This window comes from Bubalus kerabau, chromosome X (genome assembly GCF_029407905.1).
Source record: "Bubalus kerabau isolate K-KA32 ecotype Philippines breed swamp buffalo chromosome X, PCC_UOA_SB_1v2, whole genome shotgun sequence".
NCBI classification, from domain to species: domain Eukaryota; kingdom Metazoa; phylum Chordata; class Mammalia; order Artiodactyla; family Bovidae; genus Bubalus; species Bubalus kerabau.
The window spans coordinates 84,720,392-84,792,480 of NC_073647.1; the positions used below are offsets into that span (position 1 = coordinate 84,720,392).

At 36.8% G+C, this 72,089-nt stretch overlaps 1 pseudogene; it reads left to right on the forward strand.

Annotated features, from left to right (window-relative positions):
* The first annotated feature begins 25,998 nt into the window (after window positions 1-25,998).
* Window positions 25,999-41,704, forward strand: LOC129640080 (HIG1 domain family member 1C-like; annotated as a pseudogene).
* Window positions 41,705-72,089: the final 30,385 nt, after the last annotated feature.

Genomic DNA, 72,089 nt, shown 5'->3' on the forward strand with positions numbered 1-72,089 from the left:
ATGTCATCCAACCATCTCATCCTTTGTCATCCCCTTCTACCATCTTTAATCTTTCCCAGCATAAGGGTCTTTTCCAATGAGTCAGCTCTCACATCAGGTGGCCAAAGTATTGGACCCTCAGCTTCAGCCTCAATCCTTCCTGTGAATATTCAGGTTTGGTTTCCTTTAGAATTGACTAGTTTGATCTCCTTGCTGTCCAAGCGACTCTTAAGAGTCTTCTCCAGAGGCAGAAAAAGATAGTGGAGGAGTAAAATGGGGAGATAACCAGCCTCCCCACAAATACATCAAAAACTCATCAAGATACAGAACAACCCCTACAAAGCAATCTCTAGGACACAGCGGATGGAGACATAAAAAGGGAAAAGAGGGAAAACTTCTGCAAGACAGCTTGTGCCCTGAGAGAGGGAGAGAGTTGTGAGCCAGGAAGAGTTCCCATGCACTGGGAAGCTCCCTCACAGGGGGGCCCGATGGGGAGCTGTGGAATCTCAGAAATCCAGGTAAAGCTGGGACTTAGAAAACAGAGAAAGCTGCACTTTTCAGCCCATAATCAGCTCAGGGGCTGTAGCTCTGACCAGATGGCAGGCTCACGGAACTGACAGAAGCACACAAAAGCCATGCAGTACAGAGTGCAGGCCCAGTGTGCTGAGAGAGAGGAAGCATACACACCTCAGCAGCAAACACAACCTTTGCTATTCAGAGGTTGGGCCTGGGGAGCCAAAAGAAGAACACACAAGCCCTGTGACATAGAGGAATGGCTGAAGGAAGCCCACATAAGTCTCCACAATGCAGAGTGCAGGGCCAGGGAGCCGAGAAAAGATTCACATAAGCCCCTACCTAGCACGCTTTGGCCTGCATTGCAGGGTAGTACAGGGGAACAGAAGCATGGCAAAGATTCGAGGGACAAGTAGGGGACTGGAGGCAGTGAAGATATGCTGAGAGGGCCACTTCAAACCAGCTCCAGAAATAAACATGTTGAACACTGCCAAGAAGAAAAAGTTAGAACCGGACATGGAACAACAGACTGGTTCCAAATTGTAAAGGAGTTTGTCAAGGTCGTGTATTGTCATCCTGCTCATTTAACTTACACGTGGAGTACATCATGTGAAATGCTGGGCTGGATGAAGCACAAGCTGGAATCAAGATTACCAGAAGAAATATCAATAACCTCAGATATGCAGATGACATCACCCTTATGGCAGAAAGCAGAGAGGAACTAAAGAGCCTCTTGATGAAAGTGAAAGAGGAAAGTGAAAAAGCTGACTTAAAAAGCTGGCATTCAAAAAACTTTGATCATGGCATCGGGTTCCATCACCTCATGGTAATAGATGGGGAAATAATGGAAACAGTGACAGGCTTCTAAAATCACTGCATATGGTGACTGCAGCCATGAAATTAAAAGATACTTGCTCCTTTAATGAAAAGCTATAAAAAACCTAGCCTGCATATTAAAAAGTAGATACATTATTTGCCAACAAAGGTCCAAATAGTTAAAACTATGTTTTTTTCCAGTAGTCATGTATGGATGTGAGAGGTGAACTATAAAGAAAGCTGAGCACTGAAGAATTGATGCTTTTGAACTGTGATGTTGGAGAAGACTCGTAACTCACTTAGATTGCAAGGAGATCAAACCAGTCAATCCTAAAGAAAATCAACCTTGAATATTCATTGGAAGGACTAATGCTGAAGCTGAAACTCCAATACTTTGGTCACCTGATGTGAAGAACTGATTCACTTGAAAAGGCCCTGATGCTGGGAAAGACTGAAGGCAGGAGGAGAGGGGACAACAGATGATGAAATGGATGGATGGCATCACCAACTCTATGGACATGAGTTTCAGCAGGCTCCAGGAGTTGGTGTGGTGCAGTCCATGTGTCTCAAGTAATTGGACACAACTGAGTGACTGAACTGAACTAAACAGTGCCAAAGACAGAAGGACTGTTCAAAGACATACTGAACCCATAAACATCCCAAAATCTACTACTTGGCACTGCACTGCCATTCAGAGGGATGAAATTCAGCTCCATCAAGCAGAACTCAGGTACAAGCTCCCCCAGCCAGGTAAACTTTGTAGAACACTAATCCAGCCCCATCCATGAGGGCAGACTCCACAACCAAGAAGAGCTACGACCTTGAGAACTTTTTTTTTTCCCTTAGAAATCACACTCTTTATTTCCCCTGCATATTTCTACCTTCACATTAGCCTTTTGCAGTGCTATGGAGTTTTCATCTTTATTTTTCATGTTAAAAATTACTTTTTAAGATTTTTTCTTTTTTTTTTTTTTTGGTGATTTTTCTTGTTTTGTTCTTGACATATTAGATTGCCTTTCTTATAGTTCTTTACCAGCTATAGTTATTCCTGAATATATATAAATCTTTTTCATATATGTCTGTTTATCTTTGCTTTTCTATTTTTCTTTTATCTCTTTTTTTTTTTTACCCTCTCTTCCACCCTTTCCTTTTGTCTTTTCTCTCCCTTCTCTTATTTTACTTTTTCTTTCTCTTTCCTTTTTTTTTTTTTCACTCTTTCTTTTTCCACCACATAAGTTAAATTGTTATGCTCTCTTTGCTATATTCCCCAGTTGGCAATCTGCTCAGGCTCAGTTTTACAGACTGAGCATTAGCTAGCCCTGTTTTAATTGGTATATAACACTTTTGGTTTCCCTTGTGCACCAAGTCAATCTCCTGTACTCATTTCTTTAGAATACTTTGGTTATAACTGCATGTGTTTTCGAAAGTATGTGTATATGTCCCATTATTTCTGTAATTACCCACTTGATCTGCTTGATCTCCTCCCACTAGAACATAGACACAAGTAACGCCTAACAAGAAGTCAACAAAAACCACTTAACCAGTCTTTCCCTCCAAAGGCAAAAACCAAAAGGAAGAAGGAATAAATGCCTAACTCCTGGGGAAAAGAGATCTCAAGCAGAGCAAGTTAAAAAAATAAATAAATAAATAAATAAATACAAGAAATACCACACAAATGAAAGAACAAGATAGAAGCTCACAAGACTAAATAAACAAAGAGGAAATAAGCAATTGACCTGAAAGAGAAGTCAAAATAATGATAACAAAGATGCTCTGAAGATTTGAAAATAGAATGCAAAAGGTGCAAGAAACAATTAAGACCGTTAATACAATCACCAAGGACATAGAAGAAATAAAAAAATAAGGAAACAGATATTAATAACACAATTACTGAAATTAAAAATATTCTAGAAGGAACCAATAGAAGAATAACTAGGGCAGAAGAACAGATATGTGAGCTGAAAGATGAGTGGTGAAAATAACTGCTCAAGAGCAGAATAAAGGAAAAAAGAATGTAAAGAATTGAGGATAGCCTCAGAGACCTTTGGGACAATATTAAATACATCAACATTTGAGTTACAGGAATCCCAGAGGAAGAAGAAAAAAAGAAAGGCACTGAGAAAATCTTTGAAGAAATTATAGTTGAAAATGTCCCCAAAATGGGAAAGGAAATAGTCAATCAAGTCCAAGAAGTGCAGAGAGTCCCTTAAAGGATAAACCCAAGGAGAAACATGTTCAGACATACAAGCTAATAGTCTAAACACAAGGAAATAATGTTAAAAGCAGCAAGCAAAAAGCAAGAAGTAACATACAAAGGAAAACCCATATGGTTAACAGTGTATCTTTCAGCAGAAATTCTGCAGACCAGAAGCGAATGATAGGATATATTTAAAGTACTGAAAGAGAAAATCTACAACCAATATCACTTTGCCCAACAAAGATCTCATTCAACAGTGATGGAGAAATCAAAAGTTTCACAGAGAAGCAAAAGTTAAGAGAATTTAGCACCACCAAACCAGCCTTACAACAATACTAAAGGGACTTACATAGCCAGTAAACACAAGAGAAATGAAAAACCTACAAAAATAAACCATGCAAAATTATTAAAATGCCAAAAGGAGCATATATATCAGTAATTACTTTAGATATAAATGGATTAAATACACCAACCAAAAAATACAGACTGACTGAATGGATGCAAGATGAAGACCCGTATATATGCTGCCTAAAAGAGACCCTCTTCAGACCTAGAGACTCATACAGACTGAAAGTAAAAGGAGGGAAAAAGGTATTCCATGCAAATGAAAACCAAAAGAATGTTGGAGTAAAATCTTTATATCAGACAAAATAGACTTTAAAATAAAGAATACCATAAGAAACGAAGAAATACACTAGATAATGATCAAAGGATCAATCAAAGAAAAGACATAACAATTGTAAATATTTATTCACCCAACATAGAAGCACCTCAATACATAAGGGAAACATTAAAAGTCATAAGAGGAGAAATTGAGAGTAACACAAAAATAGTAGGGGACTTTAACACCCCACTTACACCACTGGACAGATCATTAAAACAGAGAATCAATAAGAAAACACAAATCTTAGATGAAAAATTAGACTACATGGACCTAATTGATATCTTCAGGACTTTCCATCAAATGCAGGAGAATACAGTTTCTTCTCAAGTGCACATGGGACATTCTCCAGGATAAATTAAATACTGGGCCACAAATCAAGCCTCAGTAGATTTAAGAAAACTGAAATCATATCAAGTATCTTGTCTGACCACAATGGTTTGAGACTAGATATCGACCACAGGGGGCCGGGGGTCGGGTGGGGGGAGGAAAAAAAAAAAAAACTCATGGAGATAAGACAATACTTACTAAATAACAAAGAGGTTACTGAAGAAATAAGAAGGAAATCAATAGATTCCTGGAAATAAATGACAATGAAAACTCCACGACCCAAAACTTATGGGGTTCAGCAGAATCTTTTCTAAGTGGGAAGGATATAGCAATAGAATCCTACTTCAAGAAACCAGAAAAGCATTGAATATACAACCTAACTGTACATCTAAATCAGCTGGAAAAAGAAGAAGTAGAACAACAACAACAACAAAAAAGTCAACAGAAGGAAAGAAATCATAAAGATCAGAGCAGAATAATTGAAAAAGAAATGAAGGAAGCAAAGATTAATAAAACTAAAAGCTGGTTCTTTGAGTAGATAAACAAAATTGACAAACCACTAGCAAAAATCACCAGGGAAAAAAGGAAGAAAAATCAAATCAATAAAATTAGAAATGAGAAAGAAGAGGTTACAAAAGACAACACATAAATACAAAAAATCATAAGAGAATATTATGAGCAACTACATGTTAATAAATGGACAACCTAGAGGAAATGTGCAGATTCTTAGAAAAGTTCAACCTCCAACACTGAACCAGAAAGATGTAGAAATTATGAACAAGCCAATTATAAACACTGAAATTGAAACTGTGATCAACAGTCTAACAAAGTACAAAAACCCAGGGCCAGATGGCTTTGCAGGGAATTCTATCAAACATTTAGAGAAGAGTTACTGCCTTTTTTTTTTAATATTCCAAAAATTGAAGAGGAAGGAACACTTCCAAATTCATTCTATGAGGCCACAGAACCCTCAGAATGGGAGAAAATATTAGCAAAGGAAATAACTAGGAAATAATTACTCTCTAAAATACAGAAGCTGCTCATAGAACTCAATACTATAAAAACAAAGAGCCCAATCTAAAAGTGGAAAAAAGACCTAAACAAACATTTCTCCAAAGAAGACATACAGATGGCTAGCAAACACATGAAAGCTCAACATCACTCATTATTAGAGAAATTCAAACAAAACTACAATCAAAAATCATCTCACACCAGTCAGAATGGCCATCATCAAAAATTTTACAAACAGTAAATGCTGGAGACGGTGTGGAGAAAACAGAACCCTCTTGCATTGCTGATAGGAATGTAAATTGATACAGCCATGATGGAAGATAGTAAAAGATTCCTTAAAAAAACTAGAAATAAAACCACCATGTGACAGCAATCTCATTACTAGGCATATACTCTGAAGAAAATGGAAAAAGACACACGTGCCCCAATGTTCACTGCAGCAATATTTACAGTAGCTAGAACATGGAAGCAACTTAGATGTCCATTGACAGATAAATGGATAAAGAAGCTGTGGTATATATATATACACACATATACACACACACAATGGAATATTACTCAGCCATAAAAAATGGATTTGAGTCAGTTCTAATGAGTTGAATGAATCTAGAATCAATTGTACAGAGTGAAGTAAGTCAGATGTTCAAGCTGGCTTGGGAAAAGGCAGAGGAACCAGAGATCAAATTGCCAACATCTGCTGGATCATCGAAAAAGCAAGAGAGTTCCAGAAAAACATCTATTTCTGCTTTATTGACTGTGCCAAGACCTTTGACTGTGTGGATCACAATAAACTGTGGAAAATTCTGAAAGAGGTTGGAATATCAGATCACCTGACCTGCCTCTTGAGAAACCTGTATGCAGGTCAGGAAGCAACAGTTAGAACTGGACATGGAACAACAGATTATTTCCAAATAGGAAAAGGAGTACGCCAAGGCTGTATATTGTCACCCTGCTCATTTAACGTATATGCAGAGTACATCATGAGAAACGCCTGGCTAGAGGAAGCACAAGCTGGAATCAAGATTGCTGGAAGAAATATCAATAACCTCAGATATGCAGATGGCACCACCCTTATGGCAGAAAGTGAAGAGGAACTAAAGAGCCTCTTGATGAAGGTGAAAGAGGAGAGTGAAAAAGTTGGATTAAAGCTCAACATTCTGAAAACTAAGATCATGGCATCTGGCCCCATCACTTCATGGGAAATAGATGGGGAAACAGTGGCTTACTTTATTTTTCTGAGCTCTAAAATCACTGCAGATGGTGACTGAAGCCATGAACATTAAAAGACTTTTACTCCTTGGAAGGAAAGTTATGACCAACCTAGACAGCATATTAAAAAGCAGAGACATTACTTTGCCAACAAAAGTCCATCTTGTCAAGGCTATCATTCTTCCAGTGGTCATGTATGGATGTGAGAGTTGGACTATAAAGAAAGCTGAGCACAGAAGAATTGATGGTTTTGAACTGTGGCGTTGGAGAAGACTCTTGAGAGTCCCTTGGACTGCAAGGAGATCCAAATAATCCATCCTAAAGGAGATCAGTCCTGGGTGTTCATTTGAAGGACTGATGTTGAAGCTGAAACTCCAATACTTTGGCCACCTGGTGCGAAGAGCTGACTCATTTGAAAAGACCCTTATGCTGGGAAAGATTGAAGGCAGTAGGAGAAGGGGACGACAGAGGATGAGATGGTTGGATAGCATCACTGATTCGATGGACATAGGTTTGGGTGGACTCTGGGAGTTGGTGATGGACAGGGAGGCCTGGGGTGCTGCATTTTATGGGGTCGCAAAGAGTCAGACATGTCTGAGTGACTGAAGTGAATTGAAGTAAGTCAGAAAGAGAAATATCAATATCGTACACTAACATATATATAAGGAATCTTGAAGGAAGGTACTGATGAATTTATTTATATAGCAGCAATGGAGAACAGACATAGAGAACAGACTTATGGACATGAGGGGAGAGGAGTAGGGAGAGGGTGCGATGCATGGAGAGAGGAACATGGAAACTTACAAGACCATGTATAAAATAGATAGCCAATGGGAATTTACTGTATGACTCATGGAACTCAAACAAGGGCTCTGTAAGAATCAAGTAGGGTAAGATGGGGAGGGAGATGGGAAGGTGGTTCAGGAAGGAGGGGACTTCGGAGCACATATGGCTGATTCTTGTTCATGTTTAACAGAAAACAGCAAAATTCTGTAAAGCAATTTTCCTTCAATTAAAAAAAAAAATAAAAGAAAAAGAGTCTTCACCAGCATGACAGTTCAAAAGTATCAGTTCTTCAGCGCTCGGCCTTCTTTATAGTATAACTCTCACATCTATACATGACTGTTGGAGGAACCACAGCTTGGACTATATGGACCTTTGTTGGCAAAGTGATGTCTCTGCTTTTTAATACACTATCTAGGTTTGTCACAGTTTTTCTTCCAAGGAACAAATGCCTTTTAGTTTCATGGCTGCAGGCACCAACCACAGTGATTTTGGAGCTCAAGAAAATAAATCCTATCACTGTTTCCATTATTTCTCCATCTATTTGCCATGAAGTGAAGGGACTGGATGTCATGATCTGAGTTTTTGGAATGGTGAGTTTTAAGGCAGATTTCTCGCTCTCCTCTTCCACCATTATCAAGAGACTCTTTAGTTCCTCTTTGCTTTCTCCCTTTAGAGAGGTATCAGCATTGCACTGTGGTGTTGGAGAAGACTCTTGAGAGTCCCTTGGACTGCAAGGAGATCCAACCAGTCCATCTTAAAGGAGATTAGTCCTGGGTATTCATTAGAGGGACTGATGTTGAAGCTGAAACTTCAATACTTTGGCCAACTCATGCGGAGAGCTGACTCATTTGAAAAGACCCTGATGCTGGGAAAGATTGAGGGCAGGAGGAGAAGAGGATGATGGAGGATGAGATGGTTGGATGGCATCACCAACACGGACATGGGTTTGGGTGAACTCTGGGAGTTGGTGATGTACAGGGAGGCCTGGCGTGTTGCGGTTCATGGGTTCACAAAGTTTCGGACACGACTGAGCAACTGAACTGAACTGATCTGCATATCTGAGGCTATTGATACTTTTCCCAGCGATCTTGATTCCAGCTTGTGATTCATCCAGCTCAGCATTTCATATGATGTACTCTGCATAAAAGTTACAAAAGCGGGGTGAAAATATACATCCTTGTAGTATTCCTTTCCCAATTTGGAACCAGTCTGTTGTTCCGTGTCCGGTTCTAACTGTTGATTCTTGACCTGCATACAGGTTTCTCAGGAGGCAGATAATAGGGTCTTGTATTCCTGTCTCTTTAACAATCTTCCACAGTTTGTTGTGATTCACACAGTCAAAGGCTTTGTTATAGTCAATGAAGCAGAAGTAGTTGATTTTCTGGAATCCCCTTCATTTTGCTATGGTCCAACGGATGTTGACAATGTGATCTCTGGTTCCTCTGCCTTTTCTAAATCCAGGTTGTACATCTGGAAGTGTTCAGTTCACATACTGCTGAAGCCTAGGTTGAAGGATTTTAAGCATTACCTTGCTAGCATGTGAAGTGAGTACAATTATGCTGTACTTTGTCATTGCCTTTATTCTTTGGCATTGCCTTTATTTGGGATTTGAATGAAAGCTGACCTTTTACAGTCCTGCAGCCACTGCTGAGTTTTCCAAATTTGCTGGCATATTGAGTGCAGCACTCTTGCAGCATCATCTTTTAGGATTTGAAATAGTTCAGCTGGAATTTCATCACCTCCACTAGCTTTGTTCGTAGTGATGCTTTCTAAGGCCCACTTGACTTCACACTGCAGGATGTCTGACTCTAGGTGAGTGATGACACCATCGTGGTTGTCCAGGTCATTAAGATATTTTTGTATAGTTCTTCTGTGTATCACCACCTCTTCTTAATATCTTCTGCTTCTGTTAGTTCCATACCATTTCTGTCCTTTTTTGAGCTCATCTTTGCATGAAATATTCCCTTGATATCTCTAATTTTCTTGAAGAGATCTCTAGTCTTTCTCATTCTATTTTTTTCTTATATTTCTTTGCATTGTTCCCTTAAGAAAGTTTTCTTATCTCTCATTGCTATTCTTTGTAACTCTGCATTCAGATGGGTATATCTTTCCTCTTCTCCTTTGCCTTTTGCTTCCCTTATTTTTTCAGGTCTTTGTTAAGTAATCTACATAAAAGAGGCAAAGATATACAACAGAGAAAGGGCATTCTCTTCAATAAGTGGTACTGAAAAAAAAAAAAAAACAGACAGGTACATGTAAAATAATGAAATTAAAAAATTTTCTAACACTATACAAAAGAATAAACTCAAAATGGATAAAAGATCTAAATGTAAGACTGGATATTCTAATACTCTTAGAGAAAAACATAGGCAAGACATTCTTAGACATAAATTGCAGCAATATCTTTCAATTTCTCTCTGAGAGTAAGAGAAATAAAAACAAAAATAAGCAAAAATGACCTCATTAATCTTAAAATATTTTGCACAGTGAAGTAAGCTATAAAATAAATGGAAAGACAACTTAAAAGAGGGAGAAAATATTTGAAAACAAGGGAAGTGTAAAAGGGATTAATTTCCAAAGCATCTAAACATCTCATACAGCTCAGTATCAAGAAACAAACAAACAAGCAACCTAATAAAAAATGATCAGAAGAAATAGATATTTCTCCAAAGAAGACATATAGGTGACCAAAAGACACATGGAAAGATGTTGACCATCATAAATTACTATAGAAATTCAAGTTAAAACCACAGTGAGGTATCACCTCACACTTTTCAGAATAGCTGTTTTTAAAAAGTCTATTTTATTTTATTTAAGCATACCAGTCATGCCTTCTTAAATTGATTTTATTACCCAGTATTTTCTGGATGTTTGCTTTTCAGAAGCACTGTTCATATTCAAACACTTCAATCTCTATTACACATATAATAAAACTGATCCGAGGAGCTGTGTTTATTGTTGCACATCTCACATTGGAATCATGTTGAAGAATTGGGACAGTTTTTTCTGATAACTTTCCTGAGATCTGGAAACACTTGTATAATACTTTGAATAAGTACTTAAATGATGCTTCCATTCCCATTGCATCTGCCACATAATGCTTGTTGAATGAGTTTGTTAAATCAATTGAATTATGGACTTCCCTGGTAGCTCAGACAGTAAAAGGTCTGCCTATAATTTGGGAGACCCAGGTTCGATCCCTGGGTCGGGAAGATCCCCTGGAGAAGGAAATGGCAACCCACTCCAGTACTCTTGCCTGGAAAATCCCATAGACAGAGAAGCGTGATAGACTACAGTCCATGGGGTTGCAGAGTCGGACACGACTGAGCAACTAAACTTACTTAAGTAGTTACCATATTGGCAGTATTAACAGTATACTGAGAAGATTTGGAAAAGGAGCCTCTGGAAATTACTGAAAGGAGCAATTATTAAAAGTATACTTGGAAATAAATGTGATGAAACTTAATTTCAATACAATAAAAATCCAGTGTGAAAAATATGAAAGCAATCAAAGAAAACTTTAATAAATTTTGGGAGGTGGAAACAGAAATGTAGGGTATTATTGAAATATTGAAATGTTACACATTTTTGGAGGAATTTAGAGTGTCCCAGGAGTATTGCCTAAAAGGCACCTTCACTTTTTGTGGAAGCATCACAAATGTAATAGGCTTTCAGTTTTGATGTTTCCTTTACTATTCATTTTCAGTACTGTATCAACTACTTTTGTCATAAAAGTGCTTCCCTTGTTTTTATGACATTTTCATGACAATGAGCTGTCCCAGGGTCTAGTGACTGGAGCCAGGTTTCAAGTTTTTTTATTTTTTTTTAATATAACAATAGTAGTGACTGACAGTTGAGGACTGTTTTTGCCCAGTTATTTATTTTATTTTATTTTTTTTTTATTTTTTGAATTTTGTTTCATGTGCTTTACTGGTTTGTTTTGTTGATGTTGAAAATATCTGCAATATTTTTTTGTGTGCAGCTAAGTTGGTTAAAATAAGTAGTTGTTTTCCATATAATAGAGTTTTGTTGCAATGTTTTATTTTGGAAATCAACATGTGGGTGTCTCTAACACAGATTGATAGAGATGAAATAATTAAATTACCTTTTAACACTATTAAAATATTAGTTTTTAAAGCAGTGTGATATTCAACAAATTCCCAACATAAATTTGTTAAAATCTTATAAATGAAAATAACCCATTGAGAATGTTATATCTATAAAAATGACCACTAAGACAAACTTCTAGATGTTTCTTATGCAAACTGAACCCTGGAGAATTACTTTATTCTCCTAATGTCTGTATATTCTTGGTTTGTAACTTAGAGTATGCTTTTTTTTAATGATTTCTGTTTTTATGCACTCTATATCTTTTATTCCTAGAAAATAAACTAGCACCTCTTTTTCCAAATAATATTTTGGTGAAACTGAAGTTGGACTTTTGTAAATGAAGGATGGGAAAGAAAATCAAAATAATCATAACCAACTAATTTTTTTTCTGTCTTCAGGCTTCTACATTTTTCTGTTAGTTTTTGTTTGTTTACAAATATTTAAAACTAGATATATCTCCCTTCATATTTCAAAGAGTACAGATTTGTATACAAATTATTTGGAGTGAATTTCAGAGGATTTGACATATTTTTCTTGATTTTTCTATTTTAAAATCCAAATTTCTTTTATGAAATAAAGAACAACAAAATCATCTTTGCATAATGTGTTTCTATATTATTAATATGTCTGTGCTTGAACAGAAAGAGTTTTTTATTTCTTCCAGGTGTTACAACCAGAAGTTACTTTGCCCAGAAATCATCAAAGTATAGTTAAAAAACTGGAGCTTTTCAATTTTCCTACTACAGGAGGCTTTCCTATGTGTCAGAGTGAATCGTTATAGAACTGGGGAAGGCAGATGCTATTGCTATTTTTATCTTTATTGCTTCTTGAGTTTATAACTTTTAGTTATAAAGTTATAAACTGGCAAAGTCTATAAGAATGTTACTATTTGAATGAAGAAATTTTGGAAATCAAACAGGTTTTTGTAAATCAACTAACTGGCAGAATGGTTAAAATTCATGAGATTGAGAGAGAAAAGGTAACTACAAATGGAAAGAATAATATAATTATGGAGGATTAAAGGAAATATAAAGTAAAATGGTAATGAGAAAAGGAAACTGAATAGGAGAGGAAGGAAGGAAGGGAGAAACAAAGGAAGGAAGGGAGAAAGAAAGAAAGCTAGATGGAGAGGAGGAAGAAGAAATTAATAGATAGTTAAGATATGTGTCTAGTTCTATTGCCATTATTATTGTTATATTATTGTTCCCTAAAGGAAAACTATTTGAATTTGTTTTCCTCTCAAATAAATGATATTTTAAGAATCCTGATCTTAATATTGTGTGATATTTAGTGTCATTTACAAAAAACTTATTACAAATTATAATTATCTAATTTCAGACTGTTAAAGTAGAAACTATATCTTAACTATATAATTGGCAAGTGTATTAGATATAAAGTTGACTTTCATATAAAATGTGGGCACTAATACTAGAATTTGAAACATATGATAGAGATAACTAAACTCTCCAAAATTAAGAATGGACTAAGAGCTATCAATTCAGAGTGGATAGCAAAAATAGGAATCCCCAGAATAGTTTCATAATTTATGGGTTTTATAATATATAAAAATAATAAATATCCAGAATAGTTTCTTAATTTATGGGTTTTATAATATATGTACAGGAAGAACCACAAAGAAAGTCATTACATAAGAAATAAATATAAGTAAAGCACAAAAATTTAACATGTTTTCCAGCCTCCCTTTTCCTTCTAAACATGATATGCATAAAAACTAGGTGGAAATTATCTTTTCTCCCTATATATTAGTAATTTTACCACTTTAATAGTTGTTTATTTTCATTGAAATGAGTAGCTGAAAGTATATTCCAACTTCCAGCTAAGGTAAATGTTATTTAAAGAACAGGAATTTTTATGGAGTATGTCAAAAGAAACAAAATAGTATCTTCAAAGCCTAAGTTTAGTAACACATTACCAGAAGAAAAGAGCAGCAAGACTGGTGTTTTCTAACCATTGGCTAACTAAGATGACTAAGCTGAATAAATATATAAACATTTATATTGGAAGCAAAAACTACTAACAAAGGTATTTTATTGTGAACCCCAAACACAATCTTAGCTTTTTCCTCTGCTCTAGGCAACTCAGCTTCTATCTTGAAGAATATCTTACTGTCATGTGCTTTGGCAGAGCTCCAGGATCCCCAAGGATAAAGCAATATCTCTATTTACATATCAAAGCAAAAAAGGATCAAACATTATTAGACCTCTAAGAGATTGTGAAAGGACTCTATGAATCAGAAGCTTCAACAATTTTCTTCCCGCAATTCAGACTACTTCCTTCTTCATCACAGGATGCTTAATATACTATAGTATCTCACGCAGAGGCAACCAAGATAAGCCTAAGAAAGAGCTAATGACACTGTGCAAATGGTTATTGAATGTTTAAATAAGTGCTTTGAGTAAAGATACAGAGAAAGGAGATGTCAGTCCAAGATCTGGGCCCATTCTAATGGTTTTATTGTTTTGGACATCTACAGAGTTACATGGAGAAGTGGCTAATTGAGGTTCTGCACTTCATGAAAAAGGATGAATGCCCCGTAAACCAAAAGGTACTTGTTTTACTTTTACTGACTATTGAAGAACATTTGCAATGGTCATCTCAACTTTTACATATTTACTAGAATACAGTTTTAATTTTGTAGATTTCTGCTCTTTGCAGCCTGCAGTATATAATGCAGTATGCAGAAACAAATGCTGAGTTAGGGTTTGGTTCAAAAGTGAGCCTATCCGGAATGTCTTCAGCAAGGCTTTCTTGCTCATACAGCAATGAATGCTCCTTATGAAGATATGAAAAATAAAGAAGGCTAAAAATTTGAATTAAATGATTATAGTTCTCAGCAAATAGTATATAAAGCACTCATAAGAGTTTGATGTGTTTTTTTAAGATAGTTTTTAAAAGATTTTCAAAAGTGTACAGATAATTTCTTTTAGCAATCAAATTTTGTCCTCTGTCAAGTTTTAACCCTTCTAAACCTGCATTTTTTCATTCACTGCATTTGATTAACAAGAAATAAGGTGTTTTTTTTTTTTCATTTCATCTTCAGTTCAAACTTCCTTTCTTTAATGAAATGACATTCATAATAGTAAGCATAATGATTCTTCATATTTAAGAAGTGCTTTTACTTTCTTTTAAAATTCCTCTAAAGAAGGCAGATAAGGAAGTAACAGCAGACACTCCAGATCAGACTGAGATTGAACTGTTGTTTTCCCTTCCTTCCATATTTCTTCTCTCTCTCCCCTTCTTCCTCCTTCTCTTTTTCTCTCTTTTTATTCTCTCTCTCTATCTTCATTCTTTCTGCACATAACCATTTTGATTTCTTTGTATGCTTTAGGCATTGTGTTAAAGTGTTTCCATACATTATCTTTGTACATCCTCACAATGTTTTACTTCAGTGATAAAGCAGAGTGTTAAGAAAGTAAGTATGGGCCTTCTTTGTGGTCTTTGTTCAAAGATTCTTGTTGTCTTTTTCATTATCACTATAAACATTTCTTAAGAATAATCCAGTGTTAGGTATTAAAAAAATCCCTGCAACTCTAGGTATATGAATAACACAATCAATATCAAAGTTTTTGTTGTTTTTTTAATATACTCCTTTATTGTCCTGAGTACAATTCCAAGATCCTGAAGGCAATGAAGCATATCCTTGAAGTTGTTGAGAACAGTCATTGCATTTTCTTTTAATAAATATATATTGAACATCTACCAGGTGCCAATCACTGTAGCTTTTGCTGGAGATATAAATGAAGTACAACAAAATCCCTGGTCTCAAGAGAGGTCTTAATGAGAAAAACACAGCAAAAAAAAAAAAAAAAAAAAAAAAAAAAAAACCTAATGAGTATAAAGCAATAATAAGTCTTAAAATAAAGGAATAGCACACAGTTAGGGGAAAGACAAGAAGAAGCATACAATTTTGTATGGTGGATGAGTCAGAAAACAGTTCACAAGAAGATGGGTTTTAAAGATGAAGGACATTTTCTGATGGATAACAGCACACACAAATATTATTATTATTATTATTACATTTTATTAGGCCTCTACTATGTCTTAGGTAGTAGACAAGGTATAGTGATTATTAATTCCATTTTTACAAATAAGATAGCTGAGATTGAACAGGGTTCTTGTGAGGATCAAATTATATGAGAAGTTTACAAAGGCCTATGAAGTTTGAAAAATTGAAAAAGTGCAAGCTATTATTTATTTATTATAGGCAATTTCAGCTGCCAAAGTTTGCTTCATTTTAGTTAATTTAAGCTTTGCTTCCAGTCTAACTAAGATTTACTTGAGTCTGTTGATTTCTTCTTTGCATGTGTGTAAGATGCCATGTTATATTTCTTAATAATTATATTTAATTGACTTATAGTTAGTATTCTCATTTGGCAATAATTACTTGATAATCTGTGAATAATGTATGTTTAATTATTTGTAAGCTGGCTAACATCAGTTATTTTCACTCTCTACTCTTGTACAATTTTGTAGATAAATGTGTGTTTGTGCCTGCATGTGTAGCTCTATATTAAATCACCAACAAAACTGAATTTAACTAACCTAGGCTTCATGTCACTAACCTAAGTTTCAAGTTTATTGAACTTATGCTTTCAATGATCTTCATGTGACTGACATTTCTTGATTTTTCAATATGGTGGTGGCACCAACTTTTTTCTAATTTTTTCTTGTTTTGAATGACATTTTCCAATAAGCAGTTGTTTTTTGGATACTTTTCTACGAAATTTACTAAGCTAAGTATGTCTTTACTCATTATTTATTTTAATAATTTTTATACTTCCATTTATTTTCATATTGAAATATTTATTTCTGAATTATTTTTAAGCATTTGTTCTCAGTCTCCTGATATCTAGACTCTAAAACATTTTGGCTGGTTTATTTATATTTTAAAATAGTAAATAACTTGCAATTATTTCACCTAAAAATTGCACAAGGTATATACTCGGGTCAAACATCTAGAGATTTTAAGCAATATTTTAAATAATTTTGCTATACATTTCTCTTTTCTTCTGTGCTTCAATACTACTTATTAGAATTTTAGAATTTCAGGGAATTATAACCATATGTTTTATTGGCTCAGCCTGATAGCAAGATTATGACCATACTATAATGGAGTGATACATACTTTCCTGACTATGTATTAATTATCTTTAAATTAATTATTTTCAGAAATTCTCTCATATATTGAACCTAGCTGTTTATTTGTGTGAAGAACTATTTTCTTTAGTCCAAAAACACTAGCCTGAGGAGGAGCTAAAATGGCAGAGGAGTAGGATGGGGAGAACACTTTCTCCCCCACAAATTCATCAAAAGAACATTTAAACGCCAAGTAAATTCCACAAAACAACTTCTGAATGCCAGCAGAGGACATCAGGCACCCAGAAAAGCAACCCAAGTCTTCAAAAGGAGGTAGGAAAAAAATATAAAAGACAAAAAAAGAGACAAAAGAGGGAGGGACAGAGTTCTGTCCCAGGAAGGGAGTCTTAAAAAGAGAGAAGTTTCCAAACACCAGGAAACCTTCTCGCTGCCGAATCTGTGCCGAGCCTTGGAAGCACAGAGGGCAACATAACAGGAAGGAAAAATAAACAATTAAAACCCGCACATTGTGAGCCCTACGGTAACTCCCCCAGTGGAGAAGCAGCGCAGACGCCTGCATCCGCCATTAGCAAGCGGGGGCTGGGCAGGGAGGCGCGGCGCGGACTGCATTGCAAGGATCTGGCCTGAATACCCCGAGCACAATCTGAGCGAAATAATTTGGGCTAGCAAACCAGACTGTGGGATATCTACCACGTGAAAAGCCAGCCCTAACCTAAGACACCGCCAGGCCCGTGCACGGAACAAAGGACTGAACAGAGATAGCCGGCGGCAGACCATCCCCCTCCCGTGATAGGCAGCCAGAGCTGGAAGGGGACAATTGCAGCCCCAGAGAGACATTATCTATAAAACTGTAAGCAGGCTTCTTTGCTAACTAAAACTTCTTGGGGGGCTGGACGGTCAACATCTGCCTGAGAAGGTGCGCTGGTGCACACCTAGATAACCGAGTGGTGGGGAGGCGATAAGTCTCAGCAATCATGCGTGCCAAGCACCTCATCACCTGAGCTGCTCGGATCTGGGAAGGGCACAAAACGCAGGCCCAACCGAGAGTCTGCGCCTCTGAGGACTACCTGAGTGCCTGAACCTGAGCGGCTTGGACCTGGAAGTGCAGGCAACCCAGGGCCGGCCACGGATGGTTCCTGGCGGAGCAACCTAGAGCCTGAGCAGCGTGGGCAGGGAGGCTACACATGCCGTGAATGGGGGGCAGACCCAGTGTGGCTGAGGCACTGCAAACACATGCCAGTGTTATTTGTTTGCAGCATCCCTCCCTACCTCCCCTCAGCGCGACTGAACAAGTGACCCTAAAAAAAAAAAAAAAAAAAAAAGTGTCCTCCACCGTCCCCTTTGTGTCAGGGTGGAAACCAGACACTGAAGAGACCAGCAAACAGAAGAAGCTATAACAGAGGGAACCGCCTTGAAAGCTACAGGAAATAGATTAAAACCCTGTGGTTAGTACCAACTACATAGGAAGGGGCCTATAGATCTTGAGAAATATAAGTCGGACCAAGGAACTAGCCAAAAATGAACTGAACCCGCAATACTCACAACAAAACCAGAGAAAGCCCTAGATATATTTTTACTATTTTTATGATCATTCTTTAATTCTTTTTTTTAATTTTTAAAAGAAAATTTTTAAGTCCTCTATTATTCCTTTAATTTTCACTTTTATAACCCATTACTTTGCAAAAAAAAAAAAAAAAAAAAAGAAGACCCCATTTTTTTAAAAGCAAACTTCATATATATATATTTTATAATTTTTTGACTTTTTTTTCCTTCTTTTCTTTAACATTGTATTTTTGAAATTCCAAACTCTACTCTAGATTTTTAATTTTAGCTTTTTGTTATTTGTTATCAATTTTGTACCTATAGTTTTTTTTTTTTTATAATTTCTGTGACTTTTTGATTTTTTCTTTTTCTTTTTCTCTGTTTCTATCTCTTCTTCTTTTAAATAACATTGTATATCTGAAATTCCAAACTCTACTCAAGATTTTTAATTTATGCTTTTTGGTATTTGTTATCAATTTTGTACCTGTATTTTCTTTATAATTTATGCAACTTTGTTTGTTCTTGTTTTTTTTTTTTCCTCTCTTTCTTTTTATTCTTCTTTTTTTAACATTGTATTTTTGAAATTCCAAACTCTACTCTAGATTTTTAACTTTTGCTTTTTGGTATTAGTTATCAATTTTGTACCTATATTTTCTTTATAATTTTCATGACTTTGTTTGTTTTTGTTTGTTCGTTTTTTCTCTCTTTCTTTTCCTTCTTCTTTTCCTTAACATCATATTTTTAAAATTCCAAACTCTACTCTAGATTTTTAATTTTTGCTTTTATGCATTTGTTACCAATTTTGTACCTTTAAGAACCCAATCTTCAGTACCCATTTATCACTAGGGAGCGAGATTACTGGCTTAACTGCTCTCTCTCCCTTTGGACTCTCCATTTTCTCCACCAGGTCGCCTGTGTCCCCTCCCTAACCCCTCTCTACTCTACCCAACTCTGTGAATTTCTGTGTGTTCCAGACGGTGGAGAGCACTTAGGGAACTGATTACTGGCTGGATCTGTCTCCCTGCTTTTCATCCCCCGCTTTTATCCTCCTGGCCACCTCTGTCAACTTCCTCCTTCTTCTCTTCTCTGTATAACTCCGTGAACAACTCTGAGCAGTCCAGTTGTGGAGTGCACATAAGGAAGAGATTACTGGATAGCCCACTCTCTCCTCTATTGATTCCACCTCATCTCATTCGGCTCACCTCTAATTCCCTCCTCCCTCTTCTCTACTCCATGTAACGCTGTGAACCTCTCTGGGTTACCCTCAGGGTAGAGAAACTTTTCATCTTTAATGTAGATGTTTTATCAATGGTGCTGTATAGAAGGAGAAGCTATGAAACTACTGTAAATATAAGACTGATAACTGGAAGCAGGAGGCTTAAGTCCAAACCCTGACTCCAGGGAGCTCCTGACTCCAAGGAACATTAATTGACAGGAGCTCATCAAATGCCTCCATACCTGCACTGAAACCAAGCACCACACAAGGGCCAACAAGTTTCAGGGCAAGACATACCAAGCAAATTCTCCAGCAACAAGGAACACAGCCCTGAGCTCCAAGATACAGGCAGCCCAAAGTCACCCCAAAACCATAGACATCTCATAACTCATTACTGGACATTTCATTACACTCCAGAGAGAAGAAATACAGCTCCACCCAACAGAACACCGACACAAGCTTCCCCAAACAAGAAACGTCTTGACAAGCCACCTGTAAAAACCCACACAGAGCGAGGAAATGCCACAATAAAGAGAACTCCACAAACTGCCAGAATACAGAAAGGACACCCCAAACTCAGCAATTTAAACAACATGAAGAGACAGAGGAATACCCAGCAGGTAAAGGAACAGGATAAATGCCCACCAAACCAAACCAAAGAGGAAGAGATAGGGAATCTACCTGATAAAGAATTCCAAATAATGATAGCAAAATTGATCCAAAATCTTGAAATTAAAATGGAATCACAGATAACTAGCCTGGATCAAGGATTGAGAAGATGCAAGAAATGTTTAACAAGGACTTAGAAGAAATAAAAAAGAGTCAATATATCATGAATAATGCAATAAATGAAATTTAAAACACTCTGGAGGCAACAAATAGTAGAATAACAGAGGCAGAAGATAGGATTAGTGAATTAGAAGATAGTATGGTAGAAATAAATGAATCAGAGAGGATAAAAGAAAAACTAATTAAAAGAAATGAGGACAATCTCAGAGACCTCCAGGACAATATTAAACGCTACAACATTCAAATCATAGGGGTCCCAGAAGAAGAAGACAAAAAGAAAGACCATGAGAAAATACTTGAAGAGATAATTGTTGAAAACTTCCTTAAAATGGGGAAGGAAATAATCACTCAAGTCCAAGAAACCCAGAGAGTTCCAAACAGGATAAACCCAAGGCGAAACACCCCAAGACACATATTAATCAAATTAACAAATATCAAACACAAAGAACAAATATTAAAAGCAGCAAGGGAAAAACAACAAATAACACACAAGGGAATTCCCATAAGGATAACAGCTGATCTTTCAATAGAAACTCTTCAAGCCAGGAGGGAATGGCAAGACATACTTAAAGTGATGAAAGAAAATAACCTACAGCCCAGATTATTGTACCCAGCAAGGATCTCATTCAAATATGAAGGAGAAATCAAAAGCTTTTCAGACAAGCAAAAGCTGAGAGAATTCTGCAGCACCAAACCAGCTCTCCAACAAGTACTAAAGGATATTCTCTAGACAGGAAACACAAAAATGGTGTATAAAATCGAACCCAAAACAAGAAATTAAATGGCAATGGGATCATACTTATCAATAATTACCTTAAACGTAACTGGGTTGACTGCCCCGACCAAAAGACAAAGACTGGCTGAATGGATACAAAAACAAGACCCCTACATATGTTGTCTACAAGAGACCCACCTCAAAACAGGGGACACACACAGACTGAAAGTGAAGGGCTGGAAAAAGATTTTCCATGCAAATAAGGACCAAAAGAAAGCAGGAGTAGCAATACTTATATCAGATAAAATAGAATTTAAATCAAAGGCTTTGAAAAGAGACAAATATGGTCACTACATAATGATCAAAGGATCAATCCAATAAGAAGATATAACAATTATAAATATATATGCACCCAACACGGGAGCACCGCAGTATGTAAGACAAATGCTAACAAGTATGAAAGGAGAAATTAACAATAACACAATAATAGTGGGTGACTTTAATACCCCACTCACACCTATGGATAGATCAACTAAACAGAAAATTAACAAGGAAACACAAACTTTAAATGAGACAATAGACCAGTTAGACCTAATTGATATCTATAGGACATTTCATCCTAAAACAATGAATTTCACCTTTTTCTCAAGCGCACATGGAACCTTCTCCAGGATAGATCACATCCTGGGCCATAAAGCTAGCCTTGGTAAATTCAAAAAAATACAAATCATTCCAAGCATCTTTTCTGACCACAATGCAGTAAGATTAGATCTCAATTACAGGAGAAAAACTATTAAAAATTCCAACATATGGAGGCTGAACAACACGCTGCTGAATAACCAACAAATCACAGAAGAAATAAAAAAAGAAATCAAAATTTACGTAGAAACTAATGAAAATGAAAACACAACAACCCAAAACCTATGGGTCACTTTAAAAGCAGTCCTAAGGGGAAAGTTCATAGCAATACAGGCGTACCTCAAGAAACAAGAAAAAAGTCAAATAAATAACCTAACCCTACACCTAAAGCAACTAGAAAAGGAAGAAATGAAGAACCCCAGGGTTAGTAGAAGGAAAGAAATCTTAAAAATTAGGGCAGAAATAAATACAAAAGAAACAAAAGAGACCAAAGCAAAAATCAACAAAGCCAAAAGCTGGTTCTTTGAAAGGATAAATAAAATTGACAAACCAGTAGACAGACTCATCAAAAACAAAGGGAGAAAAATCAAATCAATAAAATTAGAAATGAAAATGGAGAGATCACAACAGACAACACAGAAATACAAAGGATCGTTAAGAGACTACTATCAACAATTATATGCCAATAAAATGGACAACGTGGAAGAAATGGACAGATTCTTAGAAAAGTACAACTTTCCAAAACTCGACCAGGAAGAAATAGAAAATCTTAACAGACCCATGACAGGCACGGAAATTGAAACTGTAATCAAAAATCTTCCAGCAAACAAAAGCCCAGGTCCAGACGGCTTCACAGCTGAATTCTACCAAAAATTTAGAGAAGAGCTAACACCTATCCTGCTCAAACTCTTCCAGAAAATTGCAGAGGAAGGTTAGCTTCAAAACTCATTCTATGAGGCCACGATCACCCTAATACCAAAACCTGACAAAGATCCCACAAAAAAAGAAAACTACAGGCCAATATCACTGATGAACATAGATGCAAAAATCCTTAACAAAATTCTAGCAATCAGAATCCAACAACACATTAAAAAGAACATACGCCATGACCATGTGGGCTTTATCCCAGGGATGCAAGGATTCTTCAATATCCACAAATCAATCAATGTAATACACCACATTAACAAATTGAAAAATAAAAACCATATGATTATCTCAATAGATGCAGAGAAAGCCTTTGACAAAATTCAACATCCATTTATGATAAAACCCTCCAGAAAGCAGGAATAGAAGGAACATACCTCAACATAATAAAAGCTATATATGACAAACCCACAGCAAACATTATCCTCAATGGTGAAAAATTGAAAGCATTACCTCTAAAGTCAGGAACAAGACAAGGGTGCCCACTTTCACCATTACTATTCAACATAGTTTTGGCCACAGCAATCAGAGCAGAAAAAGAAATAAAAGGAATCCACACTGGAAAGAAGAAGTAAAACTCTCACTATTTGCAGATGACATGATCCTCTACATAGAAAACCCTAAAGACTCCACCAGAAAATTACTAGAACTAATCAATGACTATAGTAAAGTTGCAGGATATAAAATCAACACACAGAAATCCCTTGCCTTCCTATACATTAATAATGAGAAAACAGAAAGAGAAATTAAGGAAACAATTCCATTCACCATTGCAACGGAAAGAATAAAATACTTAGGAATATATCTACCTAAAGAAACTAAAGACCTATATATAGAAAATTATAAAACACTGGTGAAAGAAATCAAAGAGGACACTAACAGATGGAGAAATATACCATGTTCATGGATTGGAAGAATCAATATAGTGAAAATGAGTATACTACCCATAGCAATTTATAGATTCAGTGTAATCCCCATCAAGCTACCAACGATATTCTTCACAGAGCTAGAAAAAATAATTTCACAATTTGTATGGAAATACAAAAAACCTCGAATAGCCAAAGCTATCTTGAGAATGAAGAAGGGAACTATAGGAATCAACCTACCTGACTTCAGGCTCTATTACAAAGCCACAGTTATCAAGACAGTATGGTACTGTCATAAAGACAGAAATATTGATCAGCGGAACAAAATAGAAAGCCCAGAGATAAATCCACGTACATATGGACACCTTGTCTTTGCCAAAGGAGGCAAGAATGTACAGTGGATTAAAGACGGTCTCTTTAACAAGTGGTGCTGGGAAAACTGGTCAACCACTTGTAAAAGAATGAAACTAGAACAGTTTCTAATACCACACACAAAAATAAACTCAAAATGGATTAAAGATCTAAACGTAAGACCAGAAACTATAAAACTCCTAGAGGAGAACATAGGCAAAACACTCTCTGACATACATCACGGCAGGATCCTCTATGACCCACCTCCCAGAATATTGGAAATAAAAGCAAAAATAAACAAATGGGACCTAATTAACCTTAAAAGCTTCTGCACAACAAAAGCAACTATTAGCAAGGTGAAAAGACAGCCTTCAGAATGGGAGAAAATAATAGCAAATGAAGCAACTGACAAACAACTAATCTCAACAATATACAAGCAACTCCTACAGCTCAACTCCAGAAAAATAAATGACCCAATCAAAAAATGGGCCAAAGAACTAAATAGACATTTCTCCAAAGAAGACATACAGATGGCTAACAAACACATGAAAGGATGCTCAACATCACTCATTATCAGAGAAATGCAAATCAAAACCACTATGAGGTACCATTTCACACCAGTCAGAATGGCTGCGATCCAAAAGCCTACAAGCAATAAATGCTGGAGAGGGTGTGGAGAAAAGGGAACCCTCTTACACTGTTGGTGGGAATGCAAACTAGTACAGCCACTATGGAGAACAGTGTGGAGATTCCTTAAAAAACTGAAAATAGAACTGCCTTATGATCCAGCAATCCCACTGCTGGGCATACACACTGAGGAAACCAGAAGGGAAAGAGACACGTGTACCCCAATGTTCATCACAGCATTGTTTATAATAAGCAGGACATGGAAGCAACCTAGATGCCCATCAGCAGATGAATGGATAAGCAAGCAATGGTACATATACACAATGGAGTATTACTCAGCCATTAAAAAAATACATTTGAATCAGTTCTAATGAGGTGGATGAAACTGTAACCTATTATACAGAGTGAAGTAAGCTAGAAAAAAAAAAAAAAAAAAAAAAAAAAAAAAAAAACAAAAAAACACCAATACAGTATACTAACACATATATATGGGATTTAGAAAGATGGTAACAATAACCCTGTGTATGAGACAGCAGAAGTGACACTGATGTACAGATCAGTCTTATGGACTCTGTGGGAGAGGGAGAGGGTGGGGAGATTTGGGAGAATGACATTGAAACATGTATAATTTCATGTATCAAACGAGTCACCAGTTCAGGTTCGATGCACGATACTGGATGCTTGGGGCTGGTGCACTGGGACGACCCAGAGGGAGGGTATGGGGAGGGAGGAGGGAGGAGGGTTCAGGATGGGGAGCACGGGTATACCTGTTGTGGATTCATTTGTATATTTGGCAAAACTAATACAATATTGTAAAGTTTAAAAATAAAATAAAATTAATTTAGAAAATAATAAAAAAAACACTAGCTTGATTAAAATTTTCAATATATACTTCTTAGTTTAAATTAAGATTTTTATAATTAATAAATAAAATTAAAGTGAGTGAAGTGGTTGAATATTTTTTTTCTCCATGTATGTTTTCTATTAAACAATATTGTTACTATGTTTGAGCAATAAGCTATAGGCTAGAGAAATTAAAATGAAAGTTTAGGAAACTTTAATAGGCTGTGTACAGTTGAGAGTATAAAGTGTCTTGACCTACAAGGTTCTACTTCACCATCACCCTAAGATCTTAAAACAGATGAGAATATAAAAAGGAGTGTATTCCCATTTGTGTAATAAAAAAAATAAGGGGAAAGCAGCTCTATCACCTATTTTACATGTAACACCCACATTGTTTTCCACCATGTTCTGGCAGTTTCCTCTAAATTAGCTAGCTCCAAATACAGTTAAGGAAGCATCCCATTACAGTTTGTACTTTACCTTCATGTTGAATTCCCAGTCCTTATTTTGTGGAAATTCATCCAGCACTATTGGCCATAGTGCTGAATTCTCTAAGTTATATAACATTAAAGCTTTTCCAAAACAGTATACTTATTAAAATATCTTAAATGTGTCATTATATCAAACAGATACTTCCAGATCATGTTGATTGTGATTATACTTGCTCTTGCTGGCTTCCTCATTCATCCTGTGCAGACAAGGAAGATTATTTCCATTGACTAGTGTAGCACCTGGTACATGTTATTAGAGAGAAAAATGTCTTCAGATAACCCATGATCAGCAGATGAGGACGAAGTCCAGTTATCCTGACTGATCAGGGAATCTAGAGACTCCTCCTTTGTGCTTGTAGGGATAGAAGGCTTTATGACTGTGGTGTCCTATGGTGTCCTATGGTGTCTTTATAAGTTAAAATACAGAAAATATGAGAAAATAATCATTCATCTTTTCACATGAGAGTTGCTGCCCAAGAATTTGTTGTAGGAGCTGTGACTCTAGGTGTTCTCTACTCTATGTACAAGGATTACATTAGACCTAAATTCTTCAATGGGCCCAAAAAATTAAGCTGCTGCTGCTGCTGCTGCATCACTTCAGTCCTGTCCAACTCTGTGCAGCCCCATAGACGGCAGCCCACCAGGCTACCCAATCCCTGGGATTCTCCAAGCAAGAGTACTGGAGTGGGGTGCCATTGCCTTCTCCAATGCATGAAAGTGAAAAGTGAAAGTGAAGTCACTCAGTCGTGTCCGACTCTTAGCAACCCCATGGACTGCAGCCTACCAGGCTCCTCCATCCATGGGATTTTCCAGGCAAGAGTACTGGAGCGGGGTGCCATTGTCTTCTCCAAAAATGAAGCTACACACAAGAAAAATAAGAAGCCTTCTGAAAAGTACTAACGAAAAATGAATTTTCAATATGTAGCAAATTATACTGCCAAAGTTTCAGCCATAATTCTCATAGCCTTCAATTGTTTAAGATGTTGACTTCCAAATCAACAATCATAAATAGTTAACTCAAAAAAAAAAAAAAAAAAAGATGCAGTACAGAAACTGTAGACTACTTTTTAAGAAAGCTACCACAGATGGTGGCTTGCTGTCTTGTGTTATACACTCATAGGAAAATTTGGATAGATTGTCTCCATTCTAATACAAAAATTATACTTAGAGTAATATGTAGGAGAGACTAGATTTGTTGTGTTAGTCATAATTGAGCACAAACGTTAAGTGCCAATGATAAGCAAGTCTTTGATTTGTATAAGCCATTATAGTATTTTCCTAAATTTCCAGGAGAAAATGAAGAGATGACAAAGGATTTATAAACAGCTATATTTTTCTCACTGTTGATACCTAATACATTGTACATTGTCACATACATCTCATTTAGAGTAAGTTTCAGTTGATATACAGAAAGATGCATTTCAAGTTACCAGTGTCAATATTTCTTACTTAGTATCATCTTAGAAAACTTGTGAATAAGTAGATAATACATAGTTTCTGGTAGTTTAAAAAAAATGGATTCTAAACCCATATTATTCCTGAAAAGAAATTAGAAAGTTATCACAAAATAAGACCTTTGTTATCAGTTAAAATGTTAGATTGTAAAAGGCAAAACAATTAAACAAACTTTATATCTAACAACATGACATTTATTCCACATGCATTTAACACACATTTACTAAGTGAACACTTCAGTCATGGTCCTGGGCTATGTGCTGTGAGACACAAAGAAACATGTAATATGAACCTTATCCTTAATGTAATTACAAGGTGTGTAAAGAGAGATAATTATGCATTAATAGGTACTGAACTGTTGATGAATCAGCCTAAGCCAATTTCACAGGCATGGTATTATATGAAAAATCAAAGACGAGGCTTAGGTGATCAGTGTCATGGATGTTCAATGAAGAAAGGGCAATGTGGGTTGAAGTAGTCAGGGAAGGCTTTCTGAACAAAGTGTGACTTGAGCTTGGCCATGAAGTAATTCCAGATGGTAAAGAATCATATGGATAACATTAAGGAATAGGGATTATTCTGTGTCTGTAAAAAAAAAAAATGACTAGTAAATTATTTTTTAATGTAATTAATGATTGCAAGATTGTTTTTTTCCTGAAAAAAAAAAAAAGAATTACTACTGAAGAGCAATGATAGACTAGCAGCCATGGGCCCCTGGGATAAGTTCAGTACTACTCTGAATTGTTCTATTGCCACAACTTCTGTGTTCCCAAATTACTTTGCTGGGCCAGTTTCATTATTTCCTACCCCCAAATCATAAGTCAATCAATTACTATGTGGCATGCTTTACAAATAAAAGCATTACAATTGAATATATATAATATAGCACAGAGGACTTTCATCTTATGTTTGTGAACTAACTAGCTAGACCTAATTTTTAGAAGGATCACACACAGATGTTTCACAGAAAGTGAAAGAATAAGAGAGAAAAAAAAAATCCTCCCACAAAGAATATATTTAATTATTCTTACTAGGGCATATGCATGAATGATGCAAGCTGTGTAAAAATATTAATTTTAAATGTGACATATTCTGTGTATGTATATAAAAAGAAAAGTACAAGCAGATTAGCAAGTTAAAACAGATATGTTGGAAGTTCAGATTAGCAAGTTAAAACAGATATGTTGGAAGTTATTTGTCACCTTAGTTGTTTTAAATTATACCTTCCTGGGTTGTGGACTGTTATTGAGGTCAATTTTGTACTGCCTGTAAGGTCAGAGGTGAACTTTCTCTTATTTTTTCACTTGAATAAAAGGACACATATCCCCTCAAAGTCCTCCAAGCTCAAATAATTAAGAGTACCTTCTTATCTCCTGGAGTTTATAAGAAGCATTAAATGGAGGAAAGAAAAAAAAATGTATTAAATCTTTGCTTCCCCAGATAGAAAAAGTAAATTCATTAGGTCTTCTTCCTCTGTGTCTACTGTTTACTTTCTATTTTAGCAGAAGAACCTGTGGTTTCTGAAATTTTCTAGGTGGATTCAATTTTAATACTGGCTAATTTAGAAGTTCCCCAGAATAGCCCAGGCTAGCAAAAAGGAATAACTTTGCCTTCTGAGGAAGACTAAGTCTGGATCAGCTCTGCAAAAGGGTCATTTACTCTAAAGATGCCTTTGTTGTTGCTGGAAAGTGAACAGAATTGCCTTGACTTTCATTTTGTAACTCCTTCTTTACATCTTAGATTAATAAGCCTCTAAATTTTGTTCACTCAGTAATTACACTATTAATAATGGAGTAAAATAAAACTTTCCCAATTTAAATGATCTTGGGGAAAAAAAAAAAAAAGTACTGAACATTTACTATATAGTAGGTGGCTCAGTTGATAAAGAAACCACTTGTAATGCAGGAGACCTGGGTTGGGAAGATCCCCTGAAGAAGGAAATGGAAACCTACTCCAGTATTCTTGCCTGGGAAATTTCATGGACAAAGAAGCCTAGTAGGCTACAGTCCATGGGTTGTAAGAGTCAGAAATGATTTAGTGACTAAACCACAACCACCATGCTTATTCAAGATAGTTTAATGTGCTATCTCATTGAATTCTTATATTATCAATAGGGGGCTTCCCTGCTGGCTCAGTGGTAAAGAATCCACATGCCAGTGCAAGAGACACAGATTCAGTCCCTGATCTGAGAAGATCCTGAATGCCATGGAGAAAGTAAGCAGGTGTGCCACAACTATTGAGCCTGTGCTCTAGAGCCCAGGAGCTGCAACTACTGACCCACATTTTGCAATTACTGAAGCCTGTAGGCCCATGCTATGCAACAAGAGAAACCACAATGAGAAGCCTGCGCACTGCTACTAGAGAGTAGTCTCTGCTCGCCACAACTAGAGAAAAACCTGTGCAGAAACAAAGACGCAGCACAGACAAAAATAAATAAATAAGATATCAATGGGACTCATACAAGTTACCTATTAATCTTTAATGATACCACACTTAAAAATTAATTAGACTAGCACAGTGTGATGCGGAGAAGGCAATGGCAACCCACTCCAGTACTCTAGCCTGGAAAATCCCATGGATGGATGAGCCTGGTAGGCTGCAGTCCATGGGGTCGCTAAGAGTCCGACACGAGTGAGCGACTTCCCTTTCACTTTTCACTTTCATGCATGGGAGGAGGAAATGGCAACCCACTCCGGTGTTCTTGCCTGGAGAATCCCAGGGACAGGGGAGCCTGGTGGGCTGCCGTCTATGGGGTCACACAGAGTCAGACACAACTGAAGTGACTTAGCAGCAGTAGCAGCACAGTGTGATGAGGTTGCAAACAATAATGAGCATTTTAGCAAAGTGAACTCACCAGAAGCATTATACATTTTTCACTTTTCCAGACTGTAGGTAAATATCACAGTGATCTTCATTTCAGAAAATTACACTTATTGAGATTTTCCCAAGGTATTTTGTAGAAGTCATCCCACTCAGTCTATTTGATATGACAGTTGTTTCAGTGAAGGTATAAGGATAGTGTTTTTAGACGAGTTTTGTTCTTTATTTTGCTTACCAACATGTTAAATTGGTTTATTGTTATAACCTCACTCAATTATAAAGAACTTTGTGTTCTAGTATTTGTGACTTCCTCCTGAGCAGATAATTTAACATATTTTATTTCTGTGGTCATATCAGAACTTCTTGGCTGTCACATAAGAGAGGTTGTATCCACTGAGTGTAGCAGTTAGCCATAGTGCAAAAAATTATGTTGAAATAGCACTTAACCTTCTAATCCAAAACCCTAAACTTCTTCAAGGGTCTTGTAGGCAGTTAACACAAAAACTGAATTAGATGAATTTTAGGTTGAAGTAAGAAGATTCTTGATTTTGTACTTATTCAAGACAGTCAAGGCAGAAAATTCAAAAAAAAATCTGTGTATGATCTGCTTTTTTCGTTACTTCTCTTGTGCTTGTCTAATTTAAGGAGCCGGAGCCAGAAAAAAAAAAAAAAAAAAGAAAAGAAAAGAAAAAAAAAGCATATAAAGAATAAGTCTTTAACAAGTGGTGCTGGGAAAACTGGCCAACTACTTGTAAAAGAATGAAACTAGAACACTTTCTAACACTGTACACAAAAATAAACTCAAAATGGATTAACAATCTAAATCTAAGATGAGAAACTATAAAACTCCTGGAAGAAAACATAGGCAAAACACTCTCTGACATAAATCATAGCAGGATCCTCTATGACCTACCTCCCAGAGTAATGGAAATAAAAGCAAAAATAAACAAATGAGATCTAATTAAACTTAAAAGCTTTTGCACAACAAAGAAAACTATAAGCAAGATGAAAAGACAGCCTTCAGAATGGGAGAAAATAATAGCAAATGAAGCAACTGAGAATTAATCTCAAAAAATATGCAAGCAACTCCTGCAGCTCAATACCAGAAAAATAAGTGACCAATCAAAAAATGGGCCAAAGAACTAAACAGACATTTCTCCAAAGAAGACATGCAGATGGCTAATAAACACATGAAAAGATGCTAATCATCACTCATTATCAGAGAAATGCAAATCAAAACCACAATGAGGTACCATCTCACGCTGGTCAGAATGGCTGCTCTCAAAAAGCCTACAAACAATAAATGCTAGAGAAGGTTTGGAGAAAAAGGAAGAAAAAGGAGAATAAGAGGTTTATGGAGAACAGTGTGGAGACTCCTTAAAAAACTGGAAATAGAACTGCCATATGACCCAGCAATCCCACTGCTGAGCATACATACCGAGGAAACCGGAATTGAAAGAGACACATATACCCCAATTTTCACTGAAGCACTATTTACAGTAGCAAGGACATGGAAGCAACCTAGATGTCCATTTGCAGATGAATAGATAAGAAAGTAGCGGTACATATATACAATGGAATATTACTCAGCTATTAAAAAGAATGCCCTTGAATCAGTTCTGTTGAGGTGGATGAAACTGGAGCCTATTATACAGAGTGAAGTAAGTTAGAAAAAAACACCAATACTGTATATTAACGCATATATACAGAATTTAAAAAGATGGTAACAATGACCCTATATGCGAGACAGCAAAAGAGACACAGATGTAAATAACAGAATTGTGGACTCTGTGAGAGAAGGTGACGGTGGGATGATTTGAGAGAATAGCATTGAAACATGTATATTATCTGTGAAACAGAACACCAGTCTGGGTTCGATACATGAGACAGGGTGCTCAGGGCTGGTGCACCGGGATGACTCTGAGGGATGGGATGGGAAGGGAGGTGGGAGGGAGTTCAGAATGGGGGACACATGTATAACCATGGCTGATTCATGTGCTACTGCTGCTAAGTCACTTCAGTCGTGTCTGACTCTGTGTGACCCCATAGGCGGCAGCCCACCAGGCTCCCCCGTCCCTGGGATTCTCCAGGCAAGAACACTGGAGTGGATTGCCATTTCCTTCTCCAATGCATGAAAGTGAAAAGTGAAAGTGAAGTCGCTCAGTCGTGTCCGACTCTTAGTGACCCCATGGACTGCAGCCTACCAGGCTCTTCCATTCACAGAATTCTCCAGCCAAGAGTACTGAGTGGAGTGCCATTGCCTTCTCCCTGATTCATGTGAATGTATAGCAAAAACCTATAATATTGTAAATATTGTAAAGTAATTAGCCTCCAATTAAAAAAAAAAAAAAAAGAATATCCAGGAGAGAGCTTCTGGGAAGATTTTCCTTGCAACTACAGCTATGAGAAGACAGTTTTACTCATTATGACCTTAATGTGCTCCCACAGCATACTCATAAGATCTGATATCATTAAATCTTAGTTTAGTGTATTTCTTGATCCATTGCACAAAACAAGTAATTTTTTTTTCTGACCAGTTGCATATATTTTGTGCATAGACTGCTATAAAAATAAGTAAATGAAGGGAAAATGAGGATACATCAGTGATATTTGGTCTTACTGCACACACTTTAGTGAAACATGAATGCTGATTTGCTTAAGACACACAATCCAATGAACCCGATTAGTCTCAGACTTCATTGAATTTGCATTTGGCATTTTAGATGTTGTTTTCCATTAAGGCACACAGAGATGGGAAATAGCTAAAGAGCAAAAGTGAAGCTTAATGGTATCAATTGTGTAATACTCTTCCCATTATATATACATGCTTTGTACCTGGTCATTCCATAGCCATTCTGGATGATGATGCTACAGAATCTTTAGCTAATTTTTTCATGAACTTTAATTCTGCCATTATGAGTCTTAAGATAAGTTTGTTATTTTTATATCATAAATGATTTAACAATATGTTTCCTTATTTAATGCTTTAAAAAAAGTTCTGAGACACTATTGTATATATTGATAATTTCATATACAAATTCAGCCTTCCCATGTTTGCTGTCTAATAGAACCCTAATTTTTCTTTAGGTATCACTTTTCTTCTTTATGTTTTACATTTAATGGAAATAAAAGCCTTTACCAATCCAGGGGATGAACACCTATGCAAAATTAATGACATTTGTTGCCTATCCAGTAACTGGTTTAGTTATAAGCATAGGCCAGAATTCTGACCAATGAGATCTGAGAGGAAGTCTGTTTGGAAACACCTAGGACAAACATTCCTTGAAGATATGCAAGGAATAGCCACTATTGTTCTTGTTCTTCTGAATACTTTCAGGCCTTTACCTGATTGCTGAACGCAGAGTTCCAGAGAATAGCAAGGAGAGATAAGAAAGTCTTTTTAAGTAAACAATACAAAGAAATAGAGAAAAACAACAGAATGGGAAAGATTAGAGATTTCTTCATGAAAATCAGAGATACCAAGAGAACATTTCATGCAAAGATAGGCACAATAAAGGACAGAAAGAGTATGGACCTAAAAGAAGCAGAAGATATTAAGAAGAGGCTGGAAGAATACATAGAAGAACTATACAAAAAAAAAAAAAAATCTTCATGACCCAGATAACCATGATAGTGTGATCACTAACCTAGAGCAAGACATCTTGGAATGTGAAGTCAAGTGGGCCTTAGGAAGCATCACTATGAACAAAGCTAGTGGAAGTGATGGAATTCTAGCTGAGCTATTTCAAATCCTAAAAGATGATGCTATGAAAGTGCTGCACTCAATACACCAGCAAATTTAGAAAACACAGCAGTGGCCACAGGACTGGAAAAGGTCAGTTTTCATTCCAATTCCAAAGATGAGCAATGCCAAAGGATGTTCAAACTACCACACAATTGCACTCATTTCACATGCTAGCAAAATAATGTTCAAAATCCTTCAAGTTAGGCTTCAAAAGTATGTGAATCTAGAACTTCCAGATGTACTAGCTGGATTTAGAAAAGGCAGAGGAATCAGAGATCAAATTGTCAACTTCCTTTGAATCATAGAAAAAGCTATAGAATTCCAGAAAAACATACTTCTGCTTCATTGACTATGCTAAAGCCTTTGACTGTAGATCACAACAAGCTGTGGAACATTCTTAACGTGATGGGAATACCAGACCACCCTACCTTCCTCCAGAGAAACCTGTATGCAGGTCAAGAAGCAACAGTTAGAATCAGACATGGAACAACAGACTTGTTCCAAATTGGGAAAGGATTACATCAAGGCTCTATATTGTCACCCTGATTATTTAACTTATTTGCAGAGTACGTCATGTGAAATGCCACTCTGTATAAAGCCCAAGCTGGAATCAAGATTGTGGGGAGAAATATCAATAACCTCAGATATGCAAATGAGACCACTCTTATGGCAGGAAGTGAAGAGGAATTAAAGAGCCTCTTGATGAATGTGAAGCTTCCCTGGTGGCTCAGACAGTAAAGCATCTGCTGCAATGCGGGAGACCCAGGTTCAATCACTGGGTCAGGAAGATCTCCTGGAGAAGGAAATGGCAACCCAGTCCAGTATTCTTGCCTGGAAAATCCCATGGATGGGGGAACCTGGTAGGCTACAGTCCATGGGGTCGCAAAGAGTCAGACATGACTGAGCAACTTCACTTGATGAAGGTGAAAGGGAGGAGTCAAAAAGCTAGCTTAAATCTCGACCTTCAAAAAACTAACATCATGGCATCCAGTCCCATCACTTCATGGCAAATAGATGGGGAAACAATGGAAACAGTGATGGGTTTTATTTTCTTGGGCTCTAAAATCACTGTGGACGGTGGCTGCAGCCATGAAATTAAAAGGCACTTGCTCCTTGAAAGAAAAGCAATGACACAACTAGACAGCGTATTCCTTAAAGTGTTGCAGCTATCTTGCTCCCATGAAGAAACCTAAACATTAACAATTGAAATGGTAGGCTAAAATTTTGACAAGAACCTTGGTCTTTAATGGTGTCACCAAGACACTGAATGAACACTCTAAAACCAGACTGCTGCTGCTGCTGCTAAGTCGCTTCAGTCGTGTCCGACTCTGTGTGACCCTATGGACAGCAGCCCACCAGGCTCCTCTGACCATGGGATTCTCTAGGCAAGAATACTGGAGTGGGTTGCCATTTCCTTCTCCATAAAACCAGACTATCCTTGGATATTTTCTTATGTTAAATAATACATCCCATATTGTTTAACCTGTTTGAATTAGTGTTTTATGTTACTTTCAAGTAAAATGAATCTAAATTGATATAAATACATATTAACTACATTTTTCAGATGAAGAATCTGAGGTTCAGAGATGCTAATTAAATTGTCCAGTATCTTGAGCTAAAAATTGGAAGGGTATAGATTCATATCTAGTTAGATGGTTTTAAGTTTTATGCTATTTTCACTGCAATATACAGATTCCTGTTGTATACTGCCACAATAATACATTGTTAAAATGATTCAGTTGTTCTTCGAATTTAATATTGAAAGCAATGTAGCATAGTTTGAGAAAACACTACCCACATTTATTGGCTAATGTGGTTTTTATTGTAGTTTCTGACCCTGAGTAGTTATGAGATATATATATATTCCTTTTTTTAACCAAAGTCTGGATCTTATGAACATCATATGTACTTCCAACTGGATATTGGCTATTTCCACCTTGATACCAGGGGATCATCTCTTCTTTAACATGTCCAGTATTGAAATCACCATGTTTACTCAAAACCTGTTCCACCTCCTATATTCCACATCTTCATTTATGATGCCAAAATTTATCCAGGGACCTAAACTGAATATCTGAAAATCATTCTCAACGTGTCTGTCACTTTTCATGTCTGATTCAAAATGGTATCTTGTATTTTTTTTTTAATTATTTTCCAATTTTTATCTTTTCCCAACTTATTAATCTATACTATACATAGACATTGAGATCTATGGTTTGGAGTATCTTGCATATTAAAAACACATGCAAAAAAATTGTTTAGGACTACATGGACCTGTCACTTAAGATCAGTGCTCAGCCCTGGCATATTATGACCAATAACTCCAAACATCTGCATTTACAGATAGTACTATTTGCTCCCCAGGGATACTTTTTTTTCCTATATGCTTTACCTTATGTCCTTGAACTAAATGATTATTGCATTTAAATCTCATGGAGGTTTGTATACTGGCATGAAACAGAAGTGTAGATCAATGGTACAGAATAGAAAGCACAGAGATAAACCCACACAACTATGGTCACCTAATCTAAGAAAAAGGAGGCAAGAATATACAATGAAGAAAAGACGGCCTCTTCAATAAGTGGTACTGGGAAAATGGTAAGTTCAGTTCAGTTCAGTCGCTCAGGCATGTGGGACTATTTGCGACCCCATGAACTGCAGCACGCCAGGCCTCCCTGTCCATCACCAACTCCTGGAGTTGACTCAAACTCACATCCATCGAGTTGGTGATGCCATCCAGCCATCTCATCCTCTGTCATCCCCTCTTCCTCCTGCCCCCAATCCCTCCCAGCATCAGAGTCTTTTCCATTTGCAGCAGCAGCAAATGAGGATTAGCAACAACAGTGTGTCAAGGGATAACAATATTGTTTTTTGTTTAGAAATTTTGAACTAACCGCCTCCTTCAGCTTTTAGATTTTCTCACTAGTAAAATAAGTGTATTACAGGGACTAATAGAAGGAAAAATGAGATCTTGAGCCTTGTAATCTATTATAGGTTTTATAATAGACTTAACCTGTTATACAGAGGTTATAAGACTTAACCTGTTATACAGAGTGAAGTAAGTCAGAAAGAGAAAAGCAAAGTCATATATTAATACATATATGTGGAATCTAGAAAATGGTACTGATGAACCTATTTTCAGGGCAAGACTAGAGACACAGAAATGAAGAAGGTGAGAGGGGGGTTCAGGATGGGGAACACATGTACACCCCTGGCTGATTCATGTCAATGTATGGCAAAACCCATACATTGGAGGTAATTAGCCTGCAATTAAAATAAATAAATTAAAAAAAAAGAGAGATTAGTGGACATAGTGAGGGAAAGAGAGAGTGAGAATAATTGAAAGAGTAGCACTGAAACATATACATTTCCATCTGTAAAATCCATAGCTAGTGAGAAGTTGCTGTAAAACACAAGGAGCTCAACCTGGTACTCTGTGACAGCCTAGAAGGGTGGGATGGGGGAAGTGGGAGGGAAGTTCAAGAGGGAGGGGATATATGTATACTTACAGCTGATTCATGCTGTTATATGGCAGAAATCAACACAATATTGTAAAGCAATTTTCTTTCAACCTAAAAATTAAAAAAAAGACTCTTTACTCATAGGTTATTGATGAATTTTGAAAAGAGGTTTTGACTGATTTATTTGAATCTTGATGGGAGGTGTGTTATAAATTGTGCAAAAATTATTTGGAGATTTTGCCCATGAAGATGGTAGCTGATTCAATAGGGACAAAAGATTATGGTTTACAGAATCTACTTTAGTACTACCAGAAAAAAAAAAAAAAGTCAAAGTTTCCTTTAATTTACCTGTTTGGCTGCTTTGATGACTGCTGTCAGACTCTAGAATTATTTATCCCTTTTGAGAGAAATTCCAATATGATGATTCTCTAACAAGTCTCAGACTAATAAATGAATGGGATTAGAGGAACTAAGGAGTCAATTATGTGTATCTCTCAAAGGACCTAAACAAAAGAGAATAGGTTCAGAGAGAAGAATCCGTTCAGGTTCCTTAGAAATTCTCACAATTTCAACTACTGTAGTATTAAGAGGCTGCTGCTGCTGCTGCTAAGTCACTTCAGTCGTGTCCGACTATGTGCAACCCCATAGGCAGCAGCCCACCAGGCTCCCCCATTCCTGGAATTCTCCAGGCAATAACACTGCAGTGGGTTGCCATTTCCTTCTCCAATGCATGAAAGTGAAAAGTGAAAGTGAAGTTGCTCAGTCGTGTCCAACTCTTCACGACCCCATGACTGCAGCCTCCCAGGCTCCTCCGTCCATGGGATTCTCCAGGCAAGAGTACTGGAGTGGGGTGCCATCGCCTTCTCCAAGTATTCAGAGGCAAGGGCTGTTTAATAGCTGAGAGCTTGTGCACTAAGAGTATAGCCCCAGTGTCAGTTTGAACTGGAAAAAGATTCATCCCCAATGTGGAGGGATGTTTCTTCAAACAAGTTAAAGCAAAATAGAAAGCCCAGAGATAAACCCATGCACCTATGGACACCTTATCTTTGACAAAGGAGGCAAGAATATACAGTGGAGAAAAGACTATCTCTTTAACAAGTGGTGCTGGGAAAACTAGTCAACCACTTGTAATAGAAAGAAACTAGAACACTTTCTAACACCATACACAAAAATAAATTCAAAATGGATTAAAGATCTAAACATAAGACCAGAAACTATAAAAATCTTAGAGGAGAACATAGGCAAAACACTCTCCGACATACATCACAGCAGGATCCTCTATGACCCACATTCCAGAATATTGGAAATAAAAGTAAAAATAGACAAATGAGATCTAATTAAAATTAAAAGCTTCTGCACAACAAAAGAAATTATAAGAAAGGTGAAAAGACAGCCTTCAGAATGGGAGAAAATAATAGCAAATGAAGCAACTGACAAACAACTAATCTCAAAAATATACAAGCAACTCCTGTAGCTCAATTCCAGAAAAATAAACGACCCAATCAAAAAATGGGCCAAAGAACTAAACAGACATTTCTCCAAAGAAGACATACAGATGGCTAACAAACACATGAAAAGATGCTCAACATCACTCATTATCAGAGACATGCAAATCAAAACCACAATGAGGTACCATTTCACGCCAGTCAGAATGGATGTGATCCAAAAGTCTACAAGCAATAAATGCTGGAGAGGATGTGGAGAAAAGGGAACCCTCTTACACTGTTGGTGGGAATGAAAACTAGTACAGCCACTATGGAGAACAGTGTGGAGATTCCTTAAAAAATTGGAAATAGAACTGCCATTCCACCCAGCAATCCCACTGCTGGGCATAAACACCGAGGAAACCAGAATTGAAAGAAACACGTGTACTCCAATGTTCATGGCAGCACTGTTTATAATAGCCAAGACATGGAAGCAACCTAGATGTCCATCAGCAGATGAATGGATAAGAAAGCTGTGGTACATATACATAATGGAGTATTACTCAGCCATTAAAAATAATACATTTGCCACAGTTCTAATGAGGTGGATGAAACTGGAGCCTATTATACAGAGTGAAGTAAGCCAGAAAGAAAAACACCAATACAGTATACTAACACATATATATGGGATTTATAAAGATGGTAACGACAACCCTGTATGCAAGACAGCCAAAGAGACACAGATGTATAGAACAGTCTTTTGGACTCTGTGGGAGAGGTAGGGGGGAAGATTTGGGAAAATGGCATTAAAACATGTATAATATCATATAAGAAATGAATTGCCAGTCCAGGTTCAATGCAGGATACAGGAAGCTTGGGGCTGGTGCACTGGGATGACCCAGAGGGATGGTATGGGGAGGGAGGTGGGAGGGGGGTTCAGGATGGGGAACACATGTACACCCGTGGTGGATGCATTTTGATGTATGGCAAAACCAATACAATATTGTAAAGTAAAAATAAATAAATAAGTAAAATAAAATTTTAAAAAAGGAAAGATTTATAAGAAACCATATTGCTATTTGGAGCCCTATTACTGAGAATTGGGAGGATGTTGGAAAGACTGGTTAGAAAGCTGAAGGCACCTGAAACACTTTAGTGTGTACTAGTATCATTTCCCAATATCCTGGCTCTTTGCAATAATAGCAGAAACTAAGGGGCTTTTGATTTCACTTGGAGCGTCTTCATTTGCAGAAGTTGAAAAGTAAGAATTTCAGTGGTCTTCCTTTTAGGTGACTCATTTGAATGGGAGAGAAGTTTTGCCAGATTAACTAAATCTGGAGTGAAGATAGTTTTCCATTCCGTTTTGGTTCTTTTTTACTAGAATGGAAAGGTCCTAGTTCTGCCCATTAATAAACAAAAGTTAAGGGCTACCCAGGTAACATCAATATCTGACAGAAGACCATAACTTTCTTTAAAAATAATCTGAAGTCAATTTTAATAGTCATGAAAAAAATCACTAGATTTTTGTGTGTAAGCCTGAATTTTGTTTCAAACAACAGGCTTTGGAAAAGCCCTAGGGATTGCTCTCTTAGTGACTGCTCAAGTCTAATCATATAACAAGTTAGCCACTTGGTCTCTTTGTAATTCAAGAGACCTTTAATGTTATTCCTAGTCAGCAGTTTTCATCCAATGCTGGGTCTGGCCTTCACTGACAAATGTGTGAACTAGCTAATATGTCAGAAAAACCAAGTTGATAAGTCTGAATCATTATATTAAATTCCTTAACAAATGTTTGGTTACTTTAGGAAAAATTTGACTATGGCTTTCAGTTCCATTTTAGTTTAGGGAATATAAGAAATTAAGTGTTTAGACTCTGAATCTTCAGAAGGCTTAATTTTAAAGAGGCAAGTTCTTATAGGTTCAGAGGAAATGGGGCCAAGGAGAGTTTCAGGGAAAAATGCAAGTTGAGCTAGAGAATTAGAATGTGGAAACTGTGGTTATAGCAGAGGTACAGGTGGTAAATAAGGGAAGGAAGAAAATGGCACTGTAGGTGGAGGCTAATCACAGGGAGCTGAGGGAAAGAGACAAAGTAGCCCCACAGTAAGACTCTGAGCCAAAGAAGCTAAGAATAGCATGTGGTCTTGGAAGCCATTTTGTCTTTCTTCAATTGTTTGTTTCAGTTAATCTTAAAACCTGTGCTGCAGAGAGACAATTTTAGTCTCCTGGCAACATTTGAAAGCCTCAAAAATCCCAATTGAAACAGGTATTCCATTGAATATTAGAAAATTTAGAGCTATATTTATTCAATTAATTTTTAAAGAAAAAATAAGTTTGGATACTGCAAAAGTTACCCAAAATGGTTGTTGATATTCTAAAGTGCCTTTGGTCAGATTGGCCCATTTAGTAAGAAATACACTTAAGGAGGGACCACTATTTTTAAACATAAAATCAGCTGGTGCCCCTTTAAGGGGACACCCTCAAGCTATTTAAATAACTAGGATGCCATGTCTCAGTAGTTTTTCTCTAAAGTAAGAGAATAATTTTCAAATAGCCTGAATAACTCAAACAGCTCCAAATAGCACAAACAGCCTAAGTAGCCTACAGTCCTAATAACCAGTTTGAATGGAACTGGTCCTGGATACGACAAGTTGAAGGCCTTTCAGAGCAGTTGCTATACAACAGTCTCTATTCTAAAGGAATGGGCTAAAACCTGAACAAGCACTGTTCCAGTGAACCAGCCCCTGTTCCTGAAAGAATGGGCTGAAGACTAGCCAGTTTCAGCTGGAAAAGTCTTATTAAAAATATCAGGTCAAAGTAAGAAACAAGTACCCACATACAGAATAAGGCCTTAAGTAGAAAAGACAAATTCTTTTTTAAAATATCCTGAATAAACTTGGAGAGCTTTAAAGTGCAAAGAGGACAAATGCCAGATTCAGGAGTAAAATTTACCTTTAATTTTCAGGATCAGTGACAAAAGCAGTGAGCAACAATGGGCTTAGTGGGTACCACACCTATTTACTCATCAGCCTTGGAGTCATCAACGCTTTTCTCTGTACCCCTGTTTGAGCCAACAAAATGTTGACCTGAAACAAATAGAATGCCAAGTATCTCTCTAGCAAAAATGGGCTTATCCAAGATCTACAATGAACTGAAATTTAGGTTCTGCAACCATGGCTAGCTATATGCAAATCCTCATGAAGCAGGGAGAAGAGAACTTTATTATAAATGGGAAAAGGAAGTTGGAGCTATAATAAAAGAAGAGTCCATGGTTTTTCACTGGCAGAATTTGATGAGCTCTTGTCAGGAAAGGAGAGTGAGCCTTTCTTCTTCCTACCAGGCTCTGTTATTATTGTAAGGCATGATTGCCCCCAGTTCGGGTCTTTGGACTCTACAACTGAAGTTTCTGTTTATTAACTTTTGCAATTCTTTTCTCCTTCTCCTTCTCTATCCTTCTCTTTTTATCTTTCTTGATTTATTTCTTTATAATTCATTTTGTTTAAAACTTATTTCTTATCTTGAGAACAATATGGTACATGATTTTTTTACTTAACTATACTCAGAATATATTCAGAAGTTTAGATAATTCTAACTTTCTCAATTGTGTGCACACCAGCCATTAGCCTGGAAGTCTCATGAAAGTTGTTAAGTTTTGATATATATGTATATATATTTTCTTTTATTACACATGCATGCCAAGACAACAATAAAAGAGCTGATGGTTCCTCTTCCCTTTCAGTATCTAACCTCAAGTTGAAACATCGATTCAAAGAGAAAAGTGATCAAAATATTTTCTTTTAGTTTAAGGAAAACACATTCCCAATCAATTGACTTTTTCCTAATGATGATTTATATATTTTCAAATATTCTTTAAGGTCATTTGAAGGTTGATCACCTTAGAGAAGTATGTAATCTCCATTTAAGATCAAATCATCCCATTTAAACTCAATAAATATAAGAGTTGGTGGTGAGGATAATTAGGACTTTCTAATCCTTTCTCTGGTCAGAAATGAAGTTTTCAGAGGAAGCCCTATTCAAATAGTTTACTGAGTGTAACATAAAATGGCTGACATTCTTTCTCTCTATTGTTTTAATCCCACATAGTTCAGACATCAACATGACATTTACAACTCCCACAATGGTTTTTTTCTTTAAAAAAAAAAAAAAAAAAACTAATTCATTTATTTTAATTGGAGGCTAATTACTTTACAATATTGTCGTGGTTTTGCCATACATTGACATGAATCAGCCACGGGTGTACATGTGTCCCCCTGTCCTGAAATCCCCACCCTCTCCCTCCCCATCCCATCCCATCCCAGTGGGTTGTCCCAGTGTAAGGGTTCTGAGTGCCATATTTCATGCATCAAACTTGGACCAGTCATCTATGTCACATAGTAATATACATGTTTTAATGTTATTCTCTCAAGTGATCCCACCCTCACCTTCTCGCACAGAGTCCAAAAGCCTGTTCTTTACATCTGTGTCTCTTTTGCTGTCTTGCAAATAGGGTCATTGTTACCATGTTCTAAATTCCAAATATATGTGTTAATATACTGTGTTGATGTTTTTTCTTTCTGACTTACTTCACTCTGAATGACAGGCTCCAGTTTCATCCACCTCATTAAAACTGACTCAAATGTTTTTTTTTTTTTTAATTTTATTTTATTTTTAAACTTTACATAACTGTATTAGTTTTGCCAAATATCAAAATGAATCCGCCACAGGTATACATGTGTTCCCCATCCTGAACCCTCCTCCCTCCTCCCTCCCCATTCCATCCCTCTGGGTCGTCCCAGTGCACCATCCCCAAGCATCCAGTATCATGCATCGAACCTGGACTGGCAACTCGTTTCATACATGATATTTTACATGTTTCAATGCCATTACTAACGCATATATATGGAATTTAGAAAGATGGTAACAATAACCCTGTGTACGAGACAGCAAAAGAGACACTGATGTATAGAACAGTCTTATGGACTCTGTGAGAGAGGGAGAGGGTGGGAAGATTTGGGAGAATGGCATTGAAATGTTTTCTTTTTAATAGCTGAGTAATATTCCATTGTGTATATGTACGACAACTTTCTTATCCATTCATCTGCTGATGGACATCTAGGAATAAATTTACCTAAAGAAACAAAATATCTATATATAGAAAACTATAAAATGCTAATGAAAGAAATTAAAGATGAGGCAAATATACAGAGAAAAATACCATGTTCATGGATAGGAAGACTCAATATAGTGAAAATGATTATGCTACCCAAAGCGATCTATAGATTCAATACAATCCCTATCAAGCTACCAATGGTATTTTTCATAGAAATAGAAAAAATAATTTTACACAAGACCCAGAGTGATGGTATGGGGAGGGAGGAGGTAGGAGGGTACAGGATGGGGAACACATGTATGTATACCTTTGGCAGATTCATTTTGATATTTGGCAAAACTAATACAATTATATAAAGTTTAAAAATAAAATAAAAGTAAAAAAAAGAAAAAGAAAAAAGTTTTTCTCACCTATAAAAAAAAATAACAATAATTTTACAATTTGTATGGAGACACAAAAAGTTGTAATAGCCAAAGCAATTTTGAGAAAGAAAAATGGAACTGGAGGAATCAACCTGCTTGACTTCAGACAATACTACAAAACTACAGTCATCAAGACATTATGGTACTGGCAAAAAGACAGAATTATAGATCAATGAAACAAAATAGAAAGCCCGGAGATGAATCCATGCAAGTAGGGACACCTTATCTTTGACAAAGGAGGCAAAAATATACATTGGAGCAAAGACAATCTCTTTAACAAGTGGTGCTGGGAAAACTGTTCAGCCACTGGTAAAAGAATGAAACTAGAACACTTTCAAACACCATAAACAAAAATAAATTCAAAATGGATTAAAGACTTAAATGTAAGACCAGCAACTATAAAACTCCTAGAGGAAAACATAGGGAGAACACTCTCTGACATGAATCACAGCAAGATTCTCTACGACCAACCTCCCAGAGTAATGGAAATAGAAGCAAAATTAAACACATGGAACCTAATTAAACTTAAAAGCTTTTCCCACAATGGTTTCTAATATTTTATCTATTTAATTTTTATTTTCTGTGTGGTCTAAATGAAGAAGTGTGAGCATGTGAAAGAACATTGAGCTGACAGGGACCTTGTTTCACAGCCTCAAGGGATTTATAAAGCTGAAATATATCTGAAGGTTTATGGTGTTTTCTTCTAACTTTACTGTGTAGCCTTAGGAAGATTACTTCCCTGAGCTTCAATTGCCTCTACGACAATTCCAGCATGATTACACAATCACATAATAATTTTTAAGAGAAGAGAACTCTTTAACATAATTGATTATATAATTATAGCTTCTAGAATAACACTTCATACTCAATTATCCATTAGTAAGTATTTTGTCTCTAGAAATACTTCTACCTTCCTTAAGAAATTGTTGTAAGTATTACTTGAGATATCATATGTAAACATGCTTTGAATATTAAGAATTATACAATTGATATTTTAACTCACAATTAAGAAAATCTAATATTAGTGTGGCTTTTAAAATACTTTCATATAAATTTTCTCCATTGATTTTGACAACTTTATGAGGTGAATGCTCTTATTTTTATTTTGCTTTATTTTGTTTTCAGTTCAGTTTAGTTTAATTGCTCAGTCATGTCTGACTGTTTGCAACCCCATGGACTGCAGTACTCCAGGCCTCCCTGTCCATCACCAACTCTCAGAGTTTTCTCAAACTCATGTCTATTAAGTCAGTGATGCCATCCAGCCATCTCGTCCTCTATTGTCCCCTTCTCCTCCTGCCTTCAATCTTTCCCAGCATCATGGTCTTTTCAAATGAGTCAGCTCTTCGCATCAGGTGGCCAAAGTATTGGAGTTTCAGCTTCGACATCAGTCCTTCCAATGAACATTCAGGAATGATTTCCTTTAGGATGGACTGGTAGGATCTCCTTGCAGTCCAAGGGACTCTCAAGAGTCGTCTCCAACACCACAGTTCAAAAGCATCAATTCTTCGGTGCTCAGCTTTCTTTATAGTCCAACTGTCACATCCATACATGACTACTGGAAAAACCATAGCCTTGACTAGACACAATTTTGTTGGCAAAGCAATGTCTCTGCTTTTTAATATGCTGTCTAGGTTGGTCATAACTTTTTCTTCCAAAGAGTAAGCGTCTTTTTATTTCATGGCTGAAGTCACCATCTGCAGTGATTTTGGAGCCCTAAAAAATAAAGTCTGTGCTGTTTCCACTGTTTCTCCATCTATTTTCCATGAAGTGAAAAATATTTTGTTTTATTTTATAGATAGATAAATTGGGAGTCAGTGGCTCACTTGCTAGTCAGGAATTGCTCAGAGACTCTCATACAGGGTTTCTGGAATTTCTTCTAATTTACTTTTCAATTTCTAAATCTTTTGGTGAATCTTACACTACAACAAACATATGTAATATGTGGCCCAAAATATAAAGCCATCTAGTTTTAAAGGTTGCATACATTTTCATTGTTTCCCCTTGCTTTACCCACACATGATTTGGAAAATCATTCTTCAAACCACATCATTATTAAAGGTGAAACTCATGCTTTTGTAAGGTCAAAATTACAATCTAACAAAAAAAATAAATAAAAATTGAGCAAGGGTAAATTTGCAACAAGAAGAGGCAAAGAAAACACTTTTTGCTCTGACATTTAGACAACATGACTCACTGTAACTTTCTCAAAATTTATGTGAAAGATATTTTCAAATTGTTTTTAAATTGAGTATACTGATATCTGGTGCTGAATTTAGAAGCAACGACTACATCAATTTCACACAAACTGAACTTTCAAATTTTATTATAATTATTTATTTTAATGGCCAAGGGCTTATACTTAATGGCCTCTGAAGTAGTACCTTTTAATGTCATATTATGTGCACTACCATTCTTTACTTATCACCTTGGCTCAACCAATACAAAATAGCATTTTTCTGAAATCAAGGACAAAACACAAGTGCTTGAGGGTGAATGAATCTGAAAGACCATTGTTTGATTTGGTCCTGTTTTATTTTTATTTCTTTTGAACTTAGTAGATAGCTCATGCGACTTGGAGAAAAAACATTTCTTCTCTCCAGTAAGGTTATTCTTTGCTATGAGCACTAAAAGATAGCTTTAAGCCATCCACAATTATGACCTTGACTAGAAAAATGTAAGTTAATAAGGCTTCAACAAATTATGGTCTTTTTGGTCGATTTGCCTAGTGAACTGTTAATTGTAAAACTGAAAGACATTATGTTCAGCTTTCTCTATCACATCTTTTGTGTTTTAACAGTGACACTTCATTGAGTGCAATTAACAAAGCCTAGGAGATTTATTAACACACTTCTTCATGGCCAATGATCCATTCCACTTAAGACATAACACTGTAAAATGCACATTATCTCCTTTTGGCACTTACAATAATGTTTCATGAACTAGGAAGGCATATGTTAGAGCAGATAAAATAGCATTATTAGCTGACAAATTTTACAATTTATTAGACAGTTAATTTATCAGCTTAAAAGACACTTAAAACAGCTGTGCATTTAATGTATTTTTAATGTATCCAGTAAAACTTGCATAATTGCCTGTAGTGCAATTTATTTTTAGCTATGTTGCAAAATGCCTGCATTTACTGTTTACATCTTTTTTAATTTTTCCTGCAAGGCTCATCATATCTCTGCCTGAGCCTTAATAACCAGAGCCAATAATCTGACAAAAAGCCCCCTCAAATAAATGGTTCCCCATGAATGAACTATTCAAAAGTGCATTCTGTGTGTGACCCAAGGAGTGTTAGCATTTTACCTCCACCCCAAGGGCAAAGGCTGAGGTTCCAAATAAATAAATAAATAAAACAGAAGAATAAAATCAGGGTGTCTCAAATAAATAGGGTTTATTTGAAGGCTTGAAGGCTGATTCATGCCTTCACTTATCAGAGAGCAGCAGCCCAAGTATTCAGATTTGGAGCCCATTCAGAACTAAATGTCTGTGTGTGAACTAACAAGGCTTTCAAACTACATTAGCAAAGTTTTTTTTTTTTTTTTTTTTTTTCATTTTATAACTAAGCAAACAGCTTCTTGCTAATCAATTGGTATATACCTAAGTACTGCACTAGTGCAACAGGGGCACAGGAGAAAAGTGTGGAAGATAATACAAGTTTCATACCTCTGACATGTCATTTGCTTGTTTGCTTACTGCTTTTTGATTTAATGGAACTGTCAACTACAAATTAGCACTTACCAAGAGCACTGCCAATGACTAAACAACAAAGGCCTTTGTCATCTGCCTCTATGGGGAATGAACCCCATGCTGCTATAGCTGTTGACTTGCAACAAGCCCCGAGGGAGTTCTTGGTGGAGGGAGGCACTCTGTACTCCAGGGAATCTGGTGGGACAGGTCTTTAGATAGTTGGATGTTTTTAGGAACAGATTTTATGATTTCAATCCTTGCATCTCCTCATATCTAGAGAACTACTAAATCCCTTCATGGTGCCATCAGACACTTCAATTTAGTTCAGTTCAATTCAGTCACTCACTCGCTCTTTGCGACCCCATGAATCGTAGCACGTCAGGCCTCCCTGTCCATCACCAACTCCTGGAGTTTACCCAAACTCATGTCCATCGAGTCGTTGATGCCATCCAGCGATCTCATCCTCTGTCATCCCCTTCTCCTCCTGCCCTCAATCTTTCCCAGCATCAGGGTCTTTTCCAAAGAGCCAACTCTTCGCATGAGGTGGCCAAAGTATTGGAGTTTCAGCTTCAGCATCAGTTCTTCCAATGAACACCCAGGGCTGATCTCCTTAAGGATGGACTGGTTGGATCTCCTTGCAGCCCAAGGGACTCTCAAGAGTCTTCTCCAACACCACAGTTCAAAAGCATCAATTCTTCAGCACTCAGCTTTCTTCACAGTCCAACTCTCACATCCATACATGACCAAGGGGACAACAATAGCCTAGACGGACCTTTGTTGGCAAAGTAATATATTTGCTTTTGAATATGTTATCTAGGTTGGTCATAACTTTCCTTCCAAGGAGTAAGCTTCTTTTAGTTTCATGGCTGCAGTCACCATCTGCAGCCCCAAAAATGAAATCTGACACTGTTTCCCCTGTTTCCCCATCTATTTCCCATGAAGTGATGGGACCAGATGCCATGATCTTCGTTTTCTGAATGTTGAGCTTTAAGACAACTTTCTGACTCTCCTCTTTGACTTTCATCAAGAGGCTCTTTAGTTCCTCTTCACTTTCTGCCATAAGGGTGGTGCCATCTGCATATCTGAGGTCATTGATATTTTTCCCAGCAATCTTGACTCCAGGTTGTGCTTCTTCCAGCCCAGCGTTTCTCATGATGTACTCTGCATGTAAGTTAAATAACCAGGGTGACAATATGCAGCTTTGACATACTCCTTTTCCTATTTGGAACCAGTCTGTTGTTGCATGTCCAGTTCTAACTGTTGCTTCCTGATCTGCATATAGGTTTCTCAAGAGGCAGGTCAGGTGGTCTGATATTCCCATCACTTTCAGAATTTTCCACAGTTTATTGTGATCCACACAGTCAAAGGCTTTAGCATAGTCAATAAAGCAGAAATAGATGTTTTTATGGAACTCTCTTGCTTCTTCAATGATCCATCAGATGTTGGCAATTTGATATCTGGTTCCTCTGCCTTTTCTAAAATCAGCTTGAACATCTGGAAGTTCATGGTTCATGTACTGCTGAAGCCTAGCTCGGATAATTTTGAACATTATTGTACTAGCGTGTGAGATGAGTGCAATTTTGCGGTAGTTTGAGCATTCTTTCGCATTGCCTTTCTTTGGAATTAGAATGCAAACTGACCTTTTCCAGTCCTGTGGCCACTGCTGCGTCTTCCAAATTTGCTGTCATATTGAGTACAGCATTTTCACAGCATCGTCTTTCAGGATTTGAAATGGCTCAACTGGATATCCATCATCTCCACTAGCTTTGTTCATAGTGATTCTTTCTAAGGCCCACTTGACTTCACATTCCAGGATGTCTGGCTCTAGGTGAGTGATCACACCATCGTGATTTTCTGGGTCATGAAGATCTTTTTTGTACAGTTCTTCTGTGTATTCTTGTCACCTCTTCTTAATATCTTCTGCTTCTTTTAGGTCCATGCCATTTCTGTCCTTTATCGAGTCCATCTTTGCATGAAATTTTCCCTTGGTATCTATAATTTTCTTGAAGAGATCTCTTGTCTTTCCCATTCTGTTGTTTTCCTCTATTTCTTTGCATTGATCACTGAGGAAGGCTTTCTTATCTCTCCATGCTATTCTTTGGAAATCTGTATTCAGGTGCTTATATCTTTCCTTTTCTCCTTTGCTTGTCGCTTCTCTTCTTTTCACAGCTATTTGTAAGGCCTCCTAAGATAGCCTTTTCTCTCTCACTTTCTCTCTCTTTTTTTTTTTTTTTTTTTGCATTTATTTTCATGGGGATGGTCTTGATTCCTGTCTCCTGTACAATGTCACGCACCTCTGTCCATAGTTCATCAGGCACTCTTTCTATCAGATCTAGTCCCTTAAATCTATTTCTCACTTCCACTGTATAATCATAAGGGGTTTGATTTAGGTCATACTTGAAAGGTCTAGTGGTTTTCCCTACTTTCTTCAATTTAAGTCTGAATTTGGCAATAAGGAGTTTATGATCTGAGTCACAGTCTTGTTTTTGCAGACTGTATAGAGCTTCTCCATCTTTGGCTGCAAATAATATAATCAATCTGATTTCAGTGTTGACCCTCTGGTGATGTCCGTGTGTGGAGTCTTCACTTGTGTTGTTGGAAGAGGGTGTTTGCTATGACCAGTGGGTTCTCCTGGCAAAACTCTATTAGCCTTTGCCCTGCTTCATTCCATACTCCAAGGCCAAATTTCCCTGTTACTCCAGGTGTTTCTTGATTTCCTACTTTTGCATTCCAGTCCCCTATAATGAAAAGGACAACTTTTTTGGATGTTAGTTCTAAAAGGTTTTGGAGGTCTTTGTAGAACCATTCAACTTCAGTTTCTTCAGCATTACTGGTTGGAGCATAGGCTTGGATTACTGTGATAATTAATGGTTTGCCTTGGAAACGAACAGAGATTATTATGTCGTTTTTGAGATTGCATCCAAGTACTGCATTTCAGACTCTTTTGTTGACCATGATGGCTACTCCATTTATTCTAAGGGATTCCTGCCCACAGTAGTAGATATAATGGTCATCTGTGTTAAATTCACCCATTCCAGTCCATTTTAGTTTGCTGATTCCTTGAATGTCGAAGTTCACTCTTGCCATCTCCTGTTGACCACTTCCAATTTGCCTTGATTCATGGACCTAACATTCCAGGTTTCTATGCAATATTGCTCTTTACAACATTGGACCTTGCTTCTATCAGCAGTCACATCCACAACTGGGTATTGGTTTTGCTTTGGCTCCATCCTTTCATTCTTTTGGAGTTATTTCTCCACTGATCACCAGTAGCATATTGGGCACTTACTGACCTAGGGAGTTCCTCTTTCTGTATCCTATAATTTTGCCTTTTCATACTGTTCATGGGATTCTCAAGGCAAGAATACTGAAGTGGTTTGCCATTCCTTTCTCCACTGGACTACATTCTGTCAGATGTCTCCACCATGACCCGTCTATCTTGGGTGGCCCCACACAGCATGGCTTAGTTTCACTCAGTCAGACAAGGCTGTGGTCCGTGTGATCAGACTGGCTAGTTTTCTGTGAGTCTGGTTTCAGTGTGTCTGCCCTCTGATGCCCTGTCACAACACCTACTGTCTTACTTTGGTTTCTGTTACCTTGGCCATGGGGTATCTTTTTACAGCTGCTCCAGCAAAGCACAGCCGCTGCTCCTTACCTTGGACGAGGTCGTCCCTCCTGACCTTGAACGTGAAATAGCTCCTCTTGGCCTTTCTGCTCCCGCACAGCTGGCGCTCCTTGGATGTGTGGTTGCTCCTCTTGGCTGCCGCCCCTGACCTCAGACGTAGGGTAGCTCCACTCAGCTGCCTCCTTTCAGCTGCCGCCTGTGACCTCGGACATGGGATCAGACCCTATGACTAACAAAAAACCTTTTGTAAAATGAGTGCTTCATGGTGTTGAACTTCCCCTTCACCAAAACCTTATATATTGACTTTCCTCCACTGCTGCTTTGGAGAAGTCTTTCAGAGCTATCTGAGATGCTGCCTCCTGGACTGCAGTCCTCATTTTGCCCCAAATAAAACTTAACTGACAACTCTCAATTTGTACATTTTTTTTTTTTTTTTTTACTTTACCGAACTTTTGAAAAACTTTCTTTTTTCTTCTATAGACTCTTTCACAGTGACAATACCTGGGAGAAATGAGGCTAGTTCATACTAAAGCAAAAGTCAAACATTGTAAGCTGTCCCTAATGAAACAACAACTTATGATTTGATCTTTGGTCTTTAGGAGAGTTTACAAGAAAGAGTCTACCAAGAGAGACTTACCTTCACATTCTAACACTTAAATGTTTCTCCCAGACTTCCCTGGAGGCTTAGATAGTAAAAACATCTGCCTATAATGCAGCAGACCCAGGTTCGATTGCTGGGTTAGGAAGATCCCCTGGAGAAGGAAATGGAAACCCACTCCAGTAGTCTTGCCTGGAAAATTCCATGGACAGAGGAGTCGGACAATGAGTGACTTCACTCACTCCCCCCATTTGATGTTATTATCCTACAGCTGTAAGGTAAAGGCAAGTGCTAATTTTTTTAGATAATGAACAGCGCCCAGTTTCAACTCTTCTCTTCCACAGACTTAAAGATCTCTTACATTCTGACAACTTGTGGCATAAGTCTTCTTGAAGGAGGTTGCCATTAGCCTTACAATGGTGCTTGTAGCCATATCATAGAGACTGCAGACTAACTCCTAGACAGGGCTGCCTCAGGCCAAACACTAAGAGGGAAGGAGCATGACCCCACCCTTCAGCAGAAAATTGAATTAAAGTTTACTGAGCATTTGCCCTACCCACCAAAACAAGACCCAGCTTTACCCACAGCCAGTCCCTCCCATCAGGAAGCTTGCACAAGCCTCTTACACTCATCCATCAGATGCCAGACTGAAGAATCAAGAACTACAGTCCTACAGCTTCCAGAATGAAAACTGCAATCACAGAAAACTAACCAAAATGATCACATGGATCACAGCCTTGTATAACTCAATGGAGCTATAAGCCATGCAGTGCAAGGCCACCCAAGATGAACTGGTCATAGTGGAGAGTTCTGACAAAGCGTGGTCCACTGTCAAAAGGACTAGCAAACCACTATAGTATTCTTGCCTTGAGAACCCCATGAACAGTAAGAAAATGCAAACAGGTATGACACTGGAAGATGAGCCCCCCTAGGTCAGTAGGTGTCCAATATGTTACTGGGAAAAAGGAGAGAAATAGCTCCAGAAAGAATGAAGAAGCTGAGCCAAAGTGTAAGCCACACACAGTTGTGGATGTGCATGGTTTTTCCCAGGTGGCCCTGGTGGCATAGAACCTGACTGCCAATGCAGGAGACTTTAGAGACTCAGGTTACATCCTTGGATTGGGAAGATCACCTGGAAAAGGAAGTGGCAACCCATTTCAGTATTCTTGTCTTGAGAATACCATGGACAGAGGAGCCTGGTGGGCTATGGTCCATAATGTCACAAAGAGCTGGACACAACTGAAGCCACTTCACACGTGCACGCTGGTGGTGAAAGCAAAGTTTGATGCTGTAAGGAAAATATTGAATAGGAACAGGGAATATTATGTCCATGAATCAAGATAAATTGGATGTGGTCAAACAAGTGATGGAAAGAGTGGACATCCACATTTTAGTATCAGTGAACTAAAATTGACTGGAATGAGTGAATTTAATTCAAATGAGCATTGTATCTACTACTGTGGGCAAGAATTCCTTAGAAGAAATGGAGTAGCCTTCATTGTCAACAGAGTCTGAAATTCAGTACTTGGGTGTAATATCAAAAATGACAGAATGATCGCAGTTCCTTTCCAAGGCAAACCATTCAAGATCACAGCAAAACAAGACTATGTCCCAACCAATAATGCTAAAGAAGTTGAGTTTGAACAGTACTATGAAGACCTACAAGAGTTTCTAGAACTAACACCAAAAAAAAAAAAAAGATGTCCTTTTCATCATAGAGGACTGGAATGGAAAAGTAGGAATTCAAGGGATACCTGGAGTAACAAGCAAATTTGGCCTTGGAGTACAAAATGAAACAGGGCAAAAGCTAACAGAGTTTTGCCAAGAGAACACACTGATCATAACAAACACTCTTCCAACAACACAAGAGACGACTCTACACATGGATATCACAAGATGGTTAATACCGAAATCAGATTGATTATATTCTTTCCAACTGAAGATGGAGAAGCTCTATACAGTCAGGAAAAACAAGACCTGAAGCTGACTGTGACTCATATCATCAGCTCCATATTGCAGAATTCAGACTAAAATTGAAGAAAGTACGGAATCATTAGGCAACTCGTGTAAAAGCAAATCCTTATGATTATAGAGTGGAAGTGACAAATAGATTCAAGGGATTAGACCTAATAGACAAAGTGCCTGAAGAAATATGGATAGAAGCCTGTAACACTATACAGGAGGCAGTGACCAAAACCATACCCACAAAAATAAATGCAAGAAGGCAAAATGGTTGTCTGAGGAAAGGCATTAAAAATAGCTGAGAAAAGAAGTGAAAGGCAAAGGAGAAAAGGAAAGATATACCCAACTGAATGCAGAGTTCCAGAGAATAGAAAAGAGAGATAATAAGGCCTTTTTAAATGAACAATGCAAAGAAATAGAGGAAAACAATAGAATGGGAAAGACTAGAGATCTCTTCAAGAAAATTAGAGATACCAAAGAATGAGATGGGCTCAATAAAGGACAAAAAATATGACAAGGATGTAACAGAAGCAGAAAAGATTAAGAAGTGGCAAAAAAATACACTGAATATATAAAAAAAGTCTTAATGAACCAGATAATAACTATGGTGTGGTCACTCGGCCTAGAGCCAGACATCCTGTATTGTGAAGTCAAGTGGTCCTTAGGAAGCACTGATATGAATAAAGCTAGTGGAGTTGATGCAATTCCAGCTGAGCTCTTTCAAATCCTAAAAGATGATTCTATCTAATTAAAATAAATAAATTTAAATTAAAAAAAAAGAAAACTCAAAACAACAACAACAACAATAAAAGTGCTGCACTCAATATGCCAGCAAATTTGGAAAACTCAGCAACGTCCACTGGACTAGAAAATTCAGATTTCATTCCAATCCCAAAGAGAGGCAATGTAAAAGAATGCTCAAACTACCATAGAATTGCACTCATTTCACATGCTAGTACAGTAATGCTCAAAATCCTTCAAGCTTGACTTCAACAGTATGTGAACCAAGAATTTCAACACGTACAAGCTGGATTCAGAAAAGGCAGAGGAACCAGAGATCACATTGCCAACATCCACTGGATTATAGAGAAAGCAAGGGAATTCCAAAAAAAAAAAAAAAAAATCTACTTCTGTTTCACTGAGTACACTAACGCCTTTGATTGTATGAATCACAACAAACTGGAAAATTCTTAAAGATATTAGAATTTCAGACCATCTTACTTGTCTCTCTTGAAACCTGTGTGCAGATCAAGAACCAACAGTTAGAATCAGACATGGAAAAATGGACTGGTTCAAAATTGGGAAAGGAGTACTACATCAAGGCTGTATATTGTCACCCTGTGTGTTTAGCTTATATGCACAATGCATCATGCAAAACGCGAGGCTGAATGACTCAAAAGCTGGATTCAAGATTGCTGGGAGAAATATTAACAACCTCCAGTATTCTGATGATACCACTTTAATGACAGAAAGTTAAGATGAACTGATGAGCCTCTTAATGAAGGTAAAAAAAGAGAGTGAAAAAGCTGGCTTAAAACTCAACTTCCAAAAAACTAAGATCATGGCTTCTGGTCCAATCACTTCATGGCAAATAGATGGGGGAAAAAATGGAAGCTGGACGATTTTATTTTCTTGGGCTCCAAAATCACTGCATATGGTGACTGAAGCCATGAAATTCAAAGGAACTTGGTCCTTGGAAGAAAAGCTATGATAAATATAGACAGTGTATAAAAAAACAGAGGCATCCCTTTGCTGACAAAAGTCCGTATAGTCAAACCTGTGGTTTTTCCAGTAGTCATGTACAGATGTGAAAGTTGGACCATAAAGTGAACTGAACACTGAAGAAATGATTCTTTTTAACTGTGGTGCTGGGGAAGACTCTTGAGAGTCCCTTGAACGTCAAGGAGATCAAACGAGTCAATCCTAATTGAAATAATCCTTCAATATTCTGATTGAAAAGGACTGATGCTGAAGCTACAGTTCCAATATTTTGGCCACCTAATGCAAAGAGCTGTCTTATTGGTAAAGACTCATACTAGGAAAGATTTATGGCAGGAGGAGAAGGGGACGACAGAAGATGATATGGGGTCACAAAGAGTCAGAATTTAGTGAATGAACAACAATCAGTCTTTTAAACTCTTTTTAGAGCTTGAAATTACATCCAAAAGAGAGAGAAACGTGTCAGCATACATGCACACCCACACACCATTAAAATAATTTTTACAACTATAAACTTGTATGGATGAAGAAAAGTACTTCTTCCATGGATTGGCCAAGATGTTAGGTATTAGGTTTAATGGGAACCAGACTTCACATTTAATTCTTAAATATTCATTATCATAGCCAATATAAATTAATCAGTTAGACAGAAATGAGAAATTTCGTACATTTTGCCTTTTGTTTTCTAACTTGTTTTCCATTGATGTGGGTTTTTCTCTGCTGCTGCTGCTGCTGCTAAGTCGCTTCAGTTGTGTCCGACTCTGTGCGACCCCAGAGACGGCAGCCCACCAGGCTTCCCCATCCCTGGGATTCTCCAGGCAAGAACACTGGAGTGGTTGTCATTTCCTTCTCCAATGCATGAAAGTGAAAAGTGAAAGTGAAGTCGCTCAGTCGTGTCCGACTCTAGCGACCCCATGGACTGCAGCCCACCAGGCTCCTCCATCCACGGGATTTTCCAGGCAAAAGTACTGGAGTAGGGTGCCATTGCCTTCTCTGGGGTTTTTCTCTAGCAGCTTGCAAATATCTGCATGCTGTAAAGAAATTTTAAGTAGATTTTCAAAGCTTGTTAAAGAAGGTGGTGATGGCTAAGAGGAGGGATTCCACCAGGATCCAGCAAGTCAATGTTGTTTGCAAGATAGATTTTCTGTGGATTTACAAGCCTGAAATAAATTGTTTTGCTAAATTTCTTACCTAATTTAGGTGTAAGTTCACTTGAGGTTCAGAAATTTAGTCATATGGACACTAACTTTAAAATTTAGCCAGACAGAATAATCAAAGTGGTTATTTAACTTAATTTACACTTGTATTTTCTCAAACTTGCCTAATTGCTATAAAAATTGTGGCCTTTCATTCTTATACACTTAAGTGTTGAATCTTCACATCCTCACAATAGCCCTAGGGGGTAGATATTAAAATCACCAGTGTATAAATGAGAAGAAACTCAGAATCAAAGGATTACTTGTCATGTAAATCTCAAGGCTGGGGTGAAAACTCACAACTGCTCCCTAATTCAGTTTCTTCTTCTATCATTCCTGCCTTAGTCTGGCCTCATATAGGACACATAGAAATGAAAGTCAAATAAAAAAAAAAAAAAAGAAAAGTACAGAATAATTATAAAACATCTATAGCCCCATTGTTTAAGAAAAATGGATTATATATTCAGCTCTATATTTTCTAAAATATATATTTACTCAGTCATTTTGAGAAAAAATACATAATAAATTATATTCCAGAAGCTAGTCTCTAAGAATATATTGAAATATTTGAGCAGGTTTCAGTGAAGAAAAAAAAAAAAAGAAAGAAAGAATCTTTTGTGACTCTAATGAATCCTTTCCCAATATATTTCTAATTTTGAACAGAAATTTTACTTATCTACTCATCAGTTTCAAATTTTCAGAAAGTATTGAACTACTGAGTTCCAAGTATTCATACTCTGTCTCCTGCATTTTAGGTGAGTGAATGTCCTTGTTCTATAATGGCTATAACTTAGTGGCAGCATGAGCATGTGTGTGTTCATGTGTGCACATTCAAATGAGTGCATTCTCAAAATCAGAAAATAAAGAATAGCCTATTGAGGTTAACAACAGTATTTATGCCCCTTACCTACCTGCATGGAAATTAGGCACTTATATGCCTCATTATTAATTTATAAACATTTAATACCACATCCTTCACATGATCAATAGTCTACTAATGATAATTGCTTTGTCATTTGATTAGTCTTGTATTGTGGGCAATATTACTGCTATAGTGAAAATGATAAGGTACTTTTCTTCCTCACTGTGGTCTAATTCCAATTTGGGTTAGATATTTTCTTTTGGAGAAATCAATCTACCAATTAGTTACTCTAATAAAGATCTTTTAATAAAGGGGCTGACATTTTACAGAACTGAAGTAAATCACATAATATTGTTACAAAAATCTTTTCATTTACTGAATTTAGAAGCTAATAATTTTCAAAGTGCTTTAATTACATGCTTATAATTTCTATGTCTTGAACATGGAAACCAAACACAGTAATAAACTGAGATCATGGTTGGGCCTAGAGAATATTATACTTAGTTAAGTATTAGTAAGTCACACAGAGAAAGACAAATACTACATGATATCACTTATATGTAGAATTTGAAAAAACAATATGAATTAATCCATATGCAGAACAAATAGACTCAGACATATAAAACAAACACAGTTATTAAAGGGGTGAAGGAGTTGAGGGAGGGACAAATTAGGAGTATGGGATTAGTGGATACAAACTAATAGACATAAGATAGATAAGCAATAAATATTTACTATATAGCACAACAATTTATATTCACTATCTTGTATAACCTATAATGAAATGTAATCAGAAAAAATAACTGAATCATTTTTCTGCACCCTTGAAAATAACACAATATTGTAAATCAACTGTACTTCAAATAAAAACAACTCACATAAAATAAAAGTAATAAATTATTGTTGCTTCCTTATATTTAAGAGCAAAATAATTTATTTTTCTTCATAAAAATCATAAGCTCCACAAATACATTTGAGCTATTTTCGGTGTTATATGTCCAGGGGAAAATCATATACCTTCCCCATTGTATACTGCATGAGTTTAAAAATCAAAACATCTGCTAAGAGTTAGAGTTCTTGGGAATCAAGTTTTCTCATAATAGTGAAATCACCAGTGAGACTTAAAAAAAGATGGGGCTGACTTGTCAAGGGACCTGGATTCTAGCCCCAGTTTGGCCTTGAAATAGAAATATTACCTTAGTAAAAAATGACTTAATTTCTCTATAAATTTATTTAGCTGTCAAAAATGTGAGGAACAAAAGAAAAGATTTGAAAAATTTTTAAAAACACAAATAAAGATGACTACATGAATAATTTACGTTGCCTAAATTACTTCAGGACAATTTTAACTTTATTTTAACACATAGAATTTTATCAACTCATGAAAATTGTTGTGGTCTCTTTTTATTAGCAAGGTTACTTATGCTTATTTATGGTCAAAGTATATGAACATACGATATTGTTTTCTCCAAACTTCAGGCAAGTATTTTAGACCCTAGACTCATATATATTGTATTAATAGATGCATTCTAACCATGGTGTTTGAGATTTCATATATTATCTTTATATTCCAACATTTCTGTATAAAATAATACAATGAATCATGAAGAATGTGACTATTTTATTCTTTTCTATGGCTGAATAATATTCCATTGTATGTACTTGTATATATATAGTATATTCCTTTATATTTTACATATTATTTATTCATCTGCTGATGGAAACTTAGATTTCTTCCACATCTAGTCTACTGTAAATAATGTTGTTATGCATACTGAGGTGCATGTATGTGAATGTGGATGCTCAGTCATGTCAGACTCTTTGCAACCCCTTGGTCTGTAGCCCTCCAGGCTTCTCTATTATTGGTATTTCCCCGACAAGAATACTGGACTGGGTTGCCATTTTCTACTCCAGGTAATGAGGGGCATATATCTATTCAAATGAATGTTTTAGGTTTTTTTTCAGATATATACCCGAGTGTAATTGATAGATCATATGATAATTTTATTTTTAATTTTTGGAGAAACTCCCATAATGTTTTCCATAGTGGCTGCACCAATTTACATTCCCACCAAGAGTATACTATGGCTCTCTTTTTCCCACACCCTCACCAACACTTATTCTTTGTCTTTTTGATAATAACCATGATGACAGTTATAAGGTGTTCTAATTGTGCCATTAATTTGCATTCTTTTGATGATCAGCCTTTTAATGTTCCTGTTAAACATCTTTTAATGTACCATCGGCTTTTTGTACATCTTGTTTGGGAAAATTGGCAATTCAGGTCTGCTCATTGAAAAAAAATATTGGAGTATAGTTGATTTACAATGTGTTAGTTTCAGGTGTATAATGAAGTGAATCAATTATATATATATTTTTTTTTTTTCACTCTTTTCCCCATATGGGTCATTAAACAGTATTGAGTCAAGTCCCCTGTGCTATTCCATCAGTTCAGTTCAGTTCAGTTGCTCAGTCGTGTCCGACTCTTTGCGACCCCATGAATCGCAACATGCTAGGCCTCCCTGTCCATCATCAACTCCTGGAGTTCACTCAGACTCACGTCCATCAAGTCACTGAAGCCACCCAGCCATCTCATCCTCTGTCATCCCCTTCTCCTCCTGCCCCCAATCTCTCCCAGCATCAGAGTCTTTTCCAATGAGTCAACTCTTTGCATGAGGTGGCCAAAGTACTGGAGTTTCAGCTTTAGCATCATTCCTTCCAAAGAAATCCCAGGGCTGATCTCCTTCAGAATGGACTGGTTGGATCTCCTTGCAGTCCAAGGGACTCTGAAGAGTCTTCTCCAACACCACAGCTCAAAAGCATCAATTCTTCGGCCCTCAGCCTTCTTCACAGTTCAACTCTCACATCCATGCATGACCACAGGAAAAATGATAGCCTTGACTAGACGGACCTTTGTTGTCAAAGTAATGTCTCTGCTTTTGAATATGCTATCTAGGTTGGTCATAACTTTCCTTCCAAGGAATAAGCATCTTTTAATTTCATGGCTGCAGTCACCATCTGCAGTGATTTTGGAGCCCCCAAAAATAAAGTCTGACACTGTTTCCACTGTTTTCCCATCTATTTCCCATGAAGTGATGGGACTGGATGCCATGATCTTCGTTTTCTGAATGTTGAGCTATAAGCCAACTTTTTCACTTTCACTTTCATCAAGAGGCTTTTTAGTTCCTCTTCACTTTCTGCCATAAGGGTGGTGTCATCTACATATCTGAGGTTATTGATATTTCTCCCGACAATCTTGATTCCAGCTTGTGTTTCTTCAAGTCCAGCGTTTCTCATGATGTACTCTGCATATAAGTTAAATAAACAGGGTGACAATATACAGCCTTGATGCACTCCTTTTCCTATTTGGAACCAGTCTGTTGCTCCATGTCCATTTCTAACGGTTGCTTCCTGACCTATACCATAGGTCCTTATTATTCGTCTATTTTATATAGTGATGCATATATGTTAATCCCAAACTTCCAATTTATCCCTCTCCTGTTTTCCCTCTGGTAATCATGTTTGGTTTTTTAAATCTGTGACTTTAATATTGCTTTGTAAATAAGTTCATTTGTACCATTTTTTATAGATTCCACATATAAGTGATATCATATGGTATTTGATTTTCCCTGTCTGACTTCACTGATTATGACAATCTCTAGGTCAATCCATGTTGCTGCAAATGGCATTCAATTAGATTGTCTAATTTTTTTTTTTTTTTATCCCCCCTGGTATCGAGTTCTTTGAGTTTGGGCTTCCTAGGTGGTATATTTTAAATAATATCATCTTTCCAGTTATATATTTGAAAATATTTTCTCCCATTCTTTAGAGTAACTTTACATTTTGTTGATTGTTACTTTTGTTGTGCAAAAAGCTTTTAAGTTTAATTAGCTTTCATTTGTTTACTTTTGTTTCCTTTGTCTTAGGAAACAGATTCAAAAAAATTAATTCTGCAATTTATGTCAGTGTTTTTTTCTATACTTTCTTCTGGTGATTTATGGTTTCCAGTCTTATATTTAAGTTTTTAACCCTTTTTTTTTTCTTGTATACAGTGGGAAAATGTTTTGATTTTATTATTTTATATATAGCTGCCTGATTTTTTCAAGAGCATTTGTTGAGGAGACTTTCTTTTCTCCATTATATATTTTCACCTTCTTCATCATAGATTAATTGAACATAAGTGTATGGGTTTATTTGTGGGCTCTAGGGTTTACTCTGCTTCATTGATCTGTGTTTCTGTTTTTGTGCCATTATCAAACTGTTTTGAATCTTATAGCTTTCTAGTATGCTCTGAAGTCAAGGAGTTTGATAACTCAAGATAAGTGGAATTTCTCTGAATTCATCCAGTCCTGGATTTTTGTATGCTAAGAGGTTTCCATTTTTAAATTACATATTCAATTTCACTATAAGTGATCATTCTGTTTATATTTTTTTAATTTTCTTCTTGATTAAATGTTGGAAGATTGTGTGTTTCTAGAAATTTATTAATTTCTTCTAGGCTTCCAATGCATTGGCATATAACTGTTTGCAGTATTACCTGATGACTTTTTGTATCTCTGGCATATTGGTTGTAGTTTCCCCTTTTTCATTTTTCATTTTGCTTATTTGGGCCCTCTCTCTTTTTTTCTTGATGAGCCTGGATAAATATTTATCAATTTTGTTTACCTTAAAAAAATAGCTCTTAGTATCATGGATCTTTACTATTTTTAAAAATTTTAATTTATTTATCTTCTGTTCTTTACTATTTCCTTCCTAGTGTGACTTGGGGCTTTGTTATTCTTTTTCCAAATCCTTTAGATTTTAAGTTTTTTTCTTAAGATTTTTCTTGTTTCTTGAGGTACACATGTATTTCTATGTACTTCACTCTGAGAATTGACTTTTCTATGTCCATAAGGTCTTGGAATGTTGCATTTTATTTCCATTTGTCTAGAGGTATTTTCTGATTTCTTCTTTGAATTCTTCATTGAATCATTAATTTTTTAGTAGCATCTTGTTCAGTTTCCACATGTTTGTGTTTTTCCCATTTTTCTATCAATATTTGATTTTAGATTCATATAGTTATGGTCAGAAAAAATTGCTTGACATAATTTATATTCTGTTAAATTTGTTGAGACTTTTTTTTTTTTTTTGGTCAAGTATGTGACCCCTCTTAGAAAGCACTCTATGTGCGCTTGAAAAGAATATGTATTCTGCTGGTTTTGGATGGAATGTCCCATAGATAGTTAAGTACAACTGGTCTAATGTGTCATTTTAAGACCACTGTCTTTGCTTGTTCATTTTCTGTCTAAATGATCTGTCAATTGATGTGAATGGGTTGTTAAAGTCCTCTACTATTTTTTGATTTTCAGTTTATTTCTTTTATATTTGTAATATTTGATTTATATGTTTATGTTCTGTATTAGCTGCATACACTGTTTATAAGTGTTATACCTTCTTTTTGTATTGACTCCTTTATCATTATAAAAACTCCTTATTTGCCTTTTGTTACAGACTTTGTTTCAAAGTCTAGTTTTTCTGATAAGATTATGGCTTCCCCATCTTTAATGTCATTTATGTTTACATAAAATATCACTTCCCATCCCTTTACTTCTTTTTTATTCATTTATTTTTATCAATTTTATGCTTTTTAAATTAGAGGCTAAGTACAATATTGTGATGGTTTTTCTCAAACTTCAACATGAATCAGCATTAGGTATACATATGTCCCCTCCCTCTTGAAAACCACTCCCACCTCCTTCCCCATTCCATCCCTCTAGGTTGTCACAGAGCACTGATATTTGGTTCCCTGCATCATGCATCAAATCCCCACTGGCTATTTATTTTACATTTGGTGATATATATGTTTCAGTGCTATTCTATCATATCATTCCACCCTCTTCTCCTGCCTCCCAGTGTCCAAAATATCTGTGTCTCTTTTGCTACCCTTTAAGTAGGATCACCAGTATTATCTAGATTCCTTAATCTAGAAAGATATTAATGCATTAATCTATTCATTAATAAACAATATTTGTCATTCTCTTTTTTACTTATTTCATTCTGTATAATAGGCTTAGGGTTCATCCACCTCATTCTATCTGACTCAAATGCATTACTCAAATGCATTGCTGCCTTGTAAGTAGGATCATCAGTATTATCTTTCTAGATTCCTTAATCTAGAAAGATATTAATGCATTAATCTATGCATTAATATACAATATTTGTCATTCTCTTTTTTACTTATTTCACTCTGTATAATAGGCTTAGGGTTCATCCACCTCATTCTATCTGACTCAAATGCATTCCTTTTTATAGCTGAGTAATATTCCATTGTGTATATGTACCACAGCTTTGTTATACATTAATCTGTCAATGGACATCTATGTTGGTTCCATGTCCTGGCTAATATAAATAGTGCTTCAATGAATATAGAGGTACATATGTCTTCTTCAGTTATGGTTTCCTCAAGGTATATGACCAACAGTGGTGTTGCTGGGTCATATGGTAGCTTATTCCTAGATTTTAAAGGAATCTCCACACTGTTCTCCACAGTGGCTGTATCAGTTTGTATTCCCACCAAGAGTGCAAGAGGCTTCCCTTTTCTTCATGTCCTCTACATCATTTATTTTTTGTAGACTTTTTGATGATGGCCATTCTGACTAGTGTGAGATGATACCTCATTGTAGTTTTCATTTGCATTTCTTTAATAATGAGTGATGTGGAGAATCTTATCATGTGTTTATTAGCCATCTATGTGTCTTCTTTGGCGAAATATCTGCTTAGGTCTTCTGTCCCCTTTGATTACATTGTTTGTTTTTCTGGTATTGAGCTGCATGAGCTGTTTATATATTTTGGACATGAATTCTTTCTCAGTTGATTCATTTGCTAATAATTGTTTTTTCCATTCTGAGGGGTATCTTTTCACATTGCTTATAGTTTTCTTTGTCATGCAAAAGCATTTACATTTACTTAGATCTCATTTATTTATTTTTGCTTTTTTTCCCATTATTCTAGAAAGTGGGTTATAGAGGATCTTTCTGTGGTTTATATCAGAGAGTGTTCTATGATTTTCTCTAAAAGTTTTATAATCTCTAGTCTTACATTTAGGTTGTTAATTCATTTTGAGTTTAGTTTTGTGTACAGTATTAGAAGGTGTTCTAATTTCATTCTTTTTTTAACAAAAATACTTATTTTAATTGGAGGCCAATTACATTACAATATTGTGGCAGTTTTTGCCATACATTGACATAAATCAGCTATGGATGTTCTTTTATACATAGTTGACCAGTTTCCCAGCACCAATTGTTGAACAGACTGTCTTTTCATCATTGTATATTTTTGCCTTCTTTGTCAAAGATAAGGTGACCATAGGTGCATTGGTTTTCCATCTTGTTCCACTGGTCTATATTTCTGTCTTTGTGCCAGTACCATACTGTCCTGATGGCTGTTGATTTGTAGTATAGTCTGAAGTCAGGAAGGTTGATTCCTGTACTTCCATTCTTCTTTCTCAAGATTGCCTCAGCTATTCAGGGTACTTTGTGTTTCAATACAAATTTTGAAATTATTTGTCCTAGTTCTGTGAAGAAATACTGTTGGTAGTTTGATAAGGATTGCCTTTAATCAATGGATTGCTTTGGGTAATATATAGTCACTTTCACTATATTGATTCTTCGAATCCGATATCATTCCATCTGTTTGCATTGTCTTTCATTTCTTTCATCAGTGTCTTATGGTTTTCTTCATAGAGGTTTTTTGTCTCTTTTGGTAAATTTATTCCTAAACATTCATTCTTTTTGTTGCAATGGTGAATGGGATTGTTTCTGTAGTTTCTCTTTCTGAATTTTCATTGTTAATGGATAAGAATGAAAGGGATTTCTTTCATTCTTAATTAATTAATTTTATTAATTAATTTTATATCTTGAAAATTTACTGCATCCACTGATTAGCTCTAGTAATTTTCTGTTCACATCTTTAGAGTTCTATGTAGAGAATGTTATCTGAAAACAGTAAGAGTTTTACCTTATATTTTCTGATCTGGATTCCTTTTATTTCTTTTTTCTTCTCTGATTGTTGTGAATAGGACTTCCAAAACAATGTAAAACAACAGTGATGAGAGGGGGCACCATGTCTCATTGCTGAATTTAAATAAAATGCTTTCAGTTTTTCATCATTGAGAATAATGCTTGTTGTGTGTGTGTGTTAGTCACTCAGTCGTGTCCGACTCTTTGTGACCCCACGGACTCAAGCCCACCAGACTCCCCTGTCCATGGAATTCTCCAGGCAAGAATATTGGAGTGGGTTGTTATTTCCTTCTCCAGGGGATCTTCTCAACCCAGGGATTGAACCTGGGACTACTGCATTGCAGACACTTTACCCACTGAGTCACAGGGAAGACCATGTTTGCTGTGGATTTATCATATATGGCCTTATTTATGTTGAGGTATTTTCCTTCTATGCCTACTTCTGGAGAGTTTTTATCCACCCACTCTGGTGTTCAATTTTTGTAAAAGGCTTTCTCTGCATTTATTGAGATGATCGTATTTTTTTTTTTATCTTTCAGTTTGTTAATATGTTGAATCACATTGATGGATTTGCATATACTAATGAATCCTTGCATCCCTGGGATAAATACCACTTGATCATGATGTGTGATCATTTTAGTATATTGTTGGATTCTGCTTGCTAGAATTCTGTTGAGGAATTTGCATCTATTTTCTTTAGTGATATTGGCTTGTAATTTTATTTTTGTGTGGCATATTTTGTTTTGCTATCAGGGTGATGAGTTTGGGAGTTTTATTTCTTCTGTAATTTTCTGAAAGAGTTTGAACAGGTATTTGTTAGATATTCTCTAAACTTTTGGTAGAAATCACCTATGAGGCCATCTGGCCCTGGCATTTTGTTTGTTGGAAGGTTTTTTTAATTACAGTTTCTATTTCTGTGTTTGTGATTGCTCTGTTCATATTTTCTATTTATTCCTGGTTCAGTTTTGGAAGGTTATACTTTTCTAAGTATTTGTCCATTTCTTCCACGTTTTCCATTATATTAGCATATATTTGCTCATAGTATTTTCTTATGATTCTTTGTATATCTGTATTGTCTATTGTAAATTCTCCTTTTTCATTTCTAATTCTATTGAATTGTGCCTTCTCTCTTTTTTCTTCATGGGTCTGTCTAACAGTTTGTCAATTTTGTTAATCTTCTCAAAGAACCTGCCTTTAGTTCTATTGATCTTTCTTATAGTTTCCTTCATTAAAAAAAGAAAAAATATTCTCTGATCTTTATGGCTTATTTCTACTAGCTTTGAGTTGTTTGTGTTGTTCTTATTTTTCTAGTTGTAATGTTAGGTGTAATGTTAGGTTGTTTACTTGATGTCTCCCTTGTTTCTTGAGATAGGCTTGTATAAACGTCCCTGTTAGAACTGTTTTTACTGCATTCCATGGATTTTGAGATGTCGTGCTTTCATTGTCATTTGTTTCTGGGCATATTTTGATTTCTTCAGTGATTTGTTGATTGTTCAGAAGTGTATTGATTAGTCTCTATGTATTTGTGTTTTTTAGACAAACACATGTGTTTAGTTGACATTTAATCTTACAGTGTTATGATCAGAAAAAAATTCGTGAAATGATTTCACTATATATATATATATATTTTTTTTTTTTTTTAATTTACTAAGGATAGATTTATAGCCCAGGATGTGATCTATCTTGGAGACTGTTCCATGTGCACATAAGAAAAAAGTGAATTTTATTATTTTAGGGTGAATGCCTTATAGATATCAATTAGGTCCAACTGGTTCATTGTATTGTTTAAAGTTTGTGCTTACATACTAATTTTCTGTCTGGATGATCTGCTCATTGGTGTGAGTAGATTATTAAAGTCCCCTGCTATTATTGTGTTACCACCTGAGAAATTTGCGTTTAATGTGTGCATACAGTCATTTCAGTTGTGTCCGACTCTTTGTGACCCTATGTGTTTTAGCCCACCAGGCTCCTCTGTCTATGGGATTCTCCAGGCAAGAATGATACAATGGGTTGCTGTGCCCTCCTCCAGGGTTCCCCTTTAATAGTTGTTAGCATTTGCCTTATATAATAAGGTTCTCTTTTATTGGGTGCATGTATATTTATGATTGTTATGTCTTCTTCTTGGATTAATTCTTATATCATGTCCTTCTTTGTCTCTTATACCAGTCTTTATTTTAAACTTTATTTTATCTGATATGAGTATTGCTACTCCCATTTTCTTTTTATTTCCTTTTGCATGGTACATTTTTTTTTCTAGCTCCTTACTTTCAGTCTGTATGTGTCCCTAGGTGTCAAGTGGGTCTCTTATAGACAGCATATTTAGGGGTCTTGTTTTTGTGTACATTTGGCCAAAATGTGTCTTTTGTTTGGGACATTTAGTTCATTTAAATTTAAGGTAATTATTGATAAGTAAGAAGTTCTTTAGCATTTGTTGAAGAGCTGGTTTGGGGCTGCTGAATTATCTTAGCTTTTGTTTGTCTGTAAAGTTTTTGATTTCTCCATCAAATCTGAACAAGATTCTTGCTGGCTAGAGTAATCTAGGAGGAAGAGATGAGCTCATGTTCTTCTACTCCATCTTGAACAGGAAGCCTAGAGTAATTTTATTTGTAGGTTTTTCCCTCTCATCACTTTAGTTATATCTTGCCATTCTTGTCTGGCCTGCAGAGTTTCTGATGAAAGTTCAATTGTTAGCATAATGAGTATCCCCTTGTATATTATTTGCTGCTTTTCCCTTGTTATTTATAATATTTGTACTTTATGTTTAATTTTTGTTAGCATGATTAATATGTGTCTTGGTGTGTTTCTCCTTGAGTTTATCTTGTACAGGATTCTGAGGGCTTCCTGAACGTGGGTGGCTATTTCCTCTCCCATTTTAGGGAAGTTTTTGTCTATTATCTCCTTAAATATCCTCTCATGCCCTTTCCTTTTGTTTTCTTTTTGGACACTATGATTTGAATATTGGGACCCTTAATGTTCTCTCTGAAGTGTCTCTGAGACTATCCTAATTTCTTCTTCTGTTTTTTTTTTTTTTTCTTTATTGTGCTTTGTCTCAGTTATTCCCACCATTATATCTTCCAGCTCACATATCTGTTCTTCTGTGTCAGTTACTCTGTTTCCCTCCTGTGCATTTTTAATCTGTTATTGCATTGTTTATTGTTGATCATTTATTATTTCATTCTTCTCGGTCCTTGTTAAACATTTCTTGAAACTTCTTCATATGTATTCCCATTTTGTTTTCGGGTTTTGCCTTTTCTTCTTCGCTTATTTTTTCTGGCGGTTTTTACCTTGTGCCTTCACCTGATGCATATTTCTCTGGGCTTTCATTTTGTTTACTTTGCTGTACTTAGGGTCTCCTGTCTGCAGGCTGGAAGGTTTTTGTTCCTGTTAACTGTGAAGTCTTCCCCCTGGAGGTGAAGTTGGGCCAGTGCCTTGTACAGGTTTCCTGTTTGGAGGGACGTGTACCTGTGTTCTGATGGATGGAACTGGATCTTGTCCCTTTGAAGCACAGTCCCTTGTCCAGTAGTGAGTTTTGGGGTGTCTGTGCATTTGGCATGGCTTTGGGTAGCCTGTCTTCTAATGTGCATGGTTGTGTTTCTGTTTTATTGAAGGACTGGCATGGAGCATCTGGGAATTGAGGCTTGTTGGTCTTTAGGTGGACTTGATTTTGGTGTTTAAATGGAGGCCTTTGGGAAGGCTCTCACCTATTAATTTTCCCTGAGGTTAGCAGTTCTCTGGTGAGTCAAAGTCTTCACCTGGGTCTCCCAACTCAGGCTTGACCCCTACTATAGATCCAAAACCTCACAAGCCAGCCATACAGCACAAAAGACAAGTCCCCAAGACTCTTGGTGAAGGCAACACTTAGCAGCCAAGAATATCCAGCAAGACTAAACACTTAGGCCCTCTAATATTTCTAGAGAGGCCTTTGGACCTGTTGTGGGCAACAAGGGGTCAGTTCAGTCTCAGATATGGCCTTATTCCAGTTTGTACTTTCTCCTAAAATTCAGTTGCCCCTAAAGTCCACAATCTGTACCCCACCTAGACATGAGTGTGCAAAGACTGAGGCCCATTAGGACTAACATGCTCTCTTGGGCTTGGGGGAGGGGAGGATATGGCAGCCACAATTGGGATGTACTAGGGTGTGCCTGGGGCAGTAGATACCTATTGGATGTTGTAACAGTCTGAGGCAGGTCATGAGGTATCCCAGAGTTTGTGTGTTCAAGAGGCCCCAGTTTGTGTGACCCTAGGAACAGCCAAGCTGTTTAAACTCCCAGCAAGGCATGGACAATAACCTGTGCCTGCTTATAGCCTGGTGGGAGCTGCCACCTCTGGGATTAGGACCCGATCAGTGGTATTTTCTTCACTGCCTCAGGCACCTCTTAAAGTTTGGACACATGATGAGAAGAGCCAACTCATTAGAAAAGATCCTTATGCTAGGAAATCTTGAGGGCAGGAAGAAAAGGGTGAAAGGTTGTTGCCGAATGAAAAGACGCCAGGATTCATAGCCTCCCAAGGAGAAGAATTCAATCCGGGGCCAGAGATGAGGCTTGATTGCTCAGAGCTTTTGTGTAATAAAGTTTTATTAAAGTATAAAGGAGAGAGAGAAAGCTTCTGACATAGGCATCAGAAGGGGGCAGAAAGAGTGCCCCCCTGCTAGTCTTCAGCTGGATGTTATACAGTCATTAGCAGTTTGTTAATGAAAGAAAAGAATGTTTTAAAACTCAGAATGACACCAGGCCCTTCATCCATAAGGTGCATTTTGGGATAATCTTGGCACCAGATGATTCATCTCGGGCCATAAAACGATTGACTTGAATCTGGTAGAAGGGCAGATAACCATACAAATAGTTTCTTTTACATAGATTAGGGGAACAATATCTGAGTATAATATACTGGTTTGTCAAGTATGTTCTGAGCCATTAGGCAGAACTGACTTGAAGACAGAGTCTGGGGTAAATGCATAGTACATTAACATACCTTAAGACAAACATTTCCATAAGAAAAATGCATTGGTTAACTCAAGGTTTGAGATGAAATTAAAAGACGCTTACTCCTTGGAAGAAAAGTTATGACCAACCTAGATATCATATTGAAAAGCAGAGACATTACTTTGCCAACAAATGTCCGTCTAGTCAAGGCTATGGTTTTTCCTATGATCATGTATGGATGTGAGAGTTGGACTGTGAAGAAGGCTGAGCACCGAAGAATTGATGCTTTTGAGCTGTGGTGTTGGAGAAGACTCTTGAGAGTCCCTTGGACTGCAAGGAGATCCAACCAGTCCATTCTGAAGGAGATCAGCCCTGGGATTTCTTTGGAAGGAATGATGCTAAAGCTGAAACTCCAGTACTTTGGCCACCTCATGCGAAGAGTTGACTCATTGGAAAAGACTCTGATGCTGGGAGGGATTGGGGGCAGGAGGAGAAGGGGATGACAGAGGATGAGATGGCTGGATGGCATCACTGACTCGATGGTCATGAGTCTGAGTGAACTCTGGGAGTTGGTGATGGACAGGGAGGCCTGGCGTGCTGCAATTCATGGGGTCGCAAAGAGTCGGACACAACTGAGCGACTGAACTGAATGAACTTCAGGCGAAACCAGGTGTCATTATGGCAACATAGTATTTTAAGAGAAACCTCCTTTTAAATTTGTATAGAGAAAGAATATATATATATATATATATATATATATATATATATATATATATATCACTAGTTTATTTCCTCCTGCTGCTTAAGAGAGATAAAAATGTCTGACACTTGTAGCCTATTTCCTCCGTTTGGAGACCCCGGCCTTCCTGCCTGTTACCCTCTCAAGGGGATGACAGAGGGTGAGATTGTTGGATAGCATCATTGACTCAGTGAAGATGACTTTGAGCAGATGCCAGGGGATAGTGAAAGACAGGTAAGCCTAGCATGCTGAAGTCCGTGGGGTCGCAAAGAGTCACTTATGACTTAGTGACTGAACAACAACAAATCAGGGAACTTCCCTGGCTTTGGCAGTTGCAGTTGAGTTCAGTTCAGTCACCTAGTCATGTCTGACTCTTTGCAACCACATGGACTACACAATCCTAGGCCTCCTTGTCCCTCACCGTTGCCCAAAGTTTGCCCAAGTTCATAGGCATTGCATCAGAGATGACATCCAGCCATCTCATCCTCTGACTCCCTCTTCTTCTTTTGCCCATAATCTTTCCCAGCATCAGGGACTTTTCCAATGAGTCAGCTGTTTGCATCAGATGACCAAAATACTGGGGTATCAACTTCAGCATCAGTTCTT